The sequence below is a fragment of the Pseudochaenichthys georgianus genome, chromosome 7 (assembly GCF_902827115.2).
Source record: "Pseudochaenichthys georgianus chromosome 7, fPseGeo1.2, whole genome shotgun sequence".
NCBI classification, from domain to species: Eukaryota; Metazoa; Chordata; class Actinopteri; order Perciformes; family Channichthyidae; genus Pseudochaenichthys; species Pseudochaenichthys georgianus.
In genome coordinates, this window is record NC_047509.1 from 12,582,633 (window position 1) to 12,653,957 (window position 71,325).

At 39.9% G+C, this 71,325-nt stretch overlaps 5 protein-coding genes and 1 long non-coding RNA gene across 7 annotated transcripts; 4 read left to right on the plus strand and 2 right to left on the minus strand.

The window, feature by feature from the left end:
* Nucleotides 1-432: 432 nt before the first annotated feature.
* Nucleotides 433-17,363, minus strand: LOC117449612 (transcription initiation factor TFIID subunit 4-like). Its single transcript, XM_034087389.2, is given in 18 exon segments — nt 433-2,559; nt 2,665-2,784; nt 2,891-2,947; nt 4,820-4,945; nt 5,047-5,177; nt 5,285-5,454; nt 5,847-5,952; nt 6,345-6,477; nt 7,350-7,574; nt 9,127-9,216; nt 9,365-9,487; nt 10,698-10,829; nt 12,180-12,269; nt 12,271-12,306; nt 12,711-12,865; nt 13,931-14,665; nt 14,818-15,140; nt 17,187-17,363. Coding segments are annotated over 18 exon segments (2,943 nt in total). The 5' UTR covers nt 17,210-17,363; the 3' UTR covers nt 433-2,391.
* Nucleotides 16,398-20,592, plus strand: lsm14b (LSM family member 14B). The gene is made up of 8 exons (XM_034087390.2): nt 16,398-16,562; nt 16,684-16,850; nt 18,260-18,389; nt 18,503-18,694; nt 18,874-18,960; nt 19,047-19,199; nt 19,670-19,805; nt 19,889-20,592. The coding sequence occupies exons 1-8, from the start codon at nt 16,442-16,444 to the stop codon at nt 20,046-20,048; spliced, it is 1,146 nt and encodes a 381-aa protein (XP_033943281.1). The 5' UTR covers nt 16,398-16,441; the 3' UTR covers nt 20,049-20,592.
* A 1,220-nt stretch (nt 20,593-21,812) lies between these two features.
* Nucleotides 21,813-29,806, plus strand: LOC117449026 (calcium-responsive transactivator-like). 2 transcript variants are annotated; one of them, XM_034086362.2, is made up of 10 exons: nt 21,813-22,046; nt 22,691-22,767; nt 22,860-22,944; nt 23,268-23,400; nt 23,758-23,994; nt 25,030-25,194; nt 27,197-27,289; nt 27,441-27,560; nt 27,646-27,773; nt 28,104-29,806. In XM_034086362.2, the coding sequence occupies exons 2-10, from the start codon at nt 22,691-22,693 to the stop codon at nt 28,128-28,130; spliced, it is 1,065 nt and encodes a 354-aa protein (XP_033942253.1). In that variant the 5' UTR covers nt 21,813-22,046; the 3' UTR covers nt 28,131-29,806. The 2 variants fall into 2 exon arrangements, with proteins under 2 accessions (XP_033942253.1, XP_033942252.1); XM_034086361.2 differs by having other exon boundaries at nt 21,813-21,899.
* A 615-nt stretch (nt 29,807-30,421) lies between these two features.
* mtg2 (mitochondrial ribosome-associated GTPase 2) lies at nt 30,422-33,167 on the plus strand. The gene is made up of 6 exons (XM_034087360.2): nt 30,422-30,957; nt 31,492-31,639; nt 31,887-32,002; nt 32,105-32,323; nt 32,421-32,559; nt 32,673-33,167. The coding sequence occupies exons 1-6, from the start codon at nt 30,715-30,717 to the stop codon at nt 33,065-33,067; spliced, it is 1,260 nt and encodes a 419-aa protein (XP_033943251.1). The 5' UTR covers nt 30,422-30,714; the 3' UTR covers nt 33,068-33,167.
* A 4,423-nt stretch (nt 33,168-37,590) lies between these two features.
* cdh26.2 (cadherin 26, tandem duplicate 2) lies at nt 37,591-42,293 on the minus strand. Its single transcript, XM_034087733.1, has 15 exons — nt 42,243-42,293; nt 41,989-42,133; nt 41,721-41,890; nt 41,439-41,570; nt 41,163-41,345; nt 40,459-40,772; nt 40,222-40,364; nt 39,910-40,134; nt 39,582-39,809; nt 39,315-39,439; nt 39,120-39,182; nt 38,937-38,990; nt 38,599-38,643; nt 38,343-38,414; nt 37,591-38,250 (listed from the first exon to the last, which is right to left on the minus strand). Exons 1-15 carry the CDS (start codon nt 42,291-42,293, stop codon nt 38,029-38,031), a joined length of 2,172 nt encoding a protein of 723 aa, XP_033943624.1. The 3' UTR covers nt 37,591-38,028.
* A 23,912-nt stretch (nt 42,294-66,205) lies between these two features.
* On the plus strand, nt 66,206-67,085 carry LOC139434090 (uncharacterized). The gene is made up of 3 exons (XR_011643513.1): nt 66,206-66,458; nt 66,700-66,750; nt 67,064-67,085. It is a non-coding gene; the product is annotated as an uncharacterized lncRNA (long non-coding RNA).
* The last annotated feature ends 4,240 nt before the right edge of the window (nt 67,086-71,325 follow it).

A 71,325-nucleotide genomic window follows, 5' to 3' on the forward strand; every position in this document is an offset into this window, starting at 1 on the left:
CCTACAAATAAAAAAGATTTCTGGCTCTCACAGACCTGTAACTTCTTCTTTAAGAGCCTCCTCTGTCCTCCACTTGTTAATTGTATTAATGGCACCTGTTTGAACTCGTTATCAGTATAACAGACACCTGTCCACAACCTCAAACAGTCACACTCCAAACTCCACTATGAAAATATCCCTTCTAATCATTAAAAATATTTTAACGTTTGCAGTACAAGTCATTTTTTCTAAACATTGTGTTTACATTAAAATTGTATTTTGCTCAATTTGGCATCACATCCATTTAAATGTTAATCAATTAAATCATTCTCTCTACAAAAAGGTTTACTTTGAGACTTAATTTTACTGCACGTTCACAAATACTGCTGGAATGTCACAGAAAATACAGGCAAATACTCTATAAAGACCTAAAGGACCAGACAGTCAAAGCAGTTGTTCTTTCTTTTTGTTTTAATAGAGATCATTCTCTTTCAACCCATTATAAAAAAGCAATTCAAAACTTTTTTTCAAATTCAAATTCAAATATTTACATATAAACAAGTGGCTGTGCAAAATGTACAAGATATTGGCAAGAAAGTATAACATGTTTGTCTTAATTGTCATATCTACTGCAGACTGCTGTACTGCATATGAAAAATAAAAGACACACTCTTGAAGTTGTCAACCGATAAACCTACAAATAGCAAACTTAAATATATACAGTAATAAAACACGCTCAAATACATTCTCTCATAAAATGACAAAGATATAAAGACCAAAATAGCATGTGCACTTAAAAATATTAAAAGGTATAAAGTGGGTATGCTTATCTGGTTCATTAGTTTTAGAAAAGTGACCTGTCAAAGTGCAGTCCATCCTCGAATATTCATAAATATAAACATTTTGACAAACAACTCATTGGAAAATGTCTAATTCCCCTAAATGACTGCAATCAATAACATTAATAGCATTAATTTGTCCAAACTCAATTATTTAAAATTCACATGTTAACTTATGAGCTACACTGCCAGGATACTTTACATTACTTACAGGCATATTCTTTTCCAATAACACCATACTAGTTTCAATGTATTTTGATCTATTTAGCCATCCAATTACATCATCTTTGTATGGCACAAAAGCAGAATCTAAAATGTGCTGATCATTCACAGTGAACATCCTCCCCAAAGAGATTTCAGTCAGAGCTTAACATCACACTCTTCTTCGAAAAGACTATCACCTTTTAAATGACACTAATGAAAGGCAGAACATTTACTCGATAGTTTCCTCGTAACAATTTACACAGAGCCAAACTATTTTCAGAATGTAAATCTTTCATTACCTCTCCCGGCTCTTGAATATCAACACATGACAAGCTTGCTACCAATACAATAACATACCAGAAGTGCAGCGCAGAAATACAGTTAGGAGTGGATGTTAACATTAATACAAGTTTCAGTTCTTGTAGTTAAATGTTATATCGTCATATGCTGCAAAGTTGGGACAGATCCCAACCAGTACGGTGTGCTCTCGAGATGATTGATATAAATGTAAAGTATATCTAGTCTTTGTATTAAAGGTGGTATATTTTGCTTTCAACCACTGTGTTGGGAACTCACTGAAAACATCTGGGCGGGAGTTCAAATACCAACTACCTTTGATTACATCATGCACCAGACATGACAAATCAACTGTCATGTTTGCTTCCAATCAAGCAAAGACGAAACAAAGAGAGCAGGCAACAAAACGACAAAGACGAGAGAGAGCTGATGGATAGATGAAGTTACTGAAGCTGATCAACACGTTCTAATATGGCTTCGTTTGTTAAGAAGGCAATTGAGCAGATGGCAAGGCTAGTCGAGGTTAGTCTATGTAAAACAATCCACAGGCTGTGATCAAATATAGTATGAATGTGTGATTAATTAAAATCCCTGTTAGGAACTTAAATAAACGCCAACAGAAAGTTAGCACATTACCGCAGGTTTGTAAATCAGGCTGATAGATTGCTGCTACAACACGATGCCAGTGTGAAAGACACTGACACGGTCTCCGCGTCTGAGATGCTGCGTTCAATAAAGACGTGTTTCTTGTGTGCAGCGTGAGGCAGTGTATGACTGGAGTGTAGTTTGGTGCAACTGGTTTTTAAAGAGCTACCCGAGCTGAGAGGCACACTGAAATCAGGGCTGCAGTCAAATATTTGCACCTCTGAAAATACAAAAGACCTTTGCTTGAAGAGGCTTCTAAAAGAAGACGTGTGCTCTTTGTTCCAGATCATTCTCCACCCACACACTGACGACTCTTCATCCAGCAACGGGGAGATCAAAGAAAGAACCGGCTGAGTGGGTCCGATCTGACAAAACAACTCGGCTTCCTTAATGCCACTGAGCGACACTAGTCTTTTAAATGCAGGTGCTATTTGAGGAAGCCTTTATAAAGCAAGTGAGAGCAACTGGTCTCTCTTTCATTCTCCAGACAGAACAGCAGGTCCTTGAGGTTGACTCTGGTAATGCGCTGTCGCATAAACTGTCTGGAGCTCGCTGCACCGGAGCCGCCGGGCTGAGAGGGGCCCGCCCCCGAGCCCTGGGGTCAGAAACAGAGCAAACAGAGAGAGACATTTATTCTTTTATTCACCTTTTCTTTGTTAATTTGCACAACCCTAACGCCAATTGGCTCCATATTCCTCACCTCGGCACTGGCTCCTCTAACAGGAGAGTCCATTTTCCGTTTTTTCCTCGGGCCGATGGCTGCCAGCGCCGCTAGGTTGGCTTCTCTCTGTCTGATCTGAGCCAGCTCCTGCTGCTGCATCTGGAATAACAAGCAATAACACACGGATTAGTCTCACACACAAACACTTTATAATGTCTCACAAAAACAGATAATCATAAAGTCACTTAGCAAAATGTATTCTTACCTCTTTGGCCTTCTGTTTGAGTCTCAGCTGCTCGGGGTCCTCTTGCCGTGACCGAGACTGCAGCAAGGTGGAGGACATTTTAATATTTCAAGATGATTTCAAAATTGTTTTATTTTGAGCCTTTTCTTATCAAGCTCCACATTTGTGGAATCAGCTTCCAGTTTGTGTTCGGCAGCAGACAGCCTATCCATTTTTAAGAGTACGCTTAAGACCTTCCTTTTTGATAAAGCTTATAGTGATCAAATAAAATAATCTAATAAGAGTGCATTGACGTAGATACGTTGTGCCTCTTCACCTATACATTTTAGTTCTTACTCTTTCACTTAAATCCTAAAAAGTTAGATCTTATTTTTAAAACTTTATCCAAAACCTTTCCCCTCTCTGACCTCTCGAGGTTCTATTAGAGCAGGGGTGTCAAACTCAATTTCATCACGGGCCACATCAACATTATGGTTGCACTCAAAGGGCCGGTTGTAACTTTAAGACTATATAAGAATACATATAAATATATCATATATATAAAATAATGTATTATATTACATTATTGCCTCTGCATTGGATTATCATCGGATAGGGTAATAACTTCATAAGTCTTTTCAGTGCGTATGTCCCAAATGATTTAAAAAGAAAATCCAAATTCTGGAGAATAAATAAATAGAAGTGACATTTTGAAATAAAAATCTAATTCTGAGAAAAAGGAATTCTATGAAAAAATGCATATTTTGAAGAAAAAAAGGCAAATTCTGAGAAAAAAACGCAAATTCTGAGGAAAAAGTCATATTTGAGATGCATTGTGGGACATGTAGTTTATGGGCAACGTGCTTCTGTAGCATGTAACCGTATAGTAAACATATTATATTCTTTGCAAGCTCTTGTGGGGCCACATAAAATGAAGTCGCGGGCCGAATGTGGCCCCCGGGCCTTGAGTTTGACACCCCTGTATTAGAGGGTAACAGGTTGCAGAGAACGCCTAGCCCGGCTGGGGAGTGTGGAACATAGCCACTGACCCACTCCTACCTCTGACAAATTCAGGTTCCAGTGGGGACCTCTCTCCCTGCGTGCCTCTCCACCTCTGTGTCCTACTTCTTACTTGCTACCCTTTTCCCCCAACCTATCCTAAGGGAGTGCATGTATGTAGACACGTTAGTTTAGCTGCTATAGGCTTTCTGTCTTTCTGGCTGTTTGTACCTGTGTACTCTCATGTTCAGATTAACCCAGCTTCCCCCAAATCTCTTTTTTATGTCCATATCTACGCCGGGATCCTGAGTCGAGGCTAATCCTGTTGCTGTGGTCGTGTGTCCTGGATCCTCTATCCTGAGCACTGGATCTGAGTCCTGGACTTCGAGTCGTGGCTGAACCTGTCTCTGTGGTCCTGCCTGACTCACCATACTACTTCCCTGATGGCTCCCACAAGATTGCTGACATCCTCTTGGATTCATCTTCCTATTATACACACATGCATTTCCAAACATTTGGACTACCTATGTTGCGAATGTACTATCTTTTCGATTTACACACGGCATCTATTGCACGTCTGTCCGTCCTGGGAGAGGGATCCCTCCTCTGTTGCTCTCCCTGAGGTTTCTCCCATTTTTCCCTTTAAACTGGGTTTTCTTTGGAAGTTTTTCCTTGTACGATGTGAGGGTCTAAGGACAGAGGGTGTCGTATTGTCATACTGATATTCTGTACACACTGTGAAGACCACTGAGACAAATGTAACATTTGTGATATTGGGCTATATAAATAAACATTGATTGATTGATTTTATTCATTCACCGGCTCATTGTTAAAAGGTCTGTGCTCTAGGTACTTTAAGCAGCAGAGGAAATAATGACACTGAGCAAAGACAGCTCGCCATGACTATGCAATAATGAAAGTGTGTAGGAGTCGTCCTGTCGATGGTGTGACCTTGTTTATATGCATCGTTACCTTAGCAGCCTTCAACAGAATCTCCCTCTCCAGCCCTTCCTTCCTTTGCTTCTCCATCTGATCCAGCTGCTCAAAGAATTTAAGTTGGGTTCGCACATCGCTGACCTGCTCGCAGCGCTCTTCCTCCTGAAGGACGAGGAAAGGGAGGTAGAGTGGGTTACATCAGGTAAAACAGGCGAATGAGGCAATGGGTCTCAGCAGCTCTCAAATGACTAATTAATACTCACCTTGAATGTTATGTTTTTATGCTGCGCCACTTGTGACACTTTTTCCAGCAGGTGTCTGAGTCGCTGCTGTGCGGCGTAGGAAATGTAGTTTATCACATCTGTCCCCAACTCGCTGACACCAAACTTCTTACCTGTCACAAAAAAAGTTGTGTGAATAAAGATGAAGTCGGTGTGAGACCGCGTCGACCTTTAAAAGCAAGAAAGTGCTGCACATTTTCTCTTTAATTATGTATCTCACCAATCTCCAGAGCTCTCCGGGTGAGTAACGAGGGGGAGAGAAAGGCCTCATCCTTACAGGACCGAGTCACCGTGCCAACAAGCTCAGAATTGGTTGCTAAGATACGGGCACTCTCCTCCGACAAGTTGACTCCTGCCATCGAGGCCACATCATTGATATCATCGTCATCCCTGGACAAAGTTAAAAAAAAGTGATGGCTTAGAAACAGCAACACAATTTGAATTTATACATTTTTACTATTTTTTTGTCATTGTACATTTAAATAAAACAACATGAATCATCTTCATGCAGCTGAAGTGACCCTAAACAACTAGAATAATGTAAATACTAATGCAATTTGTCTGTAGAATTTGACTATTTCCATCTGGTCAAATTATTAACTCAGGTCTTTAGGTCCATTGCACGGTTCCAAATCAGAGATATAAAATGTACCATCACAAAAAGTTAAAGAAACAAATGAAAAGAACATACGGTTGATTGTAATAAACATTTAGTTTGCAATGTCTGTACCAAATGCCGATATAATTTTAACGTAGACAAATACTAAAAAAGAGTCACACACCTGAAGGGTCCCCTTCCTGCTTCCTTGAGCCTCTGAACAGCACTGAGAGGTGTCTGACTGACCACCTGCCCTCCTCTGACCACGGGAGTAAACGTCTGCCTCACTGCTGGAATCAAAGAGATACAACAGGACATTCAGATGATTATTGATCATAACTGAGAAGATTAAATTACACTTTCTCTTTGAATTGTTAGTGTACCATTTTTGCAATGCTTTTCTTTAGAATAATTTGGCATAGTATCGAAAGCTTAGCAAACTGCAACTACAGACATTATCCACAAGGTGGCAGCATTCCCACACTGTACATAGTACATTGTTGGAAGATCAATACAGAATCAGAAACGGGTTTAAAACGGGTAGGTTCACACGTACGAGGAATTTGACTTGATGTCATTGTGCATACATAAAATATAAAACAAAAAATTTAGGAACCAACAGCATATTTAGTTCCTCATTTAAAAGAAATAAAATATGTGTCAGTAACTGTTGAACACACACCTGTCTGGAGCGGTTTGGCCATCTGCGGCTGGCCCACAATGATCCGGCTATGGGATTGTCCTCTGACTGTCACCATGGGAGACTGAGCCAGCGTCACCTGGGGCCTCACTATCGTCTGTAGCTGTGGCACCATCTGCACACATTCACACCAGGGTTTCCGCTAGGATTTTTTCTCGCCGGTCAAATGTCCGGGCAGAATTTATTTTACCGGACAAATTTGAAACTTACCGGTCATATTTCAATAATAATAATAAGAGTTGTGTAGCAGAGTTTCCGTAAGCAGGTAATTTACCGGACTATGAGCAGATATTCATTGCTTCAGTTTAAAACTCAGTTCACGGGCTCATTTTTATATTGCTTCAGTTTATAATCGTAACAGATCGAAAAATTCAGATTCATTTTTCAATAAATGATTCCACAAACAACAAACAACATAATTATTACATTCAAACAAACTACTTGTAGTAGATAACGTACATTATTCAGAAGTTTACATCAACTTTGAATAATAACACGGGAGAAACGGATCCTCTCTTTTCCCCTCTCTCTCCCTCTCTCTCCTGACAGCCCGTCAGTTTCTCAAGCAGCTCCTGCAGCCTGCTAAACAGAGGGCGGGGCTTCAGGTGATCCTGCAGAGCTGCGTGTCTCGGTCAGACTCAGCAGCTGATCTGATCTCTCTCTCGCGTCCGGTTACACTTCACTCGCGTTTATGTCCATATCGATCAGATCCAGCTCTCCTGATCGGCCTTTATAGAGAGCACCGATCAAACTATTAAGAGTGAATATCGGCCGATAATGACCGGCGGCCGATCGATCGGAGCCTCCCTAATTATTACCAGACATTTTGACCGTCAGGTTTTGAATTTACCGGTTTTTTATAAATGTTACCAGCTAAAAACCGGTAATTACCGGCTAACGGAAACCCTGATTCACACATAAAGATGAATATTTATTTCTATGTGCATTGCCAATGACTGAATTCAGATATAGCAAATGATAAATTACCAGTGCAGGTTTACTGTGAGGAGTCTGAGTGAGGCTGATGACTGTAGTGTTGGCCCCGGCGGTGCTGGTGGCCATGGTGGGGGCCGTGGAGAGGGGGGGTCTTAGCGCCACGGCGGCGAGGGCGGTGGAGGCGGCTACAGGCTGATTGCTGGGCAGAGGCAGCAGGCTCTGATGGATGAAGGCCTCACAGTCTGGGGTCAGCTGACGCAGCGCTGGGAGGCTCCTCTGCAGGCAGGCAGAAAGAGAGGACATGCAATCAGTTTGATGAAGTCATCAACTCCTTTTCATAGGGGAAGATCTGGTCTTTTGACCCTCTTTCTGGAAGCATAAAACCAGAGGGATTTGGTCAAATAAAGTTATTTATTTCTAAGGAACTTAGATTTTGAAAAACTACACAGGAAACTTCCCCAGGTTGCTAAGCAAGTTGGATCTATTTAGATAATAGTCAAGCTACATTAATGATACTATTCTCAAATAAATAAACAGCACAGCTTGTTCTTGCAAAGCAAATGTACTCTCACATCAATGTACATGCAAATCACTCTATTTCCAATGTAGACTGTCTTTACCTGAAGTGTATACAATATTTACCTATGGTTCCAACATTTGTATTAAACAAACAATATTGAGTTCACTTTAGCAAAATGCACACAGACAACAAAGTCAATGTGACCCGTATGTGGATCACTTTTCATTGTTTTGACACAAAATGCTCAATTCCATGACCACATCTTTCAAAATGCATGAGCTGTTTCATTATTAACAGAGTAGTCCTTTTCACTTTCCATTCCTAAAAACCATTGAGGAATTATTTTCCTCTTTGAGGTGGAAAGTTTACGAGCAGCAGTCATACGATCTGATGCCCACGATAAGAGCTTGATGTCTAGACATATCTGCAGGAGATTGCTAGAGATGGATTCAGTGAGGAATCAAATATATTCCCCCAGGTGCAATAAATAAGATAATATAAGATGTGATGGAAATAAAAACTTAGGGCAGAATGCAGAATAAAGGTTTGACCAACATTTGACCATTAAATATATAAATGTTATAAACATTGGACTTGGAATTATTCAATGGAAAGGCTATATGAACTTGTGCCATATATAGTGTAAGAAAGCTAACATCATGCAACCAAGAGATGCCTTCTTTTTGTTAGAGTTGAATGTTTGTTGACACTACAATAATTGATCCTGAGATTTGTTTGTCTTCATAAATGCATTTTTAATGCAATCCAAACAAGGTTGCCTGCATGTTGGGAAAGAGAACTGCCTGAACAGTGAAGTGAACTGAGTACAACAATCTTATTCTAACAGAGTTGGAAGTCAGACAGGGAAGAATGTCTGTGAATCTCACCGTCTCTGTGTGCATACCCTCAGTAGTTTGTGCGCAACACGACTCAAGTACTCGACACTCAGACCTCGTGTCTCGTGTATTAAGAGTAACATGCACAGCACTATTAAACGACTAAGACGGGTTGACTTTCATTTTGTTAAAAGGTTTTAGCAGCAGTGTTTTACACTGGAGGAGAATAAGTGTTTGTTTACAGGATATAATGATATGGTCACCTCATCTTATGTAAATCAAAAACATACAATCTAAAAGGATGCTAATGTAATGTATTACTGACACTAAGGGTAGTATTTGGTTTGGACAGCTTGGAGTCTGAAATGACTGCAACAGTATTGAAGTAAAGCTTTATTCATTTATTGAAAACCATAAAAGCTGTAACATGCATCATTAACCATCATATCTGCTGGAGTGTCACTGCCCTCACCTTCAGGAAAGGCACAAGGTACGGCTGAGGCGAGGAGTTGAGCTCCCGGTACAACCTACTGGTGAAATCTTCAGGCTCCATCTTCCCTTCCTGTGGTGCAACAAACACAGAGAATGGATGAGGAGAAAAAAAACACAAGAAAGACCAATGAAGGCAAAAGGCTGATGGTATGGAGAGATGAAACTTGTAAGAGAGAGGGGAAGGGAAATAATACAAAAAGAAGAGCAGGGAAATGTACCAGTAAGTTCTTGACCAGCTCCTTCACGTTGGCCGAAGTCTCAGAAGACTGTTTTTCGCTAGAGGCCAACTTGATCAGCGTAGACAGAAAGTTTCTACACTTCTTTACATTCTCCAGGGTCTCCTGCAAACACATACACACAAATAGCATGTCTTTTTTAAATGTACACATCAGACATGAAAATGTGACAGAACACAAAAATACCCTCAAATGAATACCCATCTGTATATATTAGGGATGTAAGGATACCAAAAACTCACGGTACGATAATATCGCAATAAAAAGTCCACGGTACGATATTTATCGCGATATTGAAAAATAAAGAAAAAAATGTGAATGTTTTTTTTTTCCTTTATTAAATAATAAATCTGATTTTTACAACATTTTAGTAGGATAGTAGTATTTTAAAGTGTCAACAATATAATAATCAGACCCTGCAAAAGAATAAATCAAGTTTCACTTTAGTTATTCAAGTAACTCAACTCTAACTCACTCACTCAGCATCATCAAGGTTATCTTTTAGGAATATGAGCATGTCCACATTTCCAGGTAGAAGCTGGGATGTTTGGGCGTTTACAAAATCCCCTGCTGTGGAAATAACTCTCTTGCTTGGTACTGATGTTGCTGGGACAGAGAGATATGCTTTGGGCATGGGTGACAGCAGTGGGTCAAACTGTGCATTGTCTCTCCATCACTTCAAAAACAATACAGTTTTTGCCAAGAAGGTGAGGCTTATTGACAGGGCGAGATATAAATATACTGTTGGTACTTGTCAATGTCTCTAGGTATGTACACAGGGTTCGAGTTACGTGGGAGCCAATGGGAGCTGAGCTCCCATAAGGAGGGGCCTGAGCTCCCACGGACCCAGTGAAATCAAACATCTGTGGGGGTCTGCACCTCCAAGGTGCGCAATACATTATTGCGCAATCTATGCCTGTGACTGTGTGTGCGTGCGCGCGTTAGTTTTAAAGACCCCCATAGAACTCAGTTTATAACTCGAACCCTGTATGTACATGTAGCCCTGTAAATACGATGTCCTTTTGTGTTCTGTTGTTTTATGTTCATGTTGTAATCTACTTGCTTCCATGTTGGACAGGTCTCCCTTGAAAAAGAGATCGATGATAAAAGGTTTCAAATTATTATTTAAAAAAAAAAAAAATTATTTTAAAAAATGTAAAAAAATTGCAGTAGATTTTGTCAGTCTCACGACGGTATTGAGACATTTCTTTACCGCGATATCGCGATATTCGATTTATCGTTACATCCCTAGTATATATTTAATTGTATAAGATAACAAAGACAAGAGCATTCAAGGTTAGTACTTCTCTCTTACAGCTGAGATAGCTGTTGGAGTGACAGGGGTCCCAGTCCCCCTCTGTGTAACTGCACATCCAGGCTGCACCGGGGTGGGGGCTCCAATCGACGGTCCCGTGGAGGCAGACGTTCCTCCCAGCATGATGGTGTTCTATATGAGTCAGGAAATATCCAGTCATAAGATGAAAGTGACAAGGTCAGAGTAACGTCTCTGAAATGTCTGGTCCCGGGGGACAGTACATCCAACTTCAATGAGATGTCATTTTTTGCCCCAAGCTTCAGTTTTCTAGGAAAAGGTTTTGATAGATATTGTATATTTGCTACCACAGAATACTCATTGTTATTCATGCACTTTGTGTACAACATAAACTCTTTGGGAGCTTAGCAATTCTCTTATTCCACTCACATTCCTACATTACAATAGAAAAACATGAGGTGCAAAACAGAGATTACACCTGTTAATGAGAGTTCAGCAAAATGTATTAACCTTCAGGGAAAATGTCATGGCAACCTGAACAACTATAAATCCAAAAAAGATGAGACAACCAGCAAGGTTTTTAATTGAATGAACAAAAGGGCTTTTCAAAGACAATACAAAAATGAATGCAATTATGCTTGACTTAATGTAAAGAACGTATTATAATATTTGTAGTGAAAAGGGAGTCATTGTTCACAGGAGGAGCAGAGATAGATGCACTCTGGTTTCAGGAGAGGCAGGTAAGAACTCTGTCTATATGCCTGAGCAGCTGGTTGGAAAAGTTGTTCACACTGTCTAACATATTTTATGTTTGTGGCTTAAGGAACTGAAAGTGACAGTCCCTGAAGAGTAATACGCGGCCAATAAAAGCATGGTCTATACGAGGGGTGTCCAGAAGTATAATGGAATGTGTCCCGCAAATGAAACATGAGCTTGTCTTGTACTTCTTAAATATATCTGTAAACATAATGTTACACAGTGTTCATGTGTTAATAAGCCCACTTTCAGTCAATTGAAGTTGAAAATATGTTCTTACAAATCTAAGTTGATAAGAAAAAAGCCAAATAACAACCTTGAAATATACCCTTCCTATTTCATCTTATGATAAGTAATCTAAGGCTTCTGTTTTAAGGAATGAGCTGCTAACAAAATAAATGAAACCCTATGGAAAGCTGTGATGTAGGCTGTTGTATCAAGCGTAATTTACTTACATTTGATTGATTTTGCCAACTCATTTACTTATGAGGCAATAAACCTCACCTCTAGTGAGTGGCCCAGCCCTTCGAATATTTGTTTGTATGAGGCCCTCTGTGAAAAAAGTTTGGATACCCCTGGTCTATACAGAGCAAATATTCTGCTTTAACTTGGTTGTCTAAAAGTCACAGACTCTTCAGTGCACACAAACCAGGATGGCTATAATGGAACTAGGTAACAATTATTTTCGGTGAATGACCGTCCCAGTTTAATCTGAAAACATTTAATGCAAAGGATGTGAGGTCTAAAATGGATGTGTATTGTAGTTACCTGCAGTACTGGAGGCCTCTGCAGTGTGGTGGTGGTGGCTGCTACAGTTGTCTGGACTGTGGTACCCTGTTTAATGATGGTGGTGGGGGGGGGGGACAGGACGAGGCAGCAGGGACGCGCCCGGAGCCTGCAGAACCGCAGCGGATACAGAAGGAGGTGTTACACACATGAACCTATGCAAATGGTCAGTCTAGTGCTGGGCAATATGATCATTTATATAGTCATAACGATAAAGAATGACTATCAGAAATATGTTTCTATATCATTTCTTCCATATAAGTTATGCCTATATTTATTTGGATAATTTTGTTCCTGAAATAAGAAGTATACAGTAGAAAGAAAAAAAATAGGCATAACTAGTTGATACTGTACATACAGAAAATATCAACCAAATCTTACAAGTCGGATTAATTGAATACCTTATTCATGTAAAAACTGATCCAGAATCTCAGATCCATGCCTCACTATCTAACATGAATGAGTCACATTTTCTGTGTGTGACTGTGTCCCTGTGTCCAGCTGTCCCGGTACCTGAAGAGAAGTGATCTGGACAGGCGGAGTGTTGGAGGGGGCTGCAGGTCGGGGGGTCATGGCGCTTTGGGACTGCGTCTGAGCCTGGATCTGAGCCAAGGTCTGCTGGTGAATCACCAGCAGCTGCCCACTCTCACTGCGGACCAAAACCATACCTGCAACAGGAGAATTATGTCATGCTTTGCTGTCCTGATCACTGTCATTCATACTGCATGCATTCATGGCGATTCTGACATGAGGGGGTATGAATTAATGTTTTTGTAGGATGTTGATACACAAATATTGCTTTAGATGGGAGTGCTATGTTCAGAGATTTCTAGTCCACAAGTGACCAATCAGACACATTTGCCACAAACATGGTGCCAAGAATCAAAAGGGTTTCAAGTCGCAACATAATATGTTATTAGATATTGTTTCCACAGAATACAAATTTAAAATGTGTTTATAATTTAATGTAGGTCAGTGCTCCATGCAGTGGAGCCTGGTTTTGTATTTTCTCTATCAAACAGGTGACTGTTTGTTGCTGTGATAAGTTACTGTGTAGCACCAAGTTACAGATAGGCCACAGAGGAGAATTAAGATGCAAACACAAAAGTGTTTGTGCTGAAATGTAGGTAGGTAAGTGTTATTAAATGTAGTCAATACAATGATGTTGTTAAAGTTTAACCCTGTATTGTTGTAGCTTATTTAGGTCTGACCATTCAGTCCGATGTTGGGATACCTCTTTAAAGGGACTCCCAAGCAGAGCTATGTACATGCATTAATATAACTGTAAATGGTGATCAGAGATAAACACAATAACCCTTTGCAAACTTTGTGAGACACACAAAAAGGAAATATATATTTAGAGATACACAGTTACAAGTTGTTGGTATGAGAACAGTTAGCCTCTCTGACAAGACAAAGTAAAAATAACAATATATTGCAGCGGTCTGATAAACTACAGAAGTAGATCAGCTGTCCTCAAGGCCTTTTGTTTGTTCTGAAGTGAGTACCTTGTCCACTTCTTATCTGTGGTTTTTGGCCCTAAAAGATAATGTCTCAAACCATTCCTGGCCTGTTTAAACAAGAGCAGAATGGTCAACCAATAAAACAAAGTTGTGTTTGGAAGCAACACGTTTCTGACAAAGTTATTGAGGCCTGACATAGCCTAAATAGACAACACTACACATCTAAAATGTTCGACAAACCTTCAAGATGCTCTTATACTCTAAAGTTACCTGGAGGGAGCTGGATGTTTTGGATATTGGGAGTGTTTTGTTGGGGCTGGGTGAGTCGTGGGGCCAACACCTGTGGAGCAATAGCTCGTATTCCAGCAGGAGGAGTGGCAGCGATTGTTGAAGGTACTGAAGTCCTCACATGTTGAAAAACAGTCGGGCTCCTCATGGTGGCTGGTGTCCCTGTCGCAACAGCCTGCATTATAGTTTTTGTGGAGTCGAATTTGTTGATAAGCGAGCCGGTCGTGCTAGTGGGTGATGTTAACACGGTGTGAGACGGGTTAGGGGGAGTTTGCATAGGTGGCCTCACAAGCGTGACAGTGGGTACACTTTTTACTGATGGCTGAGACGAAATCACAACATGCTGCGCACTCGTCGAAGAAGTTCGTATACCGGTAATAGTATTTGCAGACAAAACTGTTGCGCCTTCTCTACTCGCAGAGACAGGTCCAGTGTTGACAAGTGTGACAGCTGACTGTGAGGTTTTGCCGCCACTGCCTCCGGTGACATGACAGTTCATCAACAAAGCACTTCCATTCAGAGTTTGCACAGCAGTAGTTGCAGGTTTATCCACACCTGATGTTGCACCCGATACCACCGTAACGACTCCGCTAGCTGTCCCCGGTTTAGGCTGAGTGGCTGTTATACTCGATGTGTTCCCGGCGGCTCCATCCATACTTGAACCCGGGGACCCCGTACTGCTAATGACACCTCCTTGCACTCCTGTCCCTACAGCAGCTGAAACACACAAAAAAAACAATGTGAGTGCCGAACAACTCTCCAATTCACATTAGTTTCAGGATACACGCAAGTAAAGCCAAAATCAGTGGCACAACGTGAGCAAAATACGCCAATGTTAGCTAACCGGAGTGTGCAGCTTACTGTCTTACCTGCTTTAGCGAGCTCTTGTTGTGAAAGTCCCATTTCGCTGCACTGAACATTGGAATGACAAATTACAGCTGAGTTTCCGAGGTGATTTGCTGCAAACTGAACCCTGGTCGTTGTGTTGGTAGGCCCTGCTCCAGTTAGTTCAGACTCCAGAGATCCCACTACATCACTGACTACTTTTTCGTCCACCTCTGTGTTGAAGAAAACATCATCAAGCAAATCGGAGCCCTCCGCCATCTTTGCCCAGTCGAGCTCGCTCGTGAGACGCATGCGCCGATTGTATGCAACCTCAGTGACGCGGCCCCACCGGACGCTGTGATTGGTCCTTCGGATCGCATACAAAATCGAAACAAATGGTTGTGAGTCGCAGTGTAGACTTCCAACGCTACTAGAAATTAATGATACAGTACATAGCGCAACCCCTAGTGGGACACATCGAGGAGTTATCTGGTGGTGTGTTTATGTTGTGCAACCTGTCTCTGCAGATTCATAAACAATAAAGAATGATTTTCTATCTATTTGACTATCGTAGACGACTCAAAATGGCTGCGTTGTTGCTGTATTTTCAAAGAGACATTGCAGCTGCTGCCGGGGGGCGCAGATCATCAACCATCACTTTCGTTATCTGTAAAGCAGCATTGTGATCTATTGTTTGTCGTAATTTGTTATAATAATACACATAATAAAGGTTATTCTTTATTGCTGGCGGTAACATAGGTCTACATTTAGACTTACTTACATTTAACGTGGTACATAGTTTATTTTATTGAAGAAAAAATAATAGTTAAAGGTGGGGTAGGTACGTTTGAGAAACCGGCTCGAGATACAATTGTTGTTATATTCCATGGAATGCTCTTAACATCTCAATAGCAATGAATACCTTAAGTGCTTTGACAACAAATCCATAAAAAAAATGTCATCTGTGGAAGGCGTAGGCTAGTACTGTAAAAAGGACACGACCAATCATCTGAGCCGGCCCGGCTAAAGTAACTGAATGGCCTACCTGCCTGTCAGCCTTCCATCTGTGCACAAACGTATCTCGTGCCCTCATTGGTCATGTGCGCGTTCGTGTGTGTTGGAGGAGGGTCTCTGTAAGGAAGTGGCAGATTTTTTTCGGCTGTGTATTTTCAAATTCTAGTGCACTCGAGCTGATTTCTCCAAAATTACCTACCCCACCTTTAAGTAGAGAAACAAAACAAATGGAAAATAAGAATAAAACACGGCAGAGTTGATAATAAATATGATTAAACAATACAATGTTAAATGTTAGAACAACGTTTTTTGTCAGAACAAAACATCACACACACCTATAGGCTACTTCTGTTTCAATGTAAATGTGTCCATCTGTTGGACGAATACAATCATTCTGATTCCAAATAAATGTAACAAATAATAATGATTGTCAATAATGCTAATTGTTAGACATCATGGGTCATAAATGAAAAGTTCCGCATGGGGAATTAGTAGGCGTCTCATCGCCAGGTGCGTGTAAGCCTCAATCAGTGGGTGTGGTTTCAAGTCACCTGGGCAAGATAATAAAAGGTTTCCGGTTGCTCCATGGCTTGAATTCTGCCACATGTGTTCTTGTTGAAAATTATAAGCAATTGTTCTGGACATTCTCCTGCCATGAGTTCATCAAAGCCCTACATTGGTTGTAAAATAGGATTAATTTCGAAAGCCCAAAATCGTTATGAGGGGATTTTGTATACAATTGATAAAGTGAACTCCACAGTAGTGCTGGCTAAAGGTGAGTAGTGTTGGCTTGTGCTTGACGGCCTGCCTGTATATCTAAAAGCATGTTGTTTTTTAAAGAGCACACTTTAAACATGGATGACACTTGGCTTATTTAAACATTTTCTCTGAACTAGTCAAGTGTTTTGGAACTGAGGGACGACCCACAGACCGACCAACTCACCCCAAAGATGATGTCTATGAGTACATCACTTTCCGCGGAAGTGATATTAAGGACATCACACTGTGTGAAGCTCCAAGATCTCACCTCCACGGCCTACCCCTGGATCCTGCAATAGTACAGGTTAACAAGAACAGCATGCTCACACCCCACAGTATGACCTAGTGGCGTTTTTATATGTACAAAAGTGGTGGGGCACAAAAAACGTAGATGTCTAAGCTTCTGCAGTGAGGTTCATGGCTGGTGAGGCACTGGCACTGACTCGTCAGGTTTACAAATATTTTAATTTTGACCTAAATCAAAATATAATATTTTCAAAAGCTTTTTTTGTCTGATGCTTCAATTAATTTTAAACAGACAGTTCAATAGAAGCATACCCAAAAAATGTAATTGTATCATTTAAATATTGAATTGTTCTCTCTTAGTAAGATCCCATTTTCAATAAAATTGCAGTCTTACCTTGACTTGAAGATTAAGTCCATTTGCCTTTCCTTCTGGACAAAAATCTCTTACTTTTTTGTAAAAGTCCTCCTTGTGTTCTTGTAGTTTCAAAAGTCTATCATAAATCTAAGCCAATAGATTTATGATTCGAAAATTATAAAAGTAGGGTAGACATGTGGATATTATCCGGCTGAACAAAATGTGCATTTATCTAACAGGTTTGTTTCCCACAGATATTATTTGGAGCTATTTTCTAAAATCCTATGGAGAAATCTCATTGCTTTTTTTGTCGAGGGAAGCCATGCGCAGCTTACTTCCGGGTTTTAGGACGCGTCACTGCAGCTCTCTGGTCTTCTCTTCACACACCACACTTTTCGCGGCACACGTACTTACAGCCAATCAGCTCTGAATGAATGGTCATTATTTTTTTGCCACACACATTGTCACTGTCACTACCCGATCCGTCACCCTGCCCGATCGGTTCTGCGCATGTGAGAGAGGGTCCGCCATGTTGGACAACTCCGGACGGCAACCCAAGTAGGACACTTGACACAGTGGCTTTTGGCAAAGCTCAAAAGGAAAACTCGAGAGAGATGAGTTATTGTTATTGTTATTGTTATATGCGCACTGCAGATCGGGCAGAGCTGCAGATCGGGCAGAGCTGCAGATCGGGTAGTGACAGTGACAACACCATGGATGTATAATAAGAACAACACACATTAAAAAGGAACATATTCTGAGCATGCGCAGTGTAGTTTTTACAGTCACCATTGACTTGGACAGTAAGAGGGAGGAGCAGGATCGGGTTTTGCCCCACATGGCTCTAAACAGCTCAATAGGCACACACTGTAGACACTAATTAGAAGAACAGACTAAAACAGCAATGTACAGACGAATCAGATGATTAAACATGATCTTAAAATATATTTAATATATTTTTTAATTTATGTTTTGCATTTTTTTGTAATCATTATTTGTAATACTTTCTGCTGACACTAGGTGGGGCTGTGCCCCTAATGACCAGTCGCCACGCTACATTATACAAAGATGCATATCTTCTGTGTTGACATTTTTCAAACTTCTTTCTTAAGTCTTCTGGTGGAGGCCCTTCAAACGTCTACTCACCTCTTGGACCATTTAGCCCCTTACGGATGCCAGCCTACAACCAGCTTGCTGCCAGCTCTCTACTTAATCAACAATATGCTGCAGCTATTGGCCTTGGTAATTCAATGAATTCACATGTACTGCTAATGGACCAACACAAACCCACACCCTCAGTGCCTCTGAATAGTTTTAGGTTGTTGCATATTTCAGTAATTGTGTTTTTCATGCAGGGCCTATGCTTCCAGGCGTACATGTTAGAAGGGGCCCCATGGTGGAAAAGTCTGTTCAAACCCTCCAAGTGGATAGAACTAGGCAGAGGGGAGACTTCTCTGTATCCCAGGAGCGGGAGCAGCAGTGGGAAAGAAGGCCTCAGAAACCCAGAGGAGAGATTCCACAGACCAGAAGGGCCACTGGAGCCAACAGTAAGCATACATAATTGCATTAATGAAAGGCAAAAGTATAGCCTCAACACCATATTCACTTATTTACACAAAAGTGAAGAGCTTTGCTTGATTAACAGTGTCAAACGTTTTTACAAATGTTGGGAAATGTCAATCTGTGCATTTACCAGCAAGTGAGTGTAATTGTTTTTACATTTTAGTGAAGTCAGGCCCAGGTGTGCCCAATGCTCAGCAGGAAACTCTGCAACAGAATGATGAAAACAGGCCAACACCCAGCCGAAAACAAGGTAATGGTAAAATGTACAGGTTTGTAACGGTAAGACAAATGACCAAGTCCTAACTTTCAATGCATTTAAAAATATAATAATCCTAGGACCTCGGAGGCGCAGAGTCCGTAGTAGAGGCCAGCTGATTGTGGCTAATGTTCCATCTGCAGTCCTGAAGTTTGACACAGACTTTGATTTTGATTTATCAAACGCACAGTTTGTAAAGGAGGAGCTGGAGAGGGAGGTGCACAGGACGAAAGGTCTGCATTTTCATCTTCTGCTTTTTTGACAACGTTTATTTTTTAAATGTCCACAGGTTGTTCAAACCTTACACTTTTCCATGACATAAAGTTATTTAGACACTGTTGCATGCAAGCTCGTCTAAATCATACCAACTGTAGTTAGGCTCAGCAGCTGTAAAACAGATGGATTTTGGCACCAGGATTCGGTTACTAAGTGCCAGTGATGAGTGACATTATTTATCTTTTGTTTTTGGCTTTCCAAACATCTGTTCAAGGATTCTGTTTTCATTTCTGAACAGGTCAATGCATTGACAAGTGGTGCATCAAAAGCCAGATTTGATACATCTCAGTGTATGATTATATTATCTTGCGTAGGACCTGTAAGGTGTGAAGATGAGCATGTGTGTTTTTAAAATCAGTGAATGTCCCTATAGAAACACCCAACAAGTTGGTTCCCAATTACTAACAGTGCATGTTTCTGTCTGCAGATGAAAATCCTAAAGGAGAGGAGAAGGGAAAAGAACAGTTGCTCTCAACAGCAGAGGATGATCTTTTTGGACCAAAATGCTACTATGACAAAGCAAAGTGCTTCTTTGACAACATCTCGTCTGACACAAAGTTCAGGTACTGGTTGCTTTTCTATCCTGAACATTCAACAACAGTTTCTCCATTATGTGACGCTACAGCGTTGTCTCTTTTTGTGTTAGACAAACATGGGCGGAGGAGCGGAAGCGCAACATGGAGACTTTTGGTGTCCCTGGACGGTTCTTGAGGGGCCAAGGCTTCAGAGGTGGCTATAGTGGACGAAGAGGACGGGGCACTGCTCAGACTCAATCTTCTTACAGAACCAGGAGTGGTCAGCTGTAAAGATCAGAGTTTGGCACTAAAGCAACCCCTTGCTATAGGGATGGCTTCCTCTCGCATAAAATCTGACTTCTACACCTCTGTCTGTTCGAAGAAGGATCTATTTTCGTTTATTTTTTCTTTCCCTGAGGCCCTTAAGCCCCCATAACGCCAGTATTGTATTTTATTTATGCCCTTTGTCATTTGGCCACTTTTGCATATATGCATTGCTCACTAAATGGTCCACCTTGTTTGACAATAGTTTTCCCCCTCGGAATGTGTGTCTGAGTATTTCCCACTTCAATTAAATGGGAGTGTTTAAGTTTGTTTTGTTTTCTACTTGGAAGAATTTCACTCCCAAACGTGTTTTGGTTTCATGTTTAAAAAGGGATCTGGCTTTGCTTCTTGGGAGAAGGCAACATTTATTTCATTAAAAAATATTGTATACTATGGATATAAACACGATTAACTAAACTTGAATGAATTTAAAATCTAAATCATTGTTTTGTTCTGTAATATCGAAGCAACAAGTGAGACTTATGTAAATAAAATGGAAGTTGCTGATTCACTCGTCTTCTGCTCTCTGAGGATGCATACATTATATTGTCATATTGCACACAAATGAGCTTTACATGTCTGTACCTTTTTTGGTTGGGCAATATACACAGTTCTGGAATTGAACTAAAAGTAACTTTATATATTTTTATTTTTGTATTTTCAACTACATTTCAGGCAAATATTTTACTATACTCTATATTTATCTGACTGCTTAAGTGTTTCTCAGATTACATTTTTCTCTTTTGAAACTATGCATTCCAAATGTGGAGATCTGGAAAGCTTCTGCTTATATTAAGGTTGAACCTTTACTTTATGGGTTGAAAAAGACTTTAGATCAATGGACTATTTAAAAACCGTCTTGTTCACAAAGTCAGCAATCATACATTTCTGCACATTAATTTATTTTTGTTAAAGCTGCTTTTCACAGGACTCAATATCATATTAGGATTACATTGTGCAATGCCGATTAAACTCTACCACCCAACAGTGGGCAATAAAAAAGACCACCAATGTAATACCCACAGGCGCACTTGCATGCAACATTGAAATTGTCACAGTAACACCAAAACAATCTTTGGCGTATGCCTCACAGTAAAAAAATCGGGGAAAAAATGTCTGCACAATTATAGCTTTTAATTTTCTGGTGGATTTAGCTGATATTTGCGTGTTTCCTTTGGGGTTTAAATGGAACGGAAAATAGTAGCCTACTTATCGACTATTACATTTATCATTGTGCTAGGGGACGGAAATGCTCTGCAACAAATATGAACATGAGACTTTCACTTTGGTAATAAGATGTGTTGTTCACACAGAGGTGCTTAAAACAACTTCTGCAATCACTCCTCTCGAACGAGCTTTTGAGCATCGAGCAGTGTGTACCATGAGGACTGATTGGCTGTCATGAATCAGAGGATACTCCGTCTACAGTGAGGGAAAGTGGTAGGCTACTCACTGTCCGGGTTATACCAAAAACTGAGGGAGGGTGATGTTCCACTATTTACTATCAGTTTATTTTCTGTATAATGTTTATTGCAAACTATACATAGCTGTCAGTAAAATCGTGTGTCGAATTACATTCAGAGAAATCCACTGTTTTCTTATTTTCCTCCCTTCATGACAGAGATTTGTTATTGTCAATATACCCCCATTTCCTGGTGGTAATGGACAAAAATGTACCCAAATAGAGGGCTGCGCTCAAGATAACAAATATTAGAATAAAATAAGCGCTTTTATTTTCCATATGACAAAATGTCGGTGGCGTTTTCCTCGGCGCGCCCCAGGAGTAAAGGGGAGGTGACACAGCAAACAATTCAAAAGGTAAACCTCTTTAAGTGCGTCGTGGCGCCTGTGATAACATATTCTAGTCTGGATGGGAGGTTGCGGTCCGCCAGTGCAGAGAAAGTAGCCTGTAGTGAATATCTGAAGAAATGGCAACTGGTATTGTAACGTGACAATCAATTGAAGGTGCGTACCTATAACAAAGACACGGTGCTGATGTAGGCGATCGCTTATGCTCATCACTGGAGCTGATTCTGTGTGATGCTGTCAATCTCTGCTTTTTTTTCTGACAAATGACCAAAATGTTTTACTTTTATCATAAATCATCAGCTTCAAATGGTGTTACGTGTTTCTAATCATTTTAAAGCACAACACCTGATCAAGGTAGCCTATATGGGTGCCCGTTTATTGTCAGACAGCGTGGCGAAAGGTTGAACTGTTTTTATGGACCCCTGCTTTGTTGCAAAATATAACAATCAGCTGGAAATAGACATTGTATGATGAAAACCGAGCTACATTGGACAAACATGAGCCATATAGCCTCCTGAGACTGCTGCTGCTGCTTTTATAGGCTACCTGACTGAAGCCTTTTTTGTAACACTGCACAACCAATCTTCAACACAGGGACTTTCAAACAAGGTCCTAAAAAAAGACTGTGAGGAATTGCTTCCATATTTGGCCCCGTTATGAGTAAAAATGTAAAAACTGACCCAGAAAGAAGGCTTGTTGAAGTTAGGACATTACTGAAATGTCTGAGGCCATCTTTCAGTGTATAATTTGCCATACATTGTGACTTTTACTGTCAGCTGAAGTTGTTTTGTCTCCTGAAGATGCTGGATGAAAACAATCATTTAATACAATGCATAATGGATTACCAAAGCAAAGGCAAGACAGCTGAATGCACACAGTGAGTGTTCTTTTTTTGTACTCCTGACTGATGCCGTATAATTGTAATACAAGTCAGTAAATAAAGCTATGTTTTGTTTTCCAATTTGACAGGTATCAGCAGATCCTGCACAGAAATCTGGTTTATTTGGCCACAATAGCGGATTCGAATCAGAACATGCAGACACTACTACCTGCAGTGAGTCCTCCAAGAGGAAGAAACAATATATTTTCCCATCTCCATCAGATTGATTATGCTCTTACCATCCATCACATATTCTCAATTTTTCAAATATCAATAATTAATGAATATGTGATCATACATTTGTGGGTAGACAATCAAGAGGTAAACATCCATGCATGTTCATGCAATTTGTCCACTGATAATGATTTTTAACAAAATTGTACATTTAGTAGACACGAGTTTATATAAAATAAGGCATAAGGAAATTAAGGACATCAATTAGGAAAAATACTTTTCTCAAGGGGAAAACAAATGGAGCATTATTTTTTTATTTCTAGCCTCCCGCTACCAATATGTCTTTGGTCTCTGGAGGGATGGGCCAAAGTATGGGACATGCTCCAAGCAACCTCAATGACAACATGGCATCGGGACATCCACCCACATCAATGATGCAGAGTCAGATGAGCAATGGTGAGATTTTTCGACACTAACCCACACTTGGTTTGCACACCTTCTCTTTCATCGTGTTCCCCCCTCTTTCATGGTTGTTTGATCCTGAATTGGCTGCATGTTTGTCTGCAGATTTTGTCCATCACAGTGTGGCTTGTCGTTGTTGCCTGCAAATATGTTATGATGTTATCTCATGGTCTGACAGTCAGATTTATTTGCAGCTTTTTTTCTTCTTTTTGTGACCAATACATTTTTAAATAAATCAGTAATCCTTAAAAGATTCCTGTAAAGATGAACTGAATGTGGGCCCGTGGTTAACACGATATGGCCCCGCATGGGAATGTGCTGGCTGCTCTGACTGTGCGTGTGTGTCGTCAGGCCCCAGCCATGCCCCCATACAGCAGTCGGCCATTCCCTCCGCATCTCTCAGCCAGCCAGCCAGCAGCTACGGTAGCTCGGCCCCGACCTCTGGTTACAGCCACTCTGCGCCCTCTTCCCAGGGCAGCATGATCCAGGGTCCTGGGTCTGGCTATGGCTCTTCCTCCTCTTCTTCCTCCACACCCTCAGCCTCCTCTTCCTCCTCCCGCAGCAACCTCAACTTGCAGTCTAACCAAGGTGAGCCAGGTATAGTGCAGCCTTATCAGGAGATTTGGTGTATTTCTATGGGAAGAGGGCTACAGTAAGGAAAGGCAAGTTTATTTATATAGCACTTTTCAACACAAGGCAATTCAAAGTGCTTTACAAAAAATGAAAAACATTAAGAAAATGGCATTTCAAATCAGTCATTAAAAAGAAAAGCTAATAAAATAAACATTAAAAGAAAAAATACATGGATAAAAGTTACAGTGCAGTCTAAGATATCAATAGTTCAATTAAAAGCAGCGAAAAAAAGAAAAGAGGTAGGACAGTAGGTTAGGTTAATACATTCAGGCTTAGGATTTTAACACTCAAAAACACTTCAGACTTGATTATCATTAACTTTATAGTTATGGTGCAAGAAGTCCCATTAGTTATTGTTTTTTTTATCATTAGGTATGTTCGAAAATGTAGCACTCAGAAAAAAGGGATTGCTGAAAGTAATGCCTTCCAAGTGTTCAGTGTGAGTGGGATGATTTCTAAACTACCTCTAAATGTATTCATGACAAACGCACATTGATCTTGCCAAAACATTAAATTGTTTACATGTTTATCTGCGCTCATCAATCTGCAAATTCTCGCCTAGTTTATCTCTACCATCAAAATAGGCAAACACATTCAGTTCATCGAAGAGGTTTCCTGCCTTCTTCCTTCTGCTCCAGGCTTTTACCCTGCCAATCTCCAACTCCTGACCCGGAGATACAGCCCTTCTCTCCCTGGATGTCTGTGTGGATATTTATGTTTATGCACTGACTTCATTAACTTTGTTTGCATCGCCTACTTCTGAGCCGCATCTTGAAAGCATCTCTTCAAAGAATGTTGTTCTTTAAGAGACCCCTGACTGCTTTAGACCGTTTTTGGCTTTTCCCTTTGCTCTGATGGAACTCCTTCTACATTTGTTCATTTGTTTAATCATGGACATTTCTGCCAATGCTGTTAAATGCTCTTGCAGGTATATTCCTTGAATGTGTCTGTGTTTATTTACCCCCCCCCATAATCACACCTCCTTCACAGTCTCCATGATGCAGCAACAGTCTGCCACTCCACACTACTCCTCAGCCCAAGCTGGGGGCCAACACTATCAGGGACAGCAGGCCATGGGTATGATGGGTCAGAGCAGTCAAGGAAACAGCATGATGTCTCAGAGACCAATGGGATCCTACCGTTCTTCACAGCAAGGTAGGTGGTGTAAGACTTCCTCTTGCCGGTTTGACATTGAAATTGGTTAGTTTGAGTGCTTAAAGACATATGAATGGATGTGTGACTGTACCTTGGGATAGTTAGGACTGAAATTGTCAACAGGTTTCCATTCATTGAGGCTCTAGATGCCTAGATTCCTTCAACTATAAGAAGCCTACAGGAATTGTGATTTGTGTCAAATTAAAGGTAGGGTAGGTAAGAATGGAGAAACCAGCTCGAGTGCGCTAGAATTTGAAAATACAGGGCTGACAGGCAGGTAGGCCGTCGTGCTTTTTACAGCGCCACGGCTTCCACAGATGACATTTTGTAATGTATTTATTGTCAAAGCATTTAATGTATTAATTGCTATCGGGATGTTAGAGCATTCCATGGAATATAACAAAAAGTATTTCTGAAGTGAATTACCTACCCCACCTTTAAGTTCTTGTGAATCACTTAACTTTTGCTGCGTCAGCATGTGTCTAATAATAGCTCCACCCTGTTCTGTTATGTCTTTTGAAGGGTGTATACTTGGCACATAGTAACTGATATGCTATAAAAAGAATGTGATACTGTTTCCAGGGCAACGACCATGATAGATTGTCCTCATTCACCCTGGTACATTATCCTTGCATGACTGGGGGAAGAGTTTGTTTGGAGTTGAGGTCTCCATAGTTTAGCTGCTTGGTTGTGGTGGCGTTGCCAGGGCCATTCTGTTATCCCTGGGCTCTGGGTCACATCTGTAATTATTTTGACTATAGAAATAGTTAGTTGTTACAACTCATCACTGTATTTGGAAACATTTCGGCCAGTTGTGGTTTTCAAGGCATTTATCTTGTCCGTGGTTCTGATGCATCTTCAAGAGGGTTTTTGTTAGGTTGGTTTCTCTGACTTTGTTTGATGAAAAGGAAAAGGAAAGATTGGAATCTGGCGTTTCTGCACACCACCACCAAGCAGAGATCAGATTCTCCCTGTGAACTGCCTTTCCCCAATCCTCATTTTCTAATCCTCATTCTCTCCTCTTAAATTACATATCATTTAAATTTGTCATATAATTATTCATTGTAATCTCTCCCCTCTTTAATTATTGCCTCCTAAAATTGGGTTGGCACGTTATAGCTTCTTTCGTTTAAGAAACCACTGATAATAACCATTATCCTGCAGTACATAGAGTGTATGTATATGGTCATATTAATTCACTTGATTTTGATCTACCCATAATAGCCTCATAACTAAAGTATTTCCAAGAAAGCTGGCCATAATGTCTGTTATGATCTTAAGTTATTCTTAATTCACAGAGAACTAAAGTGCTTAAATATCCTGTCACAGCCCGTCTCCAACTCAGCACCCAATTGGTCCAGCCGACTGTTTAGCAAATCATGGTGCAGGACCTGCATGGCAGTACATGGGACAAGAAGAGATCTACGGAGAGCAGTATGGACACACTCAGAGCTCCAGCAAGCCCATAAACCGGCAATATTACCCTGATGGTAATCATGCACATCCATAAACTTCATACACACAGCTTTCAAATACACAAAGCTACATTGTAGTTCAAGCACTTATCTACATACCTGAGCCAGATTTACTGCAGTGCTGGTGCTTCAGCGCGTCCTCTCAGTCACAGTCTTTACCCTTGCTTTGGGAGTTGGAAAGTATTGCAAAAAAATGCAAAAGCCTGACATTGGTCTCAAATCTGTTTTCCCCCAGTGTGTCTGTGTCCATACTGTCCCCGTTGGTGTGCCGAAACTTCAGAATTCAGAAAGTGCCATAACAGTGTGTTGAGAACAAAGCACACACTTCCTCCAGGGCGTTCCTTTGTGCTTTGTGAATATTGAAGCGAGAAGCGTTGAAAATGTTGTCTGTGCTTGGATTTTTGTCGTTGCACATGTATTATAAATGTTTTGGCCTCAATCTGCGAGTAATAATTTCCTGCCTCTATGTAAGTGGGTTTTGCCTTTGCACAGGAGTTTTTGCATGTGTTGAACAGTTTTCTCTACAGGTCATGGGGAGTACTCGTATCAACAGTCTTCCTATGGGGAGCAAGGCTACGACAGATCCTTTGATGAATCTTCACAGCATTACTATGAAGGAGGTAGCAGTCGTTCATTCTGTCATTTTAAACCATGCTTTCAAGATGTATTTCCCTCCACTCTCCCAAACTTAAATTGTCTAAATGTGTCTAACCAAATGAGTCCCAATCCATATGAAAAAATAAATTACCAACACCTTTTGTATGCCTCCAGGAAACTCTCAATACAGTCAACAGCAGGCTCAGTATCAGCAGGGCTCTGGTCAGCAGCAGCCGTATAGCCAGCAGCAGTACTCCTCTCAACAAGGCTACAGCGGACAGCCACAGGGATACGGTTAGAACAACCCATACAACCATAATGTGTGCATTTAAACACACACAAACAATGAATAATTTAATTGATTACCCCTTTGCTACAGGTCCTGGCCAAGGTGGATCCTCGCAGTATTCTCAGTATCAGCAGGGTCAAAGCCAACAGTACAGCTCCTACCGCTCCTCCCAGGGAAGCCCTGGAGCCCAGACACAGAGGCCCTATACCTACGAACAGGTACATAGACTTAGATCAGATCTTGTCATTGCAACACTGACTAATACCCAGTTAACATATGGGAAAATATGTATAAATCATAAAATAAAGTATTTTGGATGGAAGTTCACAGTAAATGTTTTATTATTAAACAACAAAAACAGTGTTTCCTTTTAAATTCAACTATTTTATCAACTTTAAAACATGAGTAAAGCTAATGCATGTAGAAATTACTGTGTAGCTTGAATATCGTTTTGTGTCTCATTAATTACAGAAAGGCAAAGAGAAAGTGAACAACACAATGTATGACATGCTTTCTAATCTCTGTATGAATCATTTTTTTCGTTGCAGGGTCAGTATGGAAATTATCAGCAATGAGGTTCCACCTTATTTTTCTGTTAAAAGAGAGTGAAAAAAGAAACGGTTCTACAGGGTGTCGCTTGCTCAGCCGGATCAGGAGATCTGGCTGCATCAGATTAATTATTCTCTCATTAATCATCTTTCTAGCCAAGAATACAAACTCTAGTCAAATGTGATGCTTTCTTCATCCGTTTTGCTCCCTACAGTGGTCGTAAAAACAAGGTAGTCCATTTGAACCTTGTATATGGATTAAATAGGGTACTAAAAGTAGCAGTAAGGAAATTCGACGAGCTGCAGCCAATCGCCTGTATAATTCTATTATTTTGCTGTCTATGCCTTTCACGTGTCTTTTAATGTTTATTGTATTTAACAAGCCTCTTTTTATTGATTAGTTTGGTGCACAAAGCAGGCTTTTGAGACTGTGGTAAAAAAAAAAACTGATTAGCCTTGAATGAATTGTTCGTTGATATTTATCTTAAAGATTAAGTGCAGCTCTTGCTTTAATTCCTAGTTAAGACGCTGTTTTATCTCCTGCTAAAGGAAATGAATTTTATGAAGGTGAAAACGTTGGTCCTTAAACCTGACTTGATCAGGGAGTTTGTCTGTTAGTCCAACTGTGATGTGTTGCTGTGTGGTCTAACATTATGTGTTTTCACTCTATACTTATGTCTTTCTGAGGTATTCGACACAGTAGTTACCCAACTGATCCAAAAGGTGTGTATAAGTATCCATGATAGTCATACAGATTTGTGGCAGTAGTTTTGGTATTTATTTTGGGTGGCATTCCTCTAAACAGACTACAGTTATTGTATTGTATTGCGGAGTTTAGAGTTAGTGTGATGCCAATCATTAATGATTTTACATAAAAACACATTGCCACTTTGTCTGCACTTTATTTTTGCAGTGACAGTGTAGGTATTGTCTGCTGTTTTGTATTGTTGTGCAATTCAGGCTCTTTTTAACTAATCCTCAAAAAGCCAAAGTAACACAGGAACAGAATGGTAACACATCCTGCACCTCTACTTTAAAAAGTGCAATACACTCAGACAGTTAGTCATGTTGAGGTTGCTTTTTATACTTTAATAAATTATTTGCATTATATTTTGAAAATCTTTGATGTCAAAGGTCTGGTTTGTCTAATGTTATGTTGCAGGTTTCAACTCACATGTCATATTTAAGAACATTATTTCCGTAATCATATGACTTTTTGGACAGATGTGAACTTTATCACAAACATAAAACTTACTACTTCAACATACTTTTTCCAGTGAGCACTTTTATTAATATATTTTGTATTAGATGGAAAAACAAGTAACAGGGTTTTTATGGTTCATTGCAGTATATTCTGTAGTAACTCAACTTATCTCAGAGGGGTAAAATAACGTAATAGTTGCAGGGTTATTCAAGAATGGGAGAAACCTGGCTGTCAAACAGCTAAATAACTATGTAGCTGCAACTCAACAGGGACAATCACAGGCTTATACTACAATGAATTTGTATCAGTGTTTTTCATTTGTATGTGAACTGAACATGTATGGCAAGTCTTTTGTAGTTCAATGTAATGTGTATGCACTGATGTGGTTGAATGTGCGGTACGCCTTTTTTGTGTGTGTGTGTGTGTGTGTGTGTGTGTGTGTGTGTGTGTGTGTGTGTGTGTGTGTGTGTGTGTGTGTGTGTGTGTGTGTGTGTGTGTGTGTGTGTGTGTGTGTGTGTGTGTGTGTGTGTGTGTGTGTGTGTGTGTGTGTGTGTGGTGTGTGTGTGTGTGTGTGTGTGTGTGTGTGTGTGTGACAGAGAGGAAAACAGTGAGAGCGAAGTGTGATGCGCATAATCCAAATATGAATGTTATGTTCTTATCTATTGTAAGTCTGCATTGCCTGATCTTTTCTGCTGTCTTTTGTTACTGTTTGTTATATAAAAATAAACTGACATTCACCTTTTGATATTATTATTATTATTTACACTTTTCCGTCACCGAGAAACCTCTGCTAATATTAAATGAAAGAGACACGAGTTAAAAATTATATAATTATTTGAATAATTATTTCATTTTAGTTCTTTATTTGTTTGTATTTTGCAATAAAACAAAAGAGATGCAAAAAAACAGATTACCTTTAAAATATTGAAATTAAAGACATTTATGAAGTATACACTTGTATACAAGTATGTTTCATGTACACTGGCGAAGGCTAGTTCTGTAGCACTGACAATATCCACTTGTTTTCTTTCATTTTCTTCCTGCCTACCATAACTCACACTCACTCCAGCACAGAAGGTGGCGTTATAGGGCTGAATCGCATCAGCAAAAGGGAACGGTATTTCACAATCGCGTAAACAAACTGTCCCTTCACGGGTTCCGTAGGTGCCAGTAGCGTACTCAGTATAAGCATGTTGTAGTTATTAGACGTACCAGAACGATTATGAAATAATGTAAATCGATCGGGAATTAACTGTATAACGTAGCCAGTGGTAAGCCGGATACTCTGGCAGAATGAACAATTGTTCTGCTGTGAGTGCTGTGTATTGAGGCAAAACGTGGTGACTTTGTGAAACCGTCGTTAGCCAACACTTCTTTAGTATTGATATCTGTCTGTTGAATGGTACAATGTTGGCGACGCTGTCAAGACTTAAAAGCCCTAGACTTCTTTCTCCGGAAATATTTGTAGGATACATATTAGGAAAAGAGGTGAGAAGTAAAAAGGTTAGCTTGTTAAGTCACAGTTTACCAGTATCCGCAGCGGTGAGGCAGAAAGTCACCGCTGGCTCCAGAGATGTCAGCTCCTCCTGTTCGCTGTGCGCCAAAGTCAGAGGCCAGCCGAAGAAGAGAGAGCTGTCTGAAAAGAAGCTGGTATGTGTTTGAGTCTAATGGTATACATTGTTCACAACCTAGGGATTTAAATTAACCTACAATAGTGATACAAACTGAGATAAATGAACAGTTATTTCAAAGGCATGGATGGAGTCTGTCCACTATCACATGTGAAATGTTATTTGTCCCTCAAGTAGCCAAAACAAAACATATTTTCCTGAAGTTGGATCATTTCCTCAACCTGTCTTCTTGTAAAATGTGTGAATGAAGACACAGATGGGAATATTTAAATGTTGAAATCCAAAACAATTACATCACAGGAATATATCGGATATCAAATGCCTTAATCTCTACTACATGTCTCACTAGATGATTATAAAAGAAACCTCTATCATGGACAGGTGTTAATTATATCCAGTCATAGGTTCATTCTCTATGACGATCAGCATTGTTAAACAATCCTTGTTAAAACATTACAAACAGAGAAATATTGTCTGTAATTAATGCTAGTGTGCTGTTGATGAATCACAGTTTGGATTACACTCTTAAGTATTTTTTTTATCTGGCCCACAGACCCGTTGTTTTGTAGACCATCGGCGTGTGAAGCTGATGGCTGGCTCTGGTGGCAGAGGAGTCTCCAGCTTTCACAGTGAGCCGCGGAAAGAGTGGGGGGGACCAGATGGAGGGAATGGAGGAGATGGGGGAAGCATCATTATGAAGGGTAAGTTTGGTGTGTGGTTCCAGGCACGAGACACTATTATATTTGCCATGTATTCTCTACAATTATCACATTCTGTCTCCAGACAAAATATTAATTATTTTACAATTCAGGCCTACCCACTCTGCTGGCTGGAACATTGTTCAAATCATTGTCATCATCAACGCTATATCACTCATAAAGCTTGGTCTATTCTTCATCATGCCCAAACTTGTTTCTGTCATTCATTTCTTTTTTTATGTACTTTCAGCGGACAAGTTTGTCAAATCATTGGCACAAGTAGTTCCGATATACAAGGGAGAAGATGGGCAACCAGGTGGCAGCAAGAACTGCTATGGCAAGAACGGGAGCTCATACTATATTTCTGTGAGTCCATCTATTTGACATGTCAGTTATGAATGTAATTTAAGAAGACTTTTCTACGATAAGCCCACTGTCTAACCATTGATGATGTTTCCTATTATTAAGGTACCTGTGGGCACCGTGGTAAAGGAAGAAGGAGAGGCACAGGCCGACCTTTCGGAGCACGGCCAGGAGTATCTGGCTGTATTTGGGGGAATTGGTGGGAAGGGGAATCGGTTCTTTCTGTCCAATGAGAATCGTGCACCAATGACGGCAACCCGAGGAATGATGGGCCAGGAGAGGGTCCTTCAGCTGGAGCTCCGCACCATGGCCCATGCTGGACTGGTGAGGAAAAGCTGCTAATGTTTGAATTTGAACTAATGTTGTTTTTCAACTCTAAAAATGTAATGAACTGATATTTGAAACATCTTTATCCCATCAGGTGGGCTTTCCGAATGCTGGAAAATCATCATTGCTGAGAGCCATCTCCAACGCCAGGCCTGCTGTGGCTGCTTACCCTTTTACAACACTCAACCCGCATGTAGGAATTGTCAATTACAGGGATCATGAGCAAGTTGCAGGTAGAGAGTGATTAATATTCGTTTTTTTAAAACACTGTAGAAAGGATTTAATAAGATTTAGCTTATTCTTCAGTGTAATATATATGCTGCACTTTTACCCTTGTCCTGTGTAGTTGCTGACATCCCAGGCATCATTCGAGGAGCCCATCTGAATCGAGGCCTTGGCATTTCTTTTCTGCGCCACATAGAGCGCTGTCGTTTCCTACTCTATGTTTTGGACCTGTCTTCCCCAGAGCCCTGGACCCAGCTCGTGCACTTGCGTTATGAACTGGACCAGTATGAGCCGGGTCTGTCCCTGCGTCCTCAGGTCATCATAGCCAACAAAATTGACCTTCCTGAGGCCCGGGAGAAGCTACAGACTCTAAAGAGCCACGTCTCCCAGCTGGTCATCCCTGTGTCGGCGCTCACAGGACAAAACACAGAAGAGCTCATCCTCCACCTCAGAGAGCTGTATGACGGATATCTCCAAGGAGAAGGTAGTGGGGAAGAGAAACCCAAAAGATGGTAGTAAAAATGAGTCTGTCTGATATTTTCACGATATATATTATTTATACTTGAAGACATGGAATGTTTTTAAATTGCTTAATAAACACATAAATGAAACATAATTCAATGTCTGTGTTAGTTTGTCAATTACTTGCTGCTCTTTGATAAGTACATACTTTATTTATATTTTCTGGAAAGATATAGCAGCTATATGCTACACAATAAAGTATTAAAACTAGAGAAGCCAGTACACTGTTAAATGTTAGTATTAACAAATGCCTGTCTAGGGTCAGCCTGCTAAAACAAGTTATACAAATTCAGTCTATGATCGGATGAGTGTGTGCTTAGAAATGATTATGAGAAACAAACAGGAAAACTGAGTTCAGTTGACTTGAAAGCACCATGTCATTTACATAATCTGGTCATTTTCTCAGTCATTACGAAACCACAAGTATAGAGTACTCGACAAAGAAGATACAGATACATGTTTTTCCATTTTACTTGATGCTCTAACTTTTTGCCTGTGTTGAAGCTTGTCAATGACAACGTAATTCCTAAATATACCAGCAGAGGGCATGCATCTTACACCCTTTTAAACAACTTTCTATGATTTTTTTTATTGAACCTTTTAGCAAATAATACTCTGTCGAGTCTACATGATGACATTGGTGGGCTGCCGCTGCTCTTAAATTGATTATCAGCCCACACAATCAAAAGGGTGCAGACGTGTATTTAATTTGCCAGCAGTCCTTTAGTAATGTGTGTATAAAGATAAAAATGCTTTCGGCAATGTATTATGTCGTTGCCAGTAAAACCGGAATTTGTTTTAAAAAGAACCACATAGGGTAAAGATACTTTGTATTTTGACGTTGTACTATGCATTAATATAGAACTCAGAGAAATTAAAACATTGTTTCCCCAAAAAGGAATTATTTCAGTGCCTTGCAAAAATATTCAGTGCCCTCCTTGGTGTTTTTTATATTTGTTGCATTACAACTTGTCATTTGAAACAATTGAATATGGATTTTATTTCAATAACACAATATAGACCACAAAGATGAAAAAATGAAGCCCAGTAAATGTAAATGTAAAACTTAAAAGTAATAATCATTATTCACCGACTTTGAAGTCCCAACAATGACCCTCAGAATTAAATCATTGTTTAACTAAAGTCCACCTGTGTGCAATCTAAGTGTCACATTAGCTCTTACAGCTACATCATCTGTATATGTTATCTGTATTTAGGCACCAAACATGCAAACTGCATTGAGAAAAAGAAGGTCCCAAAGGATAAAGCTGTGGGGAAGTATTGGCCAGGCAGAGATCAGAGTATCTGTCCATAGGACAACTTAATGCTCTACGAGTGGCAGAGAACTGTACATGTATATTGATGAGAAGAAAATAAGAAAACTCATTTGTATTTTGGATGTTTACTTGGAAAAGTACTCTGGTCATATGAAAAATGTTTGGCCATCAGGGAAAACGCTTTGTCTAGCACAAACCCAATATCACTTATTACCCTTAGAACACCCTCCCCACAGTGAAGCATGTTGTTCATTGGCAGCGACTGGGAAACTTGTCAGAATTAAAGGAATGATGACTTTAAGAGATTTGAGGCTGGGACGGAGGTTCACAATGACCGAAAGCATACCGCTAATACAACAATGGAGTTAAGATGAAACATTTTGTGTCTTGGGAGTCTAGTCAAACTTCAATCCGATTGAGTATATGTGGTATGACTTAAATAATGGTTATGAAAAGACGTATGCAAAAAAATCTTGTTGGATAGATGTGCCAAGCTTATGGAGACGTACAAAAGAAGCTTGCACCTTTAATTGCTGTACAATGTGGCTTCACAGGTTATTGGCGTTTTGTGGTTATTACTTATGCACACAGATTTTTTATTTATTTTTGTTATTATTTCCTGTTTGTTTCACAATTTAAAAAAATGTGTTGCATTTTCAAAGTGGTAGACATGCTGGGTACATCAAATAATACAATCCCTCCAAAATCCACCTAAATAACATGATTTTCTTTAAGGCCCTGTACATCAATGCAATCTGGTTAAAATGTGTATTGAAGAACTGAAATAATAAATGAGAGTGGATAGAAGAGCTGAGACAAAGCAGTCAGACTTAAAGGTGGGGTAGATACATTTGAGAAACCGGCTCGAGATCGCTAGAATTTGAAAATACACAACCGGAGAAAATCTGCCACTTCCTTATAGAGCCCCTCCTCCAACACACAAACGCGCACACGACCAATGAGGGCACGAGATAAGTTTGTGCCCCGATGGAAGGCTGACAGGCAGGTAGTACTTTTTACAGTATTACGGCTTCTACAGATGGCATTTTTTTATGGATTATTTGTCAAAGCACTTAAGATATTCATTGCTATCGGGATGTTAAGAGCATTCCATGGAATATAACAAAAAGTGTATCTCGAGCCGGTTTCTGAAACTTACCTACCCCACCTTTAAGGAGGATGGAGGGGAAGGTTACTGAATAGCAACGTTGGAGAATAAAAACACATAAGAGGTAAAAGCTTCATTATATACCAGCTACGGTTGAGGTCTCTTGCTTTTTTAAAAGCAGGACGTCCTGATGTTGTCTTAAAGGATGTTGTGTCACATCTTTTCTTTTGGTCGAACTTACATGACTGCTTTGTTTGCACATTAAACAGCATGACAGCCCTCTTAACTTGAAAGAGCTGAATGCTGATTATCTTGTTCTTCTGGGTGTGGCTTTAAATTATGAAATCTGATCCCACTCTCTCTTTTGCTAGGCATGTGTGAAAAACAATGATGAGGAGAGTGAGAAATAGGCAGTAATCCTATGAGACTCCCTTCAACAGCATCACAGTCTGGAAACAGTGTGGACTGTAATGATTAGGCACATATAGGTGCAGGGCCGCCCCTGGCCAACTTGGGGCCCCAAGCGTCATTGTGAGATGAGCCCCCCCCCCCCCCCCCCCCCCCCCCCAACCGACAGGAGTGAAAACTATTTTTTTGGAAACAAAGAAAGTAGGCTACTTTGCAAATATAATTCCTGTTTATTATTATTATCAACACAGTTAATTTTTTATACAGTGAGGTAAATGGTAAAAGTGAATGTATGTCGTTCAGTATGCGTTTACAGGTGAATATGTCTGCATTTCCTGCCAAATAGCCTCAAAAAGATTAAAATATAATTAATGCAAATAAACTACTTCTACTAATAATAATAATAAAAATAATCATAATAAATTCAATAATATAAATACTATATTATTTTATTATAATATAGAATAGTCAAGACAAAACATGCTTATGACATGCTCAAAAACTGATATTTCTTAAATCTGTATTCAAATGTAGTTCCCTCTGTCAGAAATGTATCAACAACTGCACACACATTTCTATCAGTATTTGTCTGTGTTGTGGTTGACATGATGATGACTGTTAGGAGTTAAGGGGAGAGGCTGAGCATCACCATGAAATGTGCAAATTGACATAAAAATGTATAAAAGGGGAAAAATGCTCCATGTTTTTTAGGCTGTAAACTTTAACTGTTATGTAAGCCAACTAGACAGACAGTTTATCACTCTTCCTCCTGTACATTAGCAGATAAAAGGCATAACGGACAAGGACAGAGGGTGTCGTATTGTCATACTGATATTCTGTACACACTCTGAAGACCACTGAGACAAATGTAACATTTGTGATATTGGGCTATATAAATAAACATTGATTGATTGATTGATTGATTGATTGATTGATTGATTGATTGATTGATTGATTGATAACATACTTGAATGAATGTTAAATAAAGAATGCTGGAAATAACTGCATCTCCATTAGCCTATATGCTCTGCAGAGACCTGTTCATGTCGTGAATTGCAGCTGATGTTTTAATATGGCAATTGGCAATTTGACTTATACAACATTCGCAAGTTGTACATTTGACTCATACAATAACCCACCTTCGAGTGATGCTCTAGTTTTGTTTTTTTCCCTCTTGCTTGCGCCGGACTGAAACTGTCTTTTCACCGACATCTCTTCACCTGCACTAGTGGCCGTATCAAAGCCGTGATTGGTCGTCGATTCATTGCAACGGTGTCGGGTTACAGACGTGCTCCCCTTGTCACCTCTCACTCTCGCGTGTCAGCGGGGGGTGCGTATCGAAAGCCTAAAGTGCCACTATTCGCCCGTTTAAAACGCGCGCTGAATCAGTGAAGAGTAAAGCCAGACCAAAGCAATCTGTAGATGAAAAGTTCCTGACATTTGTAGGCTTTGCTGTAAATTGTATATTATTCCAGATTTGAGGCTCCTGAAAACAAGTAGCACAACATTGGTAGACAGAAAGTCGTGTAGGGTGAAAGTTGGTCTCTATAGCAGTAAAACTGATATATTTTTATTTTTGTATTTCAACACACTAATCACATTAAACATCTGATCAGGTAAGGTTTAGCATATTATACAAAAATAAATTGAAGGAACTACAAGTTTAAAGGCTAAACAAACAAAACATTTCTGAAAAATAAATATCAGGCTGCCATTATCCCTGCACTGCATGCACTGCATGTTGTATCTGCTCTAAATTCTCATATATTCAACCATTGCTTTAAGAGCTTTCATAACCTCCTGAGATATAGTCTCCTGTATTATAATAGTACATTAAAATCCCACTGTTATCCTCATTTATTCGAAGAGTTGTATCGCTTGTATGAAAAGAACAAAAAGGTAATCATTTTAAAATCCCAAAATAATATTAGTTAAGAAAGCTCCTGTTGTAAACAATGAAGTTATACAAACCTTATTTCACAAAATCAGCCAATTCTGTCCAATCCCACAATAATTGTAACAGTTTTCCTTTTTGCCCCTCCAAACATATGGTTACAATTATTATTTAGGACTACTAACTTGATAAAAAAAAATCAGGTATGATGGAGTGTTCATTTTAGACTTTCCACTTGAAACTTTGTTGCTTCTCAAAACGTTGAGGCTCAGGTTTTGTACTGTAGGCATGGTCTCTTACTCGAGAGGCAGATTGAGGCCAGAGTATCAAACCTGAAATCCAGGTCCAGGTCAAGTTCTGGGTCAAATGGAATATCAGGGATGAAGATGGCATCAAGATCAAAGTTGTGTTTTTCGTCTCCCTCCTCAGTGTAATTATGAGGATCATAATCACCCAGCTCCTCTTCTGGTGCGCTGAGGGCATACAGCTTCTACAGAGTACAGAAGACAAAGGGGAGAAAACATTATTGAAAAGAAACACAATGTCAAGAACTTTAAACAATTGATTCAATTCATTTCTTACATCTTGTAGTACTTTGAGTATCATTGTATGTCGCATCACACTAATCTCTTGATCTGCGTGGCGAGCCCAAGCCTGGAAATCAGAAGTAAATCATGTGATTTCAGTTCTGAATAACATCAGATATAAATAATGGAATATTTCACGGAACATGTCTCGACTCAGTTACATTCTTAATAATTCCACAACTACTACTACTTTATAATAATAATAATAATAATAATAACAATAATAACAATAATAACAATAATAATAGTACCTCCTGCCAAGAACACCAACGTTGATATCTTTGCTCCATTTTCAACTGGAAATAAAAAACCATGTCAATTTATGATAATTGTTATTATCAATCCATTATCCATTTTTCATTACACAACAAAGGGCTGGCTATTTGTTCTGGTTGTCAACAAAAATGAAATGACTAAAACCAAGAGTGTGTGAGTGAGTGACTTTAAGCCCCAAGCTCATTTGATGCATTTTTAATAGTAACAATGGAGTTCTATGGCACTTCGTTGCTGGTTTTGGTCTTTCCGTATTTATTGACTCTGGGATACATCCTTTAATAATAATAATAATAATAATAATAAATGTCTGTACCCTGTAGAAATGGTCCCATTGCTGGTTTGTGACATGCTGGCCTATGCCTATTGACTGCAAAAAAAAACAAATTCAAGTCAAGTTAACAAATGAAAATAATTAGTGTTAATTTGTCATGAATATAACAACAAAAGTGTTTCATAAGCCTGTTATTAAATGTATGTATGCTTGTTCTTCACTTACTGGCTTTCTCTTTGAAGGCCTTCTTGGTAATTTGATGTCTTTGCGACGGTAAACCAATTCCACCTGTTGAAAGTTAAAAAACGTTTTTTCTTTGCAACAAGTTACAGTTATTGTTCCATAATTAAAGTTTGTACATCACTGAAGTATGAGGGGACGTAATAAAGTTCAGGTTTATTATGCAAAAAAATTATTTACGTTGCAATCAGTTCCGGGCTTCTCAATGTTACTCGTTATCAGATGTCCTGAACCTGAATCATTATTATCTGGCATTGGTTTGTGCTCAGTCTTACACTTCAGCAGAAGAACCAAGAGTAGCACAGCTGGGAGACAAAGACCACACACATACAGATCAACGTATATACGTTTATGTCCTAAATGACTTTACTGTGAAATATTTTTCTTCCCCGTTTGAACTAAAGGGAATCTTTACATATTGTTGACAATTTCAGAGACATTTCTTACCTGAAAGCAGTAGCATGCTAAGAAATATGATCCCAAGCGCTCCTCCTCCTACTCCGGAGCTCTTAGCTTTGCGGATGCGGCAATTTGGCTTCGTTATGTCAACACAGTTACACACAATAACTGACAGGTTGTAAACTGCTTCCTCGCCCTGGAAGCCAGATACCTTCAGCACCAAATCATACTCTCCAGAATGAACTGTGCGCTCCTTCACCAGTTTGGTTGTATACCCTGTACATAAAACATTCATTTTTATATTGTCAATTCATTTAGCCTTTCGGTTCAGAAAGGATATAGAGGTTTATTTTCAAAACTGTCGTTATTTTCTAACCTTGTGTAGGGTCAATCTTCCACTTGCCCTTCTCTTTTTCCTGGAGCTTGAAGGAGAAAGGTCCACCAAAGTGGTCTTGATCAAGGTCGAAGGCAGTGATGTTGGCCTGAGAGAGTCCATCAGATTGGCAAATGTCCAATGTTGTCTCAGTCAACTGTGGCACATTGTCGTTTTCATCGGTAATATGGATGTTGAGGGTTGCAGTGCCTGTCATTGGAGGAAGACCTGGTGACCAAAACACATGTGCATTTTCATTAGTGAAGACATTTTAAATAAGAACAAACACAATATAAATATTCCTGAAGGTCATACCATTGTCAGCAGCATATGTTGTGACCTTATACGTATTGTCTTTCACAAAGTGGGACTCTCTGTCGATTATCTTGGTTGTGGTTATATTTCCAGTCTTGGGGTCCACTGTTACCCAATCAGCTGGGTCGTCTCCTTTTGTGTATCTGAAACACACAATCAGGCCTTTGCGAGTTATTTGTTGACCAAATAATTGTAGTCACGTGAGACGGTACGACAACTAGTAAATTAATAATTTACACAATTGTGCTGGCACTGGAATCAGGATCAGGATCAGGATCTGTAGCTGCAAATGTCGCCAGATAGAGCCCCGCCTTGGTATTTTCCGCCACCGTAACGTGTTTGTTAGTCATGTCAAAGATTGGAGGATCATTGACATCCTCCACAATCACTATCACTTTGGTAGTGGACAGAGTTAGTGTGTTACTGCCAATAGTGTTGACTTTCCAAAGACCAGTGGTGCTTCTTCTTTCCACCTTGCATGAGTAATACGGCGCTTCATTCTGTACACTGATATTCAGGTGTTTTTCATGACTTTCTTCATAGTCCAGAGGCTGTTAAAAAGAAAAAAGTAAAGGAATTTTTGAAATGCAGGCCATGTCACCTGACAGCCATAAAGTTTGTCACTGATACTGTAGTTGTCAATTTCTTCAAAAACAAGACCAACAAATAGTAAGAATTTCTAGAGGTTTCACTCTCTTTGTTAGCACTGCTGCAGTTCATCTCATCAACTAAGGGCAATTAAAGGCACAGCAGCATACTCAGAATGTAATGTTACTGCTTAGTGTGATCAAAAGTGATTTATCAATGATAGAGCCTAATATGTTGGATGTTGAATACCTTACCACATGGAAAAACTACTGGATACCGGTTACTTTATCTGTGCTAATAAAAAAGTGTCGTCTGTCTTTCATAAAAAATCAGGATAATCACACAAAAGATACCTTTTCTACATACAGCAGTCCTTCATTTGTCTCAGGATCAGTAGTGATTTTGAAGTTCCTGTTTTCGTCTTCTTTGATTTGATATTTGGCCCTCCAGGCCGATGTGCCTTTGGTGTCTCGGTCTGTAACTTGCAGACGTTTAACAAGAACATTTTCCTCCCCTTCTTTCACTCTCCCTGAACCCTGGGAAAGGAAAATAAAACTTTATTTGTGAAAATGTACCGTTGTATTATAACCATATTCTTATCAAGGTGAATTAAAGAAGTAATGGCTCACTGATTGTCCTGTTATCACAGGTCGATGGTTATTTCCATCTTCTATGTTGATAATGATGGTGGCGAAGCTGGAGAGCTGAACTTCTTCTCCACGGTCTTTGGCCTCCACTTTAATGATGTAGGCATCGGCTTTCTGATCAGTTCAAAACACCCAACAATTATTATTAAATATATTATAATTTAGCGATAACCTTCAAATGTAAGAAGATAAAAGTTCCAAGATTAACCTTTTTTTTATATTTGTGATTTATTAATTATCAAATTATGCAATGAGTTTCCTCACCTCATGGTCCAGACATCCTTTAAATGAAACCGTTGCAGTTGATTCGAATTGCGTTAGGTAGAACTCCAGGTCAAACGGGTCAGGAATTACTGAGATTATTTTGAAATCAAATAATCTGTTGTTCTCAGTGCTGTCGTCGTCGTTTGCTTTGATGATAGTGAATTCAGTGCCTGGCAGTATCAAAAGAAAGCATTAGTTTGTTTTAGTTTGTATAATATGTGTTCATAATATGTGAAGATTGCAGATTGAGAAGCGACAAACAAGTTACCTTGTGGTGTTGACTCTTCTATGGAAACCTCATACCGATCAGGCTCAAATATTGGAGGGTTGTCATTTGCGTCGATTATTAATATCTCAACTCCAAGCTGTGTGTCTATTTCCTTTTTTTCTTGATCATAGACCTGAAGGGTTAGCTGTAATGCAATAGCACAAATTGTGACATAATGAAATGCTTTCAAGGGCACACAAACTCACATCCAGGAGATAATTTAAACAATGCAAATGTAGTAAATTCCTTCTAACCTTTAAAACTCTGAACTTCTCGTAGTCGACGGGGCCATGGACAGTAAGCATTCCTGTATTTTCGTTGATTTTTAAGATGTTTTTGGGTTCTTCTTCCACACCCTGACCATGTATCTTGAAAAAGGTGAATTTATTTTCAACCTGGAGCTGCAGGGAGTAAAACAGCACAGTCGTGAACGGTGGGATCTTGTCATACCTATACCATTCATTTCCACTTATTATGACTCTCGGTAAATACACACCAGGCCCAGCTCGTATGGGAAACCTCCTTCATGGTCTTCTCGAATAGTAAAGGAATCAATAATCCAGTTTCTTTTTTGGCGCTTCAGAATTTTTAAAGATGAACTATGGACTAGCAAACACTAGAGAAAAACATTACATTACATAAGATTAAGTACATTTTGGATTATTTTGTATATTCATGATTGTGATTACTAGCACATACAACTCTTAACACATTGTTAAATAAGTCAATTAATTTATACACACAACACTCGTTAAAGCACTGCTCTATATTCTATCAATAATCTATAATATTAGCAGAATTAACCAGTGCCATCAGCATTGACTTTTAAAATATTTATAAATATTTGATTTGTCATTTACAAACTGACTTAATTTTAAATAATCTGTTTTTGGATAACCAGCCACATTATATCTGTATCATTTTGATCATATTGTCATATAAATTAAAAGTGTAACGCTTGGTTATATATATTTACAAACAGTGAATGTTTATAAAGGCAGCCCATCATGCTGGAATCAAAGGTTTAAGTAAGTATCAAGTAATAATTGTCTGAAATATTCTCAACCAATCTGTCCAGAAATAATGCAAAAGATACATTCTTACCAGTATCAAGAACAGCCCAGGGCGTGTTATCTCCATCGCAAATTGAGATTGTGTGTTGTTAATCCCTTGGTTTTTAGACTAACGCTGGGATGCACCTGGATTACAGTTTAAATGCAACTCATGGCAGCAGCCTACCTGAGAGGGGGCGGGGCCTGTGTAATAATACACATGAACCTGTCCAGCCTGGAATCTAAGAAATTTAAAAGCAGCTGGGTGTGTACACAATGTGTGCGTGTGCGTGTGTGTGTGTGTGTGTGCGTGTGTGTGTGTGTGTGTGTGTGTGTGTGTGTGTGTGTGTGTGTGTGTGTGTGTGTGTGTGTGTGTGTGTGTGTGTCTAAAATGCATAGTATATATTTGGTCTGTAACACTTTTGTTAGAGATATGTGATAATAGTTATTATGTTACTATACCTTTACACTGTTGATGTAACCATGTAATCATTTTCATCATTTTTATTTAAATAGCTTCTTTCCTATAGCAACCTTACAAAGTGCTTTACAGTGGTGCAAACACACAAATAAAATAAATGTTTAAACTATGTAACAGAAAGCACATCTAAATAACTACATGTTTTCATTTAAAAAATAACTAGGATTTCATAATACTCTAAAGGCAGTTAGCTTGATAACCACTATGGAGACCCAAACTGTTGACATTCATATCTCTATGAAAACAAAATATATTGTAAATGCAGTACTTGTGGCAATGTATTAAATTAATGTTATATATTTTTCCTGTTTAAACATTTTCTATAATATGCAACCCTTTATCACTGGGTCTTTGCCAGGCAGGACGAGACGGACACAGTTACACCATTGACTCTTGCTTAGATTTCACTGCTCCTTGTTAACTATGTCATTTTGAATGTAAATGGGAAGATTTTATAAGATGTTATAATGACCTGAGTAATAAAATGATTTTGAACATGATTATATAAATGTAATTTGATTGTAGATGATTTCATAATGCGTGACTTTATTTTATGTATCTGTTTATTTCATTATAGTGTACAATAATCGATGCCATTGTGTGTGTGTGTGTGTGTGTGTGTGTGTGTGTGTGTGTGTGTGTGTGTGTGTGTGTGTGTGTGTGTGTGTGTGTGTGTGTGTGTGAGTTTGTGTGCACTTTTATAACAACTGACTTCTAGTTTAGACTTGGTATTTCTTGGATGTGCTGGCTATACAGAGTAATGTTATAACCTAATTTACAACTACCTTTTCACCTGAGGACAATTTGAACTGACAGTCTAGATACTTTGAGATGTGAAAAAAAATCTTTAGGGAGAGTATCTGGCACACATTGCACCTGTGTGTGTGTGTGTGTGTGTGTGTGTGTGTGTGTGTGTGTGTGTGTGTGTGTGTGTGTGTGTGTGTGTGTGTGTGTGTGTGTGTGTGTGTGTGTGTGTGTGTGTGTGTGTGTGTGTGTGTGTGTGTGTGTGTGTGTGTGTGTGTGTGTGTGTGTGTGTGAGAGAGTTTTGTGTGCACTTTTATAACAACTGACTTCTAGTTTAGACTTGTCCTTTGAAATCAGTTCCTGGAATAAGATATTTTAAAAAGTATTTTAGATGTTACTTTTACTGCAGTGGTTTTATGGTGCGTAGTATGAGGCTGAGAGGCAAAGCTAGCTTTAAGTGTTATAAATAAAAACATGCATTACGACATGTGGTTAAATAAGATTTGACACATCACTTTTCTTTATTAAAAAAACAAACAATGTATTTACATTTTTGGGTTGATAGGGATAAGATATCAAATTAAAGGTCAGATTACAAAATTCAAATGTAATTTCAGCCCCAGAGTGCCACGGTTATATCAAGGCTGCATTCATTCAGTTTCAAATAAAGTGTTGTTCCTTTCGACAGTTGACTTTGAGTCACATTGAATTATTACCCACTTCCATCATGTGTCCAATAGTGATCGTCAGTCCTAACAATGGGCTTTATATATTTTCAGTACATCAACATAATAATTCATTGTGTATCTTCGTCCGAGCACAACATCTGTGTGTGTGCTCATTGTAATAACATTAGAAATATGCTGACTGATCACAAATGTAATGGCATACTATACAACATAACTACACTGGTTTTACAAAAGCACCTGGTATTTCTTGGATGTGCTGGCTATACAGAGGAATGTTATAACCTAATTTGAATGGGAATCAGGAGTGTTTTTTATAACTAACCGCCGAAAACAAAACAAAAGAGATGATAGCATGACACGTCAGTAACTTAGCTGGAACTCTGGACGCTTTTATTTTACAATGAAGCATGACAGATCCAAATATTTTCACTGGAATCTGTGATGAAATTACATCTCATGAAAAAATAAAATACTTTAGAAATGTGTGTGTGTGTGTGTGTGTGTGTGTGTGTGTGTGTGTGTGTGTGTGTGTGTGTGTGTGTGTGTGTGTGTGTGTGTGTGTGTGTGTGTGTGTGTGTGTGTGTGTGTGTGTGTGTGTGTGTGAGAGAGTTTTGTGTGCACTTTTATAACAACTGACTTCTAGTTTAGACTTGTCCTTTGAAATCAGTTCCTGGAATAAGATATTTTAAAAAGTATTTTAGATGTTACTTTTACTGCAGTGGTTTTATGGTGCGTAGTATGAGGCTGAGAGGCAAAGCTAGCTTTAAGTGTTATAAATAAAAACATGCATTACGACATGTGGTTAAATAAGATTTGACACATCACTTTTCTTTATTAAAAAAACAAACAATGTATTTACATTTTTGGGTTGATAGGGATAAGATATCAAATTAAAGGTCAGATTACAAAATTCAAATGTAATTTCAGCCCCAGAGTGCCACGGTTATATCAAGGCTGCATTCATTCAGTTTCAAATAAAGTGTTGTTCCTTTCGACAGTTGACTTTGAGTCACATTGAATTATTACCCACTTCCATCATGTGTCCAATAGTGATCGTCAGTCCTAACAATGGGCTTTATATATTTTCAGTACATCAACATAATAATTCATTGTGTATCTTCGTCCGAGCACAACATCTGTGTGTGTGCTCATTGTAATAACATTAGAAATATGCTGACTGATCACAAATGTAATGGCATACTATACAACATAACTACACTGGTTTTACAAAAGCACCTGGTATTTCTTGGATGTGCTGGCTATACAGAGGAATGTTATAACCTAATTTGAATGGGAATCAGGAGTGTTTTTTATAACTAACCGCCGAAAACAAAACAAAAGAGATGATAGCATGACACGTCAGTAACTTAGCTGGAACTCTGGACGCTCTTATTTTACAATGAAGCATGACAGATCCAAATATTTTCACTGGAATCTGTGATGAAATTACATCTCATGAAAAAATAAAATACTTTAGAAATGTGTGTGTGTGTGTGTGTGTGTGTGTGTGTGTGTGTGTGTGTGTGTGTGTGTGTGTGTGTGTGTGTGTGTGTGTGTGTGTGTGTGTGTGTGTGTGTGTGTGTGTGTGTGTGTGTGTGTGTGTGTGTGTGTGTGTGAGTTTTGTGTGCACTTTTATAACAACTGACTTCTAGTTTAGACTTGTCCTTTGAAATCAGTTCCTGGAATAAGATATTTTTAAAAGTATTTTAGATGTTACTTTTACTGCAGTGGTTTTATGGTGCGTAGTATGAGGCTGAGAGGCAAAGCTAGCTTTAAGTGTTATAAATAAAAACATGCATTACGACATGTGGTTAAATAAGATTTGACACATCACTTTTCTTTATTAAAAAAACAAACAATGTATTTACATTTTTGGGTTGATAGGGATAAGATATCAAATTAAAGGTCAGATTACAAAATTCAAATGTAATTTCAGCCCCAGAGTGCCACGGTTATATCAAGGCTGCATTCATTCAGTTTCAAATAAAGTGTTGTTCCTTTCGACAGTTGACTTTGAGTCACATTGAATTATTACCCACTTCCATCATGTGTCCAATAGTGATCGTCAGTCCTAACAATGGGCTTTATATATTTTCAGTACATCAACATAATAATTCATTGTGTATCTTCGTCCGAGCACAACATCTGTGTGTGTGCTCATTGTAATAACATTAGAAATATGCTGACTGATCACAAATGTAATGGCATACTATACAACATAACTACACTGGTTTTACAAAAGCACCTGGTATTTCTTGGATGTGCTGGCTATACAGAGGAATGTTATAACCTAATTTGAATGGGAATCAGGAGTGTTTTTTATAACTAACCGCCGAAAACAAAACAAAAGAGATGATAGCATGACACGTCAGTAACTTAGCTGGAACTCTGGACGCTTTTATTTTACAATGAAGCATGACAGATCCAAATATTTTCACTGGAATCTGTGATGAAATTACATCTCATGAAAAAATAAAATACTTTAGAAATGTGTGTGTGTGTGTGTGTGTGTGTGTGTGTGTGTGTGTGTGTGTGTGTGTGTGTGTGTGTGTGTGTGTGTGTGTGTGTGTGAGTTTTGTGTGCACTTTTATAACAACTGACTTCTAGTTTAGACTTGTCCTTTGAAATCAGTTCCTGGAATAAGATATTTTTAAAAGTATTTTAGATGTTACTTTTACTGCAGTGGTTTTATGGTGCGTAGTATGAGGCTGAGAGGCAAAGCTAGCTTTAAGTGTTATAAATAAAAACATGCATTACGACATGTGGTTAAATAAGATTTGACACATCACTTTTCTTTATTAAAAAAACAAACAATGTATTTACATTTTTGGGTTGATAGGGATAAGATATCAAATTAAAGGTCAGATTACAAAATTCAAATGTAATTTCAGCCCCAGAGTGCCACGGTTATATCAAGGCTGCATTCATTCAGTTTCAAATAAAGTGTTGTTCCTTTCGACAGTTGACTTTGAGTCACATTGAATTATTACCCACTTCCATCATGTGTCCAATAGTGATCGTCAGTCCTAACAATGGGCTTTATATATTTTCAGTACATCAACATAATAATTCATTGTGTATCTTCGTCCGAGCACAACATCTGTGTGTGTGCTCATTGTAATAACATTAGAAATATGCTGACTGATCACAAATGTAATGGCATACTATACAACATAACTACACTGGTTTTACAAAAGCACCTGGTATTTCTTGGATGTGCTGGCTATACAGAGGAATGTTATAACCTAATTTACAACTACCTTTTCACCTGAGGACAATTTGAACTGACAGTCTAGATACTTTGAGATGTGAAAAAAAATCTTTAGGGAAAGTATCTGGCACACATTGCACCTGTGGGTGTGAATGGGAATCAGGAGTGTTTTTATAACTAACCGCCGAAAACAAAACAAAAGAGATGATAGCATGACACGTCAGTAACTTAGCTGGAACTCTGGACGCCTTTATTTTACAATGAAGCATGACAGACATTTTGCTATAATATACATTCTCAATGTATCAACTACTGAAACAATGTATTTAAGTGTTGTTAAGAAATAAGCACAGATTGGAAAATGTATTTAAATACAGTCACTCAACTGTTACAACCATCCCAGTGTACAGGGACGGTTGTAACACATGCAAGGGACGGCTGTAACATGTTAATAACGGTTACCCTTTTTCACACTACATGACAAAAGGGAAAGCTGTCAAATTTTAAGGCAACAAGATTTTAATGGGGTTTCACACATCCTCCAACAAACAATGATCAGAACTTAAAACAGAACACCAGATGGAACTAGACAATGCAATTCCTGAATAAATTGCTAGAGGGGATGCTTTATGCTGAAAAGATGATGCTGAACTGCTATGCTGAAATGTAATGTGTGTTGCGTTCACACCAGACGCGATGTGATGCTTGGGGGCGGCGCGATTACATGTAAAGTCAATGCAGGGATGCGGACAGACGCAAATTCGCTACGACGGTGAGCATGAAGCGGTGGACGCGAATTCCGCGGAGCGATTGAGGCGAGTTCTATTTTTTCAACACGAGCATCATATTCGCGTGACGCGATCTCGCGCTAGCCAATCAGCGGTGAGGATCTCAGCCTGTCGTCACTGACATTCAACCAGAAAACATCAGCCATTAGCTCTTAGCAGTTAGCATACAGAGCTCACAGCTCCTCATATCTGTTCAGAAACTATACAGAAGTTAAAGAAGAACAAACCACAGACTGTCTGTGTCATGACGAATACAGTCGCTGGTTTATTTATGTCTGTAGGCCGTTGTTGTGAGTGTGGACGGAGCATATACAACGTTAGCTTAGCCTGACCGATCCGATCTCCATTCAGAAAACACGCATTTTAAAAGGTTTTTCGCCTGCCGTCTTGTCTGCAGACTTGTCAAAGCATTAATTCATGGTTTTTACCTACCGGTATCAGTATGTTGTTACTTCGGCATCATTTTGAAACGTGTATTACAATTAAATCACAAATGTGTTCATTTTGTTGCAGTTGTAGCCACCTAGCCAGTAGGGATGCCAGCGATTATTCGATTATTCGAATATTCGCTACAGTCTCCATAATCGAATATTATTTTTAAAAATCGATTTTATTTATATATATATATTTTTTAATGTATTTTTTATTTATTTTTTTCTGGCTAAGTTTCAACCAAAATATATATATAAATATATCGGTCGAATAAATAATCGATTATTATTCGCCAGGGCTGCCGAATAATCGATTTTGATCATGGTCAGTTTCTGGCAACCCTACTAGCCAGCGCGTCTTGTTTGAATGATGCTAGTAAACACAGCTGACAGCCGCGGGGAAACTCGAGCGTTTAGAGCGAGGCGATAGGAGTGATTAGAGCGAAGCGAATATTCACATCATCATAAGAAGAAAGTGAAGAATTTAGATTGAAATGATACATGAACACTGGGGGCTTGAATGTGTGATAAGAGAATTAAAGAAAGTAAAAAGGCTTGGAAAAGCAGCAGAATATTTGAACTGCAAACTTTTGAACTAACTTGATGGCGAATGATCTGTCGCCATGGCAACGGTATTTGATGACACCCCATAATACGCTTAGATGTGTTGATGGCTGCATCGTTACCAAACCTGTGAAGTTTTGGGCCGTTTGGAGCATTTTCACTGAAGTTATGAGATAACCATGTTTCATAGTGATTGTTATGTTGCCAAGGCAACGGCATTTGAAGAAATCTCAAAACTGTCACGTAGATGTATTCACGGCTGGACTGTTAGCACACATGTGAAGTTTGCGCACTTTTTGACCATTTTCATAGAAGTTATAGCAATATCGTGTTTTATTGCGAGGGATGCGTTGCCATGGCAACAGCTTTTGAGGAAAACTCACTATTGGCACATAGACATGTTGAGGGCTGGATCATTAACCATTATCTGAAGTCTGGTGCTGTTTTTACCCTTTTCCTAGGCATTACGACAACATCATGTTTTTTGGCGAGGGATACGTTTACATGGAAACGGTATATGGTGAGATGTCAAATTTGACGTAGAGCTGTTGAGGCATGGACCGGTGATATACAAGTAAGGTTTTGGGGACGATCGGACCGTGTCCATTGGAGTTACAGCGACATCGTGTTTTATAGCGAGGGATACGCATCCCTCGCCATAAAACACCATAGTAACACCACATTACGTAACATCAGATTTGATGTAGAGCTGTACAGGGCCACAGTGTTAACCATCATGTGATGTTTGGTGGCGTTCTGAGCATGTCCGTTGGAGTTATGACCAGTACATGGCGTGGGGAAAAATGTAGGGGAAGCCCATTTTTTGGGTGGTGGGGGGGGTGGTCAATAACGTAACCAGATGAGTGATTACAGCGCCCGGTATCATTTTACACACATTTGTATCACACAAATGCAGGACTTGCACACGCCTGTTATCTAACCGAACAACACATCCTCACTCCCAGGTCGGCCTATGTTGACGTTATGTCAAGTCCCCTGTGTCAGCTTTTTCCAACGCAAGGGGGGGGGGCCATAGCGTACATTTTCAGCTTTCCGGGATGTCCATATGCTTCTATGGATGCTCATGGAAGCACGGCATTCGTTTGTGTCGGCTGCCCTTAAAGGCAATGTGAGCGTCCATTCTCATTGGATAACGGAGAATTGTACACCCGGAAGTAAGTATTCCCCTTACTGTCAATTGATTTTACAGTGATATCTGCACTACTCATCGACTAAAAAACACCAGATTATCCTTGTTAATTACACAACATTGATTGGTTTAAATTGTGTGCAATGCTTTTGTATTTTTCCCCTTCGATTCGGAGAAACAAATATTTTTTCGGAGTAAAGGATGGCAGAAGACACTACACTACCCAGAATCCCCAGCTATCGTTTGGACTACACCATGTGCTCTCTTTGACGTCACGTGATCTTCAAATACCTCCCTGCAGAAAAAAAAAACATGGCCGAACTTCGTTTTATTCTCGGTGGAAAATGCCTATTTTAAGGTTAGTTTGGCCATTAAAATGCGTTTTGATGTCATTTGATGCGAGAAATATGAGTTGTTATTTCAGATTATGTGTGCAGTGGATGTACATGATCTTTAGTTTGCTAGTTATTACGAAGATTACTTCAGGAAATTGCGTCCATAACGTTTTCATTGTTACCAAGGTGGTTGCTGGGGACGTTGCTGTCGATATTATTTCTGTTATGTTGTGTAACTGTTTAATGGTGTTATCTTTATTGCTACCCCCTTCCCCGTCAATGTACAGTGTTGGTCCACAGCGCAAACATATTAGTTTAACGAAATCCGCATCTAAAGATAGCCTACGTTATTTTCCCCTGTGCAATTCCAGTCTCACATCTCAGAGCACATCGTCATTAACAAATACTGGAAACAGACCGAAAACATTGAAAAAAAATAATACTTTATTCCGAGTGTGCTTGCTTTTCTCTTCAAATTCATCACATACCAGCATTGTAATACACGGTTTGGCTGCATTAAATATTACATACCTGCCGTAGTTCTGTATTTATAGAGCCCTGATGAGAAGACTTCTAGACAAACACGAGGAACTGAAAACGTGACGTGGATCATAAATATATCAGCCATTAAACAACATCTTACATTTATTTTCACACAATACGTCTCCTTGCAGTATCAACACTAATTCGGCTGACTTTTATATTTGATCCAATTGGTAGATAGGCTGTATTTACACCATAAAGGTGCACAGCTGATATAAAGGGACACCTAGTGGTTAAAGCATGTTATTAAATTTCATTATTTTTATTATTAGATATGAATAGGATCCCTATAAAGTATATTCATTACTCGTTATTCTCTACTAATAGTTAATTAAAGACTGTATATAATGACTATTTTGCACATCCCTTTCAAGATTTCAAGATTTTCTAAGGTTTATTGACATATCATATAGGCCGACACAACTATGGTGTAGTTATGCATTGAATGAAAAACTTGGGTCGCAGGTTCCGCAATAGTGCATTGCAAGACATCTATCAATATTTGTGCATACCTCCAGCAATGTTAACTATGTTGAAGCACTTATTTTAACTGATATTATACATAATGTATTATACTCTTATAAGATGTATGTAGATATTTCATCTCCGGCCTTGTCAGGTATTGAACAATCAATAAATAAAGAACACAGAATTGTTGAATATAAAACACAGAATTTGTGTGATTATACTAAATGATTTACAAATAAACACCACTGCATATTTAACTGTTACACATGCTGATGTAACGCAAATGTTCCAACTTGGGATCAATAAGGTATATCTTATCTTAAGCGGATCGATGGCTACTGCCATATTTGCAAAATGTGCCTCTGAACCTTGACAAGTGCATGTTTCAGGCTTATCAATTAATGTAATGTAATGTTATCAATTAACAGGAGGGGTCACAGACATAAGACCAGCTGTTAAATAAAGCTCTTCTGACCTTAGCTGGCATGTGTGTATATTAGGGGTGTAACGGTACACGTACCCGTACCGAAATTATTCGGTACGGGCCCTTCGGTTCGGTACACGTGTGTACCGAAGTGTACCGGACGAATATAACGTTAAACGTAAAAAAATTGAGAACGTGAACAACTTCTTGAAAGTAATCTCGGGTGCTGCGTCGCAGCATTCAGAGTAATTTGCTCCCATTGTGTTCAACGCATCATAGAGCGAGCAAGTCATTTCATTGGACGAGCTGGTCAGAGGGATGCGTTCAAATGTAGTCAGTAATTTGTGGAACTGTCGAAATGGTGAACGCAGATAAAGTTGAGCTCGAAAAGGTGGACCGAACCAAAGCTGTTTGTCGGCATTGTTCAACTGAAATTGGTTACGCGGCTGGCAATACATCAAACTTGCACACTCATTTGAAAAGGCATCACCCAAACGTGAATATCACCGGTACCAAAAGAAAAAAGGCTGAAGTGCAAACCCAACTCCCGCTAGCATGTAAGCCTCCACCACTCGCAAAAAGTTCAGATCGAGCCAAAGCTATTACAAACGGCAAATATCCTTATGTTGCCATGTTAGCAAAGCGCTACCTGGCTGTATCTGCTACCTCTGTCCCTAGCGAGAGGGTGTTCTCCACAGCAGGAGACATTGTTAGTGCCAGCTGATCTGCCCTTTCAGCAAGCAATTTGGACAAGTTCATCTTTCTTTAAAAAAAACATGAAATGACAAGCAAGCAAGTCCTAATGTCAAACTGGCTGCTTAGGTACTAGTACAGTACAAATACAGATTATTTCAGTTCATCGAAAAGCTGCACCTTAATGTTTATTTTATTATATTTTATATTTATTAGAGTGAATATTCATAGTTTAATAATAATTAAAAACCCAAAACTAATATGTTATGTTTTGTGAGTACTAGTACAGTAAAGTTCAAATACAGATTATTTCAGTTCATCGAAATGCTGCACCTTAATGTTTATTTTATTATAATTTGTATTTATTTGAGTGAATACATTATTCACAGTTTAATAATAATTTAAAAAAAATATGTTATGTTTTGTGATAATTTTTTCTGCTGTACCGAAAACGTACCGAACCGAACCGTGACCTAAAAACCGAGGTACGTACCGAACTGAAATGTTTGTGAACCGTTACACCCCTAGTGTATATATATTAATGCTGCCCATTATGGGCACAAGCAATTTTCACTAGGGATCGACCGATATGGCTTTTTCAAGGCCGATACCGATACCGATTATTAGTAATAAAGGGGACCGATAACCGATATTTGGAACCGATATACATTTGCAGTAAAATCAGAAAATCTATAGTGTCAAAATGTAGAATAACACAAACTCCAACACAACTCAACACAACTTCTTTGAAATGCATTTAAGCATATATTATGTTTAATGAACTTTTAAACATCTTACAACTGGTTTCCTCTCTGAGCCCTTTTCTTTAGTGCAGCCATCTGCTATGAGTTAGAGAGAGACAAGAAGTGGGGCAGCAGGCTGACATGCTTAACTAACAATAATGCTTAATTTATTATATCAAACCAATGCCTGTCTGTCTAGCATAAAATCCCAATAAGCTGCTAGCAACTGTAAAACACTAGTGCTAGCTAATGTTTTGCAAACTATTAAAAGTGAGGCTATTACAGTAGACCTAACGTTAGACTAGTAGCCTCACTTCTAATATTTTGCTAAACATTTGCTAAATACATTAGCTAATGAGCTTCACATATCAACCTGAAAAACTGCGAGGCTCCACTCGCAGCCCCCCCTCCGCACCACAGTACTCCGCTGCGAGACGCTGCACGCACCCCAACTCTGACTGACTTCCCGCGTCCCTGTGTAACTGGGAAGCTGATAGAATTGGATCAATAGATCGTGCTGTTTTTGCAACTTCAGCATAGGGGATTGGGATGTTTATTGAACTTCGGCTTTCAACTGATTTACCTTCGAAACACATGTATGGCTCTGCCGCTCAGCGCTGCTGCTTGCCTCTGTCTGTGTCTGCATTCTTCGCACCTGCCTGTAATCTGAGAAGGTCCCGCCTCTATGGCTGGGTCCCGCCCGGAAAATCTTCAGTGTTGATTGACACTTCAGTAATAGCCTATCAGATAGCGCTGTGGGCGGGACATTGCTCGTGTACAGAGAGTGGTGACTGCAGACAGAGAAACGGCCGCATCAGAGCCAAAGTGTTATCGGCAATTTTATAAAAAAAAGGCCGATACCGATAATCGGTCAAATGAGGAATATCGGCCCCGATAATCGGTCGACCCCTAATTTTCACCCATTTATTAATTATATGTTTTAAATGTGAGTGTTTCCTATCCCCTAAACCTCCAGGGATGTACACAGTTTAATACTGGCAACTTCTTATTATGGGAAATACGAAAACGTCTTTTAAAACTACAACTCCCAGTAGAGACGTGCCATAGATAGAGAACATGTTGCGAAACAGAATAGCCAGCATGTGTAGTTCTGGGGACAGGGTGGGGGAGGGGGGGACGCGGTGGACCCATTCAAATCCAGTTTTGGACAGTCTGCCGTGAGTAGTTATACTGATACCGCTTTCGTCAAATTAGTATGCATAGAAAGTGACAGATGGACACGCCCCCAATTATGCAAATGAGCTAAGTCCGTCTCCCATTGGCCAATGAGCTAAGTCCCGCCTCCCATTTTTTTATGTGTGTGTTATCAGATTGGCGTGAAAGGCCCCCGGCGTAGTTCTTTGATGTATTGATTAAGATAGTCTCTGGGGTTAAGGTATTTGACCCTTGCCCTGAGAGTGGAGTAATTAGACTGCAATCAGATATGTTTGAAATCCCCCAGGCAGTCCCTTTGTTGTATAGTTCTTTGATGTATTGATTAAGATAATCTTTGGGGTTAAGGTATTTGACCCCTGCCCCTGAGAGTGGAATAATTATCCTGCAATCAGATATGAATGAAATGCCCCAGGTAGTACCTTTGTTGTATAGTTCTTTGATGTATTGATTACGATAGTCTCTTTGACCCCTGCCCCTCAGAGCCCTTTGTTGTCTAATCTAATTAGCCTTTGATGTTTGCCCTTTGATGTGATGTGTAATTTCACATTGGTGAAAGCCTTTGATGTTAATCTCTGTATAAATGCCTACCCTTACAGCCTCCCCCTTTGCCCCTCCTGAGGCTATGGCCAGTGTATAGAGATATGCTCAGTGGCGACTGGTCATTAGGGGCAGTAAAAATAATGATTACAACAAAATGCAAAAAATAAATAAAAAAATATATAAAATATATTTTAAGATCATGTCTAATCATCTGATTCGTCTGTACATTGCTGTTTTAGTATGTGTTCTTCTAATTAGTGTCTACAGTGAGTGCCTATTGAGCTGTTTAGAGCCATGTGGGACAAAACCTGATCCGCCCCTCCCTCTGACTGTCTAAGTGAACGGTGACTGCAAAAACTACACTGCGCATGCTCAGAGTATTTTCCTATTTAATGTGTGTGGCAAAAAATAATGACCATAGGGGCAAAGTGCTGCCATCCCCACCATACGTCATCTCACATCATTCAGAGCTGATTGGCTGTAAGTACGTGTGCCGCGAAAAGTGGGTGTGTGAAGAGGAGACGAGAGAGCTGGGCTGCAGTCGGATAGTTTAAAAATCAGCTCCTAAGTTCTAACCCTATCGTCTATTCCTTGACCTCTGAGTGAAACGTCACGGGGTTAAGGGATAGTGGATAGGAGAATTCAAAAGGACTTAGGAGAAGAGACTGCGGTACTTTAGAGAATCCGAATGCACTTTCACTATCCGACGTGTTTATGATGCGCCAGCGGACGTCATTGTGTGCGTCTGCTGCTGTGGGGAAACTATGGAAACCACAGTTTTCTATACAGCGAACTACAACATGGATGTTTAATAAGAACGAGGGACTACTGTAAACTCATCTAGAGACTCTGCACCGTGCTCTGATGCTGCTGCTGCTTTGCTTTATGAACATGGACAACAGAGAAACATATTCTTCATGACCAAAGTTGGAATTGAAATAAAAAAGGAAAGTGAAACTTATGCTCGTCACCCTCTCCCTCCGGTCCACATTAATACAAATGATCCCAATACGTATGATTGTATGAACTAAAGATCTTAAAATCAATACAGATGTATTTATTATAAACGTTAGTCCTTAACATCTATCACTGTGTATATCACCATTCAAACATCTTTTAAAAGTTGAACAAACCCCACACAGCTCAGTAAAGACTGAAATGTTGACTTTATTTGATAATTTCAGTGAAAACTAACGTTCATATTTCTCTTTTTGATTATAATACTGATGAACGTTCAAAACAAAGCACTTTGGCAACTTACCACCTATGTTTTAAAATGCTTAATAAGCACCGTAACTTTCATGATATAATTTCTCGGTCATAATCGGTTGTTTCCGTGAACGGCCGACTGTTGAGTGACGGCAAATGCTGCGGCTGCAAGGCATTGTGGGGCAGCATTTTCGCTTCTCCTGCCGGTTAGGGAGGTCCAGTGGTTCCTAAGCTAAAGGAGGTTATAAAGGAAGTTTGAAACCTCCTTTCCTATCATTCTCATCATTCTAGAGAATTCGAACGGCACTTATCATGGCTGCCACTGAGGGACTTCCGGGTCATTTCACTCCTTTAGGAAGGTTCCTAAGCTAAATGGACTATTCGACTTCAGCCCTGCAATGAGGCGTCCTAAAACCAGGAAGTAAGCTGCGCATGGCTTCCCTCCACAAAAAAGCAACGAGATTTCTCCATAGGATTTTAGAAAATAGCTCAAAATAAGATCTGTGGGAAACAAACCTGTTAGATAAATGCACGTTTTGTTCAGCCGGATAATATCCACATGTCTACCCTACTTTTATCATTCTCTAATCATAAATCTATTGATTAGATTAGATTTATGATAGACTTTTGAAACTACAAGAAGATAAGGAGGACTTTTACAAAAAAGTAATAGAGATTTTTGTCCAGAAGGATAGGCAAATGGACTTAATCTTCAAGTCAAGGTAAGACTGCAATTTTATTGAAATGGGATCTTACTAAGAGAGAACAATTCAATATTTAAATGATAAAATTACATTTTTTTGGGTATCCTTCTGTTGAACTGTCTGTTTAAAATTAATTGAAGCATCAGACAAAAAAAGCTTTTGAAAATAATATTATATTTTGATTTAATATATTTGTAAACCTGAAGAGTCAGTGCCAGTGCCTCACCAGCCATGAACCTCTCTGCAGAAGCTTATATATAGACATCTGAGTTTTTTGTGCCCCACCAATTTGTACATATAGAAACGCCACTGGATATGCTCAAAAAAAAAAAAAAAAAAAACAGACAATTCAGCTTACCATCAGTTTACCATCTGAAGAGCCAGTCAAGAAACGAATGCAGCATTTGGGCCGGGTTCAGAGTACAGCCGAAAGATCTGTGCGCAAACTTATCTCGCGCCCTCTTTTTGGTCATGTGAGCGTTCATGTGTGTTGGAGGAGGGGCTCTGTAAGGAAGTCTGAAGGAAGGGGCAGATTTCCCCCCCGGTTGTGTACTTTCAAATTACTGCGGTCAAGCCAGCCTCCACTTGGGAAAACACAGTCAAGCCAGCCCGCACGTGATATTGGGGTGCGCAAATATTAGAAGCATTACGGTAAAATCCCAGCGCTTATTCGGTCAATAACAAAAGCACCTATAAAAACAAACCAAACATATTAAATTAAGAAATATGTACTATATAATGTGATCAATAATTATTTAAAACAAACTACGTATAACTACCACGAGTAAATGTAAAATGTAAGGAGTTTCAAAATAAAAGTCCTTTGAAATCTCATATTGAAATCTCATATATGAGCTATCAGCCCTGTGTTTAGATAAGAATAAAACGAAATCTCTCCCTGATCCAAGACTCATCTCACTGCAGGGTGATAGAAGGACACCCCATCTACTCACCCAGAAAAAATCAGGACATTCTGATGTGGAGTTTCAAAATAAAATACCTTTGAAATCCCATATATGAGCTATCAGCCCCGTGTTTAGATAAGAATAAAACGCAATCTCTCCCTGATGCAAGACTCATCTCACTGCAGGGTGATATAAGGACAGCCCATCTACTCACCCAGAAAAAATCAGGACATTCTGATGTGGAGTTTCAAAATAAAAGACCTTTGAAATCCCATATATGAGCTATCAGCCCTGTGTTTAGATAAGAATAAAACGAAATCTCTCCCTGATGCAAGACTCATCTCACTGCAGGGTGATAGAAGGACAGCCCATCTACTCACCCAGAAAAAATCAGGACATTCCTCTATGTACAGAGCATAGCCCATAAAATATGTGGTCAAACAATCTAGTATTATGAATGAAGTGTGAATGAAGTGTGAATGAATATGTGGTGCATTTGGTAAGTGTTTAAGTAGTTTTGAGTGCAGTTCTTCACAGGAGAAATTAGGTGTTTTGCACTTTAGGTGTGTGGTTTTGTGAATTGTGTTTAGTGTTCTGAGAAAGTGAGCAATTTAAAAAAAGCAATCGAGAAAAATGTAACATAAATTGTACACCTTGAAAACCAAGGTGTTGTCCTTATCCTGTTAGGATTTGTCTGTGTTAGTATTTTTCGTGTCCTTTTCTATCTTTGGGTTTCCTATTTTATTTTGTAAAGTGTTCACCCCCGTTTCCTGCCTGTTTGCTTTCTGTCGGTTTCCCTCTCTGATTACCCAATTGTGTTCACCTGGTACCCATGTGTTTTCTCCTCCCTCCTCACCTGTCTCGTGTTTATGTGATTAGTCCTGGGTGTATTTAAGTTCTGTGTTTTCTGTCTCTCTTTGTCGGGTTGTCTTGTGTATTGGCTTGTCCACGGTGAGTGTTCTGTTCTGTATTTGTCAGCATAGCCTTGAAATAAAGGAATTTCACGTAAATCTGCATTTGGGTCCTACCTGCTTCACACACCGTAACATTACAACCCGACCCCAAATATGGGCCCAGCAGATCCTTTTGAGCAGGAATTATTGGATTTTACTTTTTCTTTGGCTACCTGCTCTTATCAATGGATAGGAGCGGTCAGGGTTCAGCAGCGAGATGCTGCTCTGGCAGAAGCAGTCCACCTTACACTGAGGAATCAAAGTTTGGTGAAATTCTTACCTGCCAGGCTTTTGGATTACCTCATCTTTCCCAGTCCTGACAGACCCAGGTCTCCCAACTCCTGTTTTGACACCACACGCATTGGTGTGGTCCGTCTGGCGTCAGCCCCTGCTTCTCACCCAGTGTTTGCTACTGTCCAGGAGCCATTCGCTGGTACTCGTCTGGCCTTTGGAGGTCCACGGAGCCTCCAAACGGCTCCTAAAGGAAGGGGTCGCAAGGCCAGGTTGGCAGCACGAGCCCAAGGGGCCAGGGTTCCAGAACCAGTTCAGCCCCCAGCAGTCATGGTTCCGGCCCCAGTCCTGGTCCCAGCTGCCATAGTCCCTACTCAATTCCTTTCTCAAGTCCCTCCTCTAGTCACTTCCTTAGTCCCTTCTCCAGTTCCCCCTTTAGTCACCTCTCTAGTCCCCTCTCTAGTCCCTCCTCTGGTCCCTTCCCGAACCCCTCTTCTAGTCTCTCCTCTAGTCCCTCCTCTAGTCACTTCTCGAGTCCCCTCTGCAGTCTACTCTCGAGTTCCCTCCTCGAGTCCCTCCTTTAGTCCCCTCTCTAGGTCCCCTCTCGAGTCCCCTCTCGAGTCCCCTCTCGAGTCCCCTCTCAAGTTCCCTCCTCTAGTCCCTCCTCTAGTCCCTCCTTTAGTCCCTCCTCGAGTCCCTCCTCGAGTCCCCTCTCTAGTTCCCCTCTCGAGTCTCCTCTTGAGTTTCGTTCTCTAGTTCCTCCTCTGGTCCCTCCTCTAGTCCCCTCTGTAGTCCCTTCCCTAGTCCCTCCTCCAGTCACTTTCCTAGTCCCCTCTCTAGTCCCATCTCAAGTCCCTACTGAAGTGCTGTTGGAGGTCCCGCAGACTACTCTTCTGCCGGGGGTCCTGCCAACCCCAGGTCCTGTGCCGTTGGAGGTCCCGCAGACTACTCTTCTGCCGGGGGTCCTGCCAACCCTTTGTCCTGTCCCGTTGGAGGCCCCGCCGACTACTCTCATGCCGGGGGTCCTGCCAACCCTTTGTCCTGTCCCGTTGGGGGTCCCGCCGTCTACTCTCCTGCCGGGGGTCCTGCCAGCTCCTGGTCCTGTCTCATTGGAGGTCCCGCCGACTGCTCTCCTGCCGGGGGTCCTGCCAACTCTTAGTCCTGTGCCGTTGGAGGCCCCGCCGACTACTCTCCTGCCGGGGGTCCTGCCAACCCTTTGTCCTGTCCCGTTGGGGGTCCCGCCGTCTACTCTCCTGCCGGGGGTCCTGCCAACCCTTTGTCCTGTCCCGTTGGGGGTCCCGCCGACTACTCTCCTGCCGGGGGTCCTGCCAACCCTTTGTCCTGTGCCGTTGGAGGCCCCACCGACTGCTCTCCTGCCGGGGGTCCTGCAGGCCCTTTGTCCTGTCCCGTTGGGGGTCCCGCCGTCTGCTCTCCTGCCGGGGGTCCTGCCAACCCTTTGTCCTGTGCTGTTGGAAGCCCCGCCGACTGCTCTCCTGCCGGGGGTCCTGCCAATCCCGTGTCCTGGTCCTCTTCCTTGGGGGATCCTGCCGAGGCCTGTCCCACCAGCTCTGACACCGGGTCCTGCCCGGCCTCCGGCACTGTCCCGTCAGCGCCTTCCTGCCTGGCCTGCGGAGCTGTCTGGTCTTCACCCTCAAGCCCGGCCCCCTGAGTGCAGCGGTCCTCGCCCTCGGGCCCGGCCCCCTGACTCTTCCTGCCGCTGCCTTCGCCCCTCCATGGTCCCCACCTTGGACTCTGTCTTGCCCCCGGGCCGTCCGCCCGAGTTCCCCTTTTTGGACTCCGTCTTACCCCCGGGCCGTCCGCCCGAGACCCCTTCCTGGTCCTCTGCCTTGCCCCCGGGCCGTCCGCCCGAGACCCCTTCCTCCCACCCTGGTGGCTTAGTGATGCGTCCCTCCTCCGGACCCCCTCCACCCACCCTGCTTGAGTTTTTGGATTTTTGTTTTTTGTTTTGGGACGTCTGGGATCCGTCCCTTGAGGGGGGGGTACTGTTAGGATTTGTCTGTGTTAGTATTTTTCGTGTCCTTTTCTATCTTTGGGTTTCCTATTTTATTTTGTAAAGTGTTCACCCCCGTTTCCTGCCTGTTTGCTTTCTGTCGGTTTCCCTCTCTGATTACCCAATTGTGTTCACCTGGTACCTATGTGTTTTCTCCTCCCTCCTCACCTGTCTCGTGTTTATGTGATTAGTTCTGGGTTTATTTAAGTTCTGTGTTTTCTGTCTCTTGTCGGGTTGTCTTGTGTATTGGCTTGTCCACGGTGAGTGTTCTGTTCTGTATTTGTCAGCATAGCCTTGAAATAAAGGAATTTCACGTAAATCTGCATTTGGGTCCTACCTGCGTCACACACCGTAACACATCCATTACAAAATAATAATATTCAAAAATAATAAATCAGAATATACACTTTAGCAAATACCACAAGTAAACTATAAGGACTATAGTGCATTTCTGTCTAAAATTTGATTTCACTTCTACCTCGCCTGCTCCTTTTTGTTTTTTTGTCCTCAATATCTGCCTCCCTTGTTTTAACACTGTGTTTGGGTCCTACCTTACCATTTTATTTTGAAACTATATATCAGAATGTCCTGATTTTTTCTGTGTGAGTAGATGGGGTGTCCTATCACCCTGCAGTGAGATGAGTCTTGGATCAGGGAGCGATTTCGTTTTATTCTTATCTAAACACAGGGCTGATAGCTCATATGGGATTTCAAAGGTCTTTTATTTTGAAACTCCACATCAGAATGTCCTGATTTTTTCTGGGTGAGTAGATGGGGTGTCGTTCGATCACCCTGCAGTGAGATGAGTCTTGCATCAGGGAGAGATTTCGTTTTATTCTTATCTAAACACGGGGCTGATAGCTCATATATGGGATTTCAAAGGTCTTTTATTTTGAAACTCCACATCAGAATGTCCTGATTTTTTCTGGGTGAGTAGATGGGGTGTCCTATCACCCTGCAGTGAGATGAGTCTTGCATCAGGGAGAGATTTCGTTTTATTCTTATCTAAACACGGGGCTGATAGCTCATATATGAGATTTCAATATGAGATTTCAAAGGACTTTTATTTTGAAACTCCTTACATTTTACATTTACTCGTGGTAGTTATACGTAGTTTGTTTTAAATAATTATTGATCACATTATATAGTACATATTTCTTAATTTAATATGTTTGGTTTGTTTTTATAGGTGCTTTTGTTATTGACCGAGTAAGAGCTGGGATTTTACCGTAATGCTTCTAATATTCGCGCACCCCAATATCACGTGCGGGCTGGCTTGACTGTGTTTTCCCAAGTGGAGGCTGGCTTGACCGCAGTTTCAAATTCTAGCTCACTCGAGATGGTTTCTCCAAAATGACAGGTTTGCATCCATTAAAGTGTAACTAAAAGTATCTTAGTAACACAAGAAAAGAGAATAAAGCATTGATGTCAACAAAACTGGATTGCTCCAATGCAATAATAAATAAATAATTTCAAAAAGTGCTTTTAAAGAAAATGTATTAAGATAAAGTATTTTATTTTCAGAAATGTTTTAAGGTTTTGCATACATAAAAAGTGTATCTTACAGTTCCTTTGTGAGAGAATTACACACAAATCTGCAGAGTGTCACTAAAAAGTTTTACGCAGTGACTGACATTCTGTATGGGGGTTCACACCCGAGCTGCTGCAGGGGGTGATTATGCTTGGCTCTCGGGGGATGGTGGGTTAAGAGTCAGATTCTTAACGACATCTTTACACATAAATCTGCCGAGTGTCTGTAAAAAGTCTTTAAATCAAAAAACTTGCCTTTTTAGAGTCAAAATCCTAACGAAATCTCCTCAAACAGAGTACTTCATGGTAGTGGTCCGCTTTTATACACAAAAGTGTATCTTTTGAGTAACTTTCTCAGAGAATTTAAGCATAAATCTGGCAAATGTTCAAAACAGCCTTGTTTTCACTGAAATAGCCTCAAAATCACAAACTGACATTAAGAGTCAGGTGCTTGATGAAATCTACTAAAACAAAGTACTTCATTATCTACTTTTCAGCTTTTATACACAAAAGTGCAGGGAAGGTATGCAGATTTAGAACACTATCTGTGAGATGAGAAGCAAGAGGGATGGGGGAGGAAAATTCAGAGGATGAAGAAGCAGAAAACAGCCATTATTTTTCACTCTTTTGTAAAACGGACTGCACGTCAGTTTCAAGAAAGATGAAACCGTGTTTATGCAGACATGCAAAATATCTGAAGCCCTATAAAAAAGTTACAAGTATATTGTGTTGAAAATATCTCAAAAAGTCGTAATATTGTATAATGTATTAGTTGTATGTTGTATTTTGTTAGAAATCACTATGTAGTTTTTCAAAAATATAATGGAGAAAAGAGAGCAAGACAAAAAAAGGCTTTTCGGTTTTTTATTAGTGATACCTGAGGATATTCTCTTTTTTAATTGTAGCGACTGTGAACTAATGTGTAATTACTTTTTACTAACTATAAGAAGCTATACGAGGCTTCTTGACAGCCCCAGCAGAGACTGTGTAGAGCAGGAGTGCCCACACTTTTTGGGCCGGTGGGCTACTTTTGAAATGACCAGCTCACCGAGGTCTACCAACCAAAAATAAAATCCCAAATTGCAAGGAGCTGGATAACACGTGTTATGTATTGAAGGAGTTTTGGTCTACTTCTCTCCGCGCCGTTCCTAATGAGCTTGCTTTAAAAGAAGAAACACTCAAAACAACCAGGACGAGGGTTAAACAAACATCTGTTTTAATCATAAACGGTAACAATGCAATACCATATAATACATTACCATACGAAGCCATATCATATGAGTAATGTCAGGAGTATGCCTACTGCCTACTTTGGTAAAAAGTCAAACAAAAAACTATTGTGCTCATCTTCCTTTAAGAAAAAGGGAACATTGTTTCAGAAATCTATAAAAAAACCTCTCTATATTTGCGAGGAAAAATGTACCTTTTGTTCCTTCAACTATTAACACACAGGAATGTATAAACTCACACATATACTTATTCAAGATATATAGACTTCTCTGAAACTTGGCCTGCTTGAGATCCTAAGCAGAATAAATTCTCCCCACACCAATCACCCTGTCCTGCATATCTTCACCTCCCCCACATAGCAATAAAACCCTTAACAGCCCTTTGTCTACCGCCATTTTAGTCCTCACATTTATGAAAGGATCAAACAGAGAAATCACTATAAAACACAAACACAGGTATTGCCTGAACAGTATTCACTTAACTGCTACTATTGAAACTCAAAGGACCTCTTTTAGTGTCTGGAAATTGCAACAAGACTTTCTGCCATTTCACATGTAACACACTTCTTTGGTACAATATCTCACATCAATTTCCACAGTATACATGGGATAACTACAACAACTCTATTTGGGTTCTTGAACAGAAACAAATACATGAATACATAAAACTAAAATGGCATGTTAACCTCTCTCTATTTCTCTCTCTCTGTTAAGAAACACATAACAAGCAGGCTAAGAAACCACTCTCCATGTCCTGAAATCTTAAACATAAAACACAAATGAACAGTCTCTCAAAGTTATAATGAAATATACATATTTACATACATACATATGTTTGAACTAACGTAACAAAGGCAGGAACTGCTTCGATAGTGTTTTTGAGGAGCTTTTTGATTACAGATTTGAAAACATCGTTGCTTGCACAATGTGCACAAAGTAGCACAATTGCTGCAGCCTAGCAGCTGATCTCAGAGCACGCTCCCCTCTCCTGCAGGGGGGCGTGGTCAGCTGCAGCTCACAGAATCAGCCCCCTGCAAAAACAGCGCTGGAAAGAGCAAATGGAGCGAAATGAGGCATGGCATTTGATTTAATTATAAAAGGTATAATATGTGGTAAACTGAAGAGCCCGTTGGGAGCTGAAAGAGCCGGCTCTTCTTGGTGAGCCGAGCCAAATGATCCGGCTCACCAAGAAGAGCCGGAATTCCCATCACTACCCGGCACTTGACTGATGTTATATCGCTTTGCATTCTGGGTTAACAGACTGGAAAGCGATAGGTCGCTTTTTCTGTCAATCAAGTAAACTCCTGAATTAAGTGGCAGCATAGACTGTATATATAAATGGACGTAGGGTCCGTGACGTCACCCATAGGATTCTGCAGGGTTGCCGTGAAGCCCTTAGTAGGCGGAGTCGGCCACTAACGGCTCGACAGCGACGTCAGAGTCTAACTCCCGCCTTCTCCCGCCTGCTCCAAATAAGGGCAAAGAGGCGGTGCTGAGGCGGAGCCGAGGTTGGACAGGGCGGGACCTGCTGCCACCGAGCGTGACGTTCCAGACCTAGCTCAGGCTAAGAAGCTAAGCTAACATGCTCTATTCAGTATTAAGCTAACAACCTATGCTAACAACCCAGCTTGAGGTCACTGCTCCTCGTTCCCGGCATATTCTGAAGGTAAGATACCCTGTAACTTTACAAAACTTGTTCTTTTGATTTAAATGTTCTTGAACCTACACTATACAATTGTTTTTTAAGTGCTTCACCGTTTTTCAAATATAAATGTCATTTGTAACTAAACTTTGTAAACTAGCAGAGATATGGCCAGTGTTGCGTGAATTAAATGTGATTAATGAAATATGACTGTAGAAAAATAAAGGTGCTTTTATATTGATTAAACCATTTTTATTTATTTCAGCATTAAGAAAAATGAAGATGGCAACCTCCTCCACGCCAAACTGCACAACCTGTAAGTTGATGGTCCTGGCTTACTTTACATGACCTCAGATGGTTGACATTACACACAAACATACTATACATATGCATGTGTGCACAATTGTAGATAAACAGCACACAGTATATAAATATATATATATAAACTGTGTGCTGTTAATCTGTTTTTTGAGGTTTTGCTCTCTTGTTACTTTTAACCATACAGGTGTGATTTCATAGTTATTTTGCATGTTATTGTCAAAGGAACAAAATGAGAAACCCTTTATAATTGATTTGATATTCCTCATGATCTGAAGCATTTGTTGCTCTCATTTATTTTCCTCCCATAGTGACTGTATGGATAATCAGAGAGCTACAGAGACCATCGGCAGCAACCTTGGCCTCGACCTGAGGGTGTGCTGGTTCGGTTGGGGTGGACTGCGCTGGAGAGGTGTCCTCCCTTTCTTTTCCTACTCCCTGCGAGGAAGAGCAGTCCCGGATGTCCTCCTCATCCACTGTGGCGGCAATGACTTGGGGGATGTGCCCAGTGTTCAGTTGCTGAACCAGATGAAGGAGGACCTACACCAGCTTCACCATCGACACCCTGGCATGAAGATCATGCTCTCCCAGATGAACCAGAGGCGCCGGTGGAGGGCTGGTGCAAATCCTGTCAAAATGGACAAGGCCCGGAAGTTTGTTAACAGTGTTATGGCTACTTTTGTTCATAGCCTAAATGGTGCCATTGTTGACCACTCCAACATTAGACATGACAGTCCTGGGCTGTTTTTGCGAGATGGAGTTAATTTCACCCCTTGGGGAAATGATATTTTTTGTAAAGTCACTAGCCAATTGCCTGAAAGACCACCTCCAAAGACTGTGAACTGCTAAAATGTCAGTATCACTGTTTTTGGATTTGGCCTTTAGAGTATGTATTCTAAGGCCCATGCTAAGCCCAGACTGTCATGGCTAATGTTGAGTTAGATATTACATCTGTAGCCATAACACTGTTAACATGGCTGCTCTTCCTCTTCCCCACATCCCACCCCCCCTCTTCCCCCAATGGACTCTGTAGCTCTCCAGGCCCATGCTGGGCATGGCTGTCTGTCAAACCTTTTATTTTGTATTTGTTATGATGTTTTTTGTTATTTTATTTGTTAAAATAATTATGTATTTATGTAAATATTGAAAATAAATTACATTCATATTTTCACTTCTTTTGTCTACTGCTTACTGAAAATGTTAGCTATCACATCCAAATGGGACTATCAAATGAAAGGATAAGCTTACCATACAACACAGAAAACATTACACATTAAGGCTCAAATCTTTTCCCAAGCCGGAGCAGTCTGAAAAGAGTCCCAAGTTTAAAAACACAAAATCTTGACAATGAATACTACACTGTCATTTGTCAGTGACAATGCAAACAACAGGAAGGTCTCCCCTAGTCCCATGTATGTTGGCATCAATGTCATAAGCCTACCATAGAATGTAATTATGAAGTGCAATACCCACAATCCCTACAGGGTCGTACCGTCACAGAAGATAATACCTTTTAGAGAGTTTCTAAATTGTTCAGTATGCAGATAAATATTCGTTTTACAATAGAACATTTTTTCTCTATAAATGTTCCCACATGTTGTGAGCATCTACTTTAAATCTTTTGTCATCAAATAAAAAACATCTTAATTTCCTTTAGGACAACATTTTGTTCATAACACCACTACATTAACAATAAGCATAGGAAAATGATAACTGTCAACATTTAAGATTGTGCTTTTACTCTTTATTTAATCAGATCTATTTACATTGAAAATGTGATAAATACACAAGCCACATTGAAAGTTACATCTTGCATTTTATGAAAAGTAAAGGTTTCGAATCATTGTATGACTTAAAGGGATAGTGGAAATCCGCGAATTTTGGGTTTAACTTATGTATTTTTATTAAAAATAAGCATAATAAACCATTTTTTTTAAATTTCATGCGCCTAGTTTCATTTTATTTTCAATTTTACTGCTCCCGACCACGCCCTCTCAATGAAACGAAATACTTCGGGAATCTTCGGGTGATGACGAAAACAAAGGAAGACGGGCACAAACATTGGACGAGGCACGAGTATTTTATTATGTTTTCTGGCTGATTTAATGCATCATTAGCCTGTACCATTGTGTACAACGCCATTTATTGCCTGTCGATTAGGCGACCGGAGGCCTCGTCATCCGATAATCTGGTACACAGTGTCGAATGTGTACACTACAGTCATCATATAGACATGATAGACTAACAGTACTGTGAGTACAGCCTACACTTGACAGGCAGCCTGGCTAGCCTAGGATTAGGACCATACTACGTCAAAAGACCGATTGGCTCTAGCTGTATATCATGCTAGTATACAATTCATTTACATTTATTCATGTAATTAATGCCCATAAGGCTGTTACATATACAATAATAAATGTGACAAGATAATTTACGTGAACCTGACCCTGGTATGTTATGAAATGTACCCTACATGCAGTCATCCTCGGGCATAGCCATAGGCCTACAGTGCATGCATGCCAACTTTTGCAATATATAATATAGCGCCTAGCGTGAGCTATGCTTAGGGACCTACCAGTCAAGATTATTTGTGCGTAGGGGTGCATCATCTGGCGCCTGGTCCTGGTCATCCTCGCCATTGCCCATGCCGTGAACTAACTCCATCACCTCGGGCTCGAACAAATAAGGACGTAATGGTCCATCGTCTGGCTCAATATTCTCACCATCGTCGCTTACTGAACCGGATTCAGATTCAGTTCCTAAAACTACATTTTCGCAGGAAAGCCGAGAGGATGTTTCTGACTCACTATCATCACTGGATACCTCGTACAATCCTTCTTCTTTGTCTGGTATATTTGCCCTTCCACGTTCATTCTGCATAGACGCCATGGTTTGTTATTGTTTCGTCTTCCTGAGTTTTCCTCACTTCCGGTTTGGCTGACTCGATCATTTCGTTTCTAAAAAAGTTCGGGGAAGCTGCAATAAAGTGCTTCTAACATGCGTAAGGCAATTATTATATTTTGTTAATCAGGTGTGATTGTTTTGGTACGTAATTATGCTTGTATATAAGTTAAAACGAAACTATTTGGGGTTCAATTTCCACTATCCCTTTAAGTACACTACAAAATAAATTAAAGATGTGTAACAACTGTATCAGTAATTAAAATGATATAACTTATGCACAGGCTTGGGAGGGCTACTTGCCAAAAACACAACCAGTAACTTCATGTGAGTATCAAGATATAAAAGTAATGTAACCTGATAACTTTCTTTTTGTTTTGGATTACTTCAATATCAAATGTAATGCAAATAAACACAGGAGAGAAGAAATATGAATATGATTTTTTTACTTAAAATGTATAATATAATACAATAAAGCAGATTCAGGCAGTAGGTGTAGAGATTCACAATTAAAGTATTATCCTCCAGAACAGTACGGCTTCCAGAGAAGAGATACCATTTGATCATTTTACAACAACCACTATCTGCTCTTTTTAGGTTTTGAATAAGATTGTAATCCTGAGTTTCCCTATTATTAAAAAAAGTAAAACTAATCCGATTACATCTCTTCCTATGTAACTAAGGATTACACTTTCATTTTTTTCTATACGATCTTGATTCGTGTTCGATGTAATCCATTACTATCTAAGCCAATACAAGTCATAACTTTTGGAAAATTGTCTCAAGTTATAAATTATGCCTTCAATCTCTTTCACATGGAGAAGACATCCCATTGGCCGAGGCGTTGCAACTTCCCTCAAGCGTCCTACATGAAAGAAAGATCACATGTTAGAAATGTGTGCACAAACTATTCAGTATGACCCATCTTAGTTTAAAGCCCAAGTGTAAGAGTGAACAGAGGCGGAGTCTGCCTGTTTTCCAATTTGTTTTGTTTGTTGGCTGCTGCTGCCCAAACCAACACCCTCCTCACAAGCATTGACTGTTGGAATGTCATTATGCTCCACATGTGGAACAACAAAGGCTTCTTCAGGTGTGCCTTGTATCATAATGATATTGCTCTGATCAGCAGCAAGACTGTTTTCACCACTACCATGGTCTACATCTGCAACCTCCTCATTGCTATTAACAGTCGAACTAGGAGTGTCACTTACCTCGTCATTGTTACTCACCCTGCTTTTCCTTCCAGGCTGTTGTTCTTTGCCATTGGTGAAATAGAAAATGGTGGGCACTGCAGTGTTTTTCAGGCATCTCCTTCCCTAATAAAAATAATAAACAAAAACACATAAAATAACTTTTTGAGGTCTGTAGATATTCAACTTTCTTTTGAATAATGTTGTTTTAAATGTAAGAGTGCATTATAAAAGACAATAGAGGGCCAACATGTTAACTATGCAGTTAATCCATTCAACAATTACGTGTTTCCAAGATTCAGATTCAAAGGATTTATGTCATAGCACATAGGCTACAGTGTGGGAATGGCAATGAAAATCATCTGTCCCGAGCTCCTCCAACAATGCAACAGTTATATAAGACATAAAACAATAGAAAGAAATTCAAAATTAAATTAAGAATAATAAATTAGTGCAGGCAGAAATCTATATACACGTAAATA

Bases quoted from the DNA above. Each gene is read 5' to 3' on its own strand.
- lsm14b (XM_034087390.2), top strand. From the start codon at position 16,442: ATGAGTTCATCAAAGCCCTACATTGGTTGTAAAATAGGATTAATTTCG. The intron at 16,563-16,683 runs GTGAGTAGTGTT...TCTCTGAACTAG, and splicing joins CACAGTAGTGCTGGCTAAAG to TCAAGTGTTTTGGAACTGAG. The intron at 18,961-19,046 runs GTAATGGTAAAA...TAATAATCCTAG, and splicing joins AACACCCAGCCGAAAACAAG to GACCTCGGAGGCGCAGAGTC.
- LOC117449026 (XM_034086361.2), top strand. From the start codon at position 21,831: ATGTCGGTGGCGTTTTCCTCGGCGCGCCCCAGGAGTAAAGGGGAGGTG. The intron at 27,561-27,645 runs GTTAGAACAACC...CCTTTGCTACAG, and splicing joins CGGACAGCCACAGGGATACG to GTCCTGGCCAAGGTGGATCC. The intron at 27,774-28,103 runs GTACATAGACTT...TTTTCGTTGCAG, and splicing joins GGCCCTATACCTACGAACAG to GGTCAGTATGGAAATTATCA.
- mtg2 (XM_034087360.2), top strand. From the start codon at position 30,715: ATGTTGGCGACGCTGTCAAGACTTAAAAGCCCTAGACTTCTTTCTCCG. The intron at 32,324-32,420 runs GTGAGGAAAAGC...TTATCCCATCAG, and splicing joins CCATGGCCCATGCTGGACTG to GTGGGCTTTCCGAATGCTGG. The intron at 32,560-32,672 runs GTAGAGAGTGAT...TGTCCTGTGTAG, and splicing joins GGATCATGAGCAAGTTGCAG to TTGCTGACATCCCAGGCATC.
- cdh26.2 (XM_034087733.1), bottom strand. From the start codon at position 42,293: ATGCTTACTGTCCATGGCCCCGTCGACTACGAGAAGTTCAGAGTTTTA. The intron at 40,365-40,458 runs GTAAATTATTAA...TGTGTGTTTCAG, and splicing joins TCCAGTGCCAGCACAATTGT to ATACACAAAAGGAGACGACC. The intron at 39,440-39,581 runs GTAAGAAATGTC...TTTGTCTCCCAG, and splicing joins TAGCATGCTACTGCTTTCAG to CTGTGCTACTCTTGGTTCTT.